The sequence below is a fragment of the Alosa pseudoharengus genome, unplaced genomic scaffold, assembly GCF_046254945.1.
Source record: "Alosa pseudoharengus isolate Yale_2024_CS ecotype anadromous, Long Island Sound unplaced genomic scaffold, YU_APseudo_1.1 YU_APseudo_1.1_scf_5, whole genome shotgun sequence".
In the NCBI taxonomy this organism is placed as follows: Eukaryota; Metazoa; Chordata; class Actinopteri; order Clupeiformes; family Clupeidae; genus Alosa; species Alosa pseudoharengus.
In genome coordinates, this window is record NW_027468837.1 from 6,364,042 (window position 1) to 6,436,130 (window position 72,089).

At 41.7% G+C, this 72,089-nt stretch overlaps 1 protein-coding gene and 2 long non-coding RNA genes across 9 annotated transcripts; 1 reads left to right on the forward strand and 2 right to left on the reverse strand.

Moving 5' to 3' along the window:
- Positions 1 to 32,045: 32,045 nt before the first annotated feature.
- On the forward strand, positions 32,046 to 36,487 carry LOC143104460 (uncharacterized). 5 transcript variants are annotated; one of them, XM_076268538.1, is made up of 9 exons: positions 32,046 to 32,150; positions 32,907 to 33,011; positions 33,117 to 33,183; positions 34,965 to 35,058; positions 35,254 to 35,337; positions 35,452 to 35,541; positions 35,639 to 35,731; positions 35,863 to 35,939; positions 36,060 to 36,487. In XM_076268538.1, exons 2-9 carry the CDS (start codon positions 32,932 to 32,934, stop codon positions 36,192 to 36,194), a joined length of 720 nt encoding a protein of 239 aa, XP_076124653.1. In that variant the 5' UTR covers positions 32,046 to 32,150; positions 32,907 to 32,931; the 3' UTR covers positions 36,195 to 36,487. The 5 variants fall into 5 exon arrangements, with proteins under 5 accessions (XP_076124653.1, XP_076124655.1, XP_076124654.1 ...); XM_076268540.1 differs by having other exon boundaries at positions 36,066 to 36,487; XM_076268539.1 differs by having other exon boundaries at positions 32,046 to 32,145.
- Positions 36,488 to 40,202: 3,715 nt separating this feature from the next.
- LOC143104183 (uncharacterized) lies at positions 40,203 to 41,650 on the reverse strand. The gene is made up of 3 exons (XR_012983019.1): positions 41,573 to 41,650; positions 40,973 to 41,016; positions 40,203 to 40,369 (listed from the first exon to the last, which is right to left on the reverse strand). It is a non-coding gene; the product is annotated as an uncharacterized LOC143104183 (long non-coding RNA).
- On the reverse strand, positions 41,641 to 44,732 carry LOC143104182 (uncharacterized). Of its 3 annotated transcripts, XR_012983017.1 has the most exons (5): positions 44,658 to 44,732; positions 44,070 to 44,284; positions 42,113 to 42,269; positions 41,786 to 41,924; positions 41,641 to 41,665 (listed from the first exon to the last, which is right to left on the reverse strand). It is a non-coding gene; the product is annotated as an uncharacterized LOC143104182 (long non-coding RNA). The 3 variants fall into 3 exon arrangements; XR_012983016.1 differs by having other exon boundaries at positions 44,070 to 44,725; XR_012983018.1 differs by lacking the exons at positions 44,070 to 44,284; positions 44,658 to 44,732 and adding an exon at positions 42,380 to 42,763.
- Between the last annotated feature and the right edge of the window lie 27,357 nt (positions 44,733 to 72,089).

Sequence of the window (72,089 nt, forward strand, 5' to 3'; positions counted from 1 at the left end):
CAGAGATTCCAGACCCCAGTGAAGGAGGCTGGGAATGGAATGACAACCAAAATCTGGGTGCCATATTGGACAGATCTGGAAGATGCCAGAAAGGGATGCTCACTCCTCCTCAACTGTGGCTGTGTGGTTGCCTGTATGGGCAACTGTAAGTGCCACTGAGCTGGACTTTGCTGTACCACATTGTGCAAGTGTGAGGGTGGCTGTAATGATGAAAAGTGAAACCAAAAATCTTTGAATAATACATGATGTTTAAGTATGAATTGTTTTTTTTTGTGTTATTTGACTAAAATGTTAGCCTAACGAGCCAGACCCACATTAAAATGTAGGGTCTGGGCACTCACCGTTCGCAGTGCTCAGTCCGAGGGGCGGGATAATCAGGTTGTCTTTCAAATTCCCTCTGCACGCAATAGGACAGCGTTATGAGTCCCATGCGTTTTCCCACCAGCGGAGCTAGTTGGCTAGTTCAAACTTTTGCCAACTTAAAAAAAGCTTAACTCGTGTCACACTGTTCGCCAACAGCAACATCCATCTTCTTTGTTTTCAAGTAGCAGGGAATTCAAGCCAAACCGTTGCAACTCTGCCATCAATCATTATGTTAAGCCCACCTAACGACTCTATACACGATTTAATTGGCCTGATGGAAGTTTAATTTTTTGAGCTCACAAGCCAACGGAGAGTTGCTAGACTAGCCGCTAGGTTGCGTCTAGATTTTTAGGATACTAAAATTTTATATTGATCCTTAACATGGTGAAAAGCCTAATATAACGTTTCACTGTGGCATAATTCGGAAGTTGTGTTTATTTAAGGCCTCAACAATGGTCCTTTTGGTCACAACATGTGATATTGACCTGTCCAATCAACAAAGAAAAGCATACTGTACCTTGGAGGTAAAAATATGGGTCTAGGGACCTGAGTATTTCAATGTGACTTTTTCAGAGATATTGACAGTTTATGAGCTAAATATGACTATGATACTACATGGAAATTGACTTAAAATAGAAGAACATGTCAAAATTGCATTCCTTGTATCAAACAAAGTAGAGAAAATACATTATACAACAATTTAAGACTAAAGGAAGCTGAGATATAACCTTTTCTCTTTTTGGCGGGGGCCATTTTGGATTGTATGGATAACTGCCACTAGGGGGGCCACCCCAACTTGTATCCATGGATTTTTGAAAACCTTAGGCCTATACCTAACACCCTGCCAAAAATCAAAAACTTATCCAGAAGTGCCAGAAGTTCATGAATTGCATCCTAGCTACTAGGCTATGTAGCTATTTGGCAGACTATCATTGGTTCTATAACCTGTAACCTCTGTATAACTATAAAATGTCTTCTCTCTATATTATTTTTTTGTTCAAATATCACACCTTCTAATTTAAGACAAGTACAATCTACTTTTATTTATTCGCCTTATAGCCCATGAGCTATGGTTGAGGGCATAAGGTCTGTCATCTTGAGACCTCCAAATGTCCCCAAATCTTACACAAAACAACAAAAATCATCTTCCATGCACCATCAATCACTGGTGTTTGCTTCCAGTATCCTTAGCCACAGATTGCTTCCAGTATCCTTAGCCACAGATTGCTTCCAGTATCCTTGGCCACTCTTGAATGAATGCCCCTCCCCCACTGTTTCACTGTGACTTAGCACAGCTCCTACACAGCTTAGCTTAGCTTGTTTGGCTGTGATGGCTCTTGTCAGCAAGCCAAATCAGTACAAAACAGAAAGATTTACAAGCTTTCGCTTGTTGATGTAAGCCTTAATTTGCTTTAGCTGAACTCTGGGATTCCTGCAAGCCTGTTTCCCCCCACCCCCACTCCAAAGTGCAAAGTCTGTCAGCAAACAGAATTCTTTTGCATTAAATGCTGCTATTTTGTGGCATATGGGAGCATTGAGCTGCATGAATGTTTACACGTCAGTGTCTTACCCATGATGTTAAACTAGCAAATTGATTTAGTTATATACAATTAAGCTTAGCCTACCACTTTGCCCATCATTAAAATTAGGGCCCTTTGACTTCCCCCATCTTTATCTAGACATTCGGGCCTCAGATTACCTTCTCGTCCTATATAACATGTGGGAGGATGGGGCAGTTGCATTGGCCGGTTACAGCTACGATCGTTAGTACTGGTCAGGTTTGAGCTTATGTGACCTATTCTTACAACATTAAACATTCATGCAGCCAAAGCAGTTAGCAGCAGTGAAAACATGGCATTCACTGAATGACCACAGGGCAGTGATTGCCAAGATAATACATGACAATTGAAAATTACATTCACAGCACACACCTTTATCCAAAGTCTCTCAGCAATGAAAACATTCACATTTTGATCAGTAGGCCTTAGCAATATGTTAGAATAATCAAACATTTTAACATCTTTATGATTAATAATAATGTGCTGGACACAACACAACAACAATCTAAACTAGACTGGGTGCTGAATCTTTTCAAGAACTCATGTGCAGTTTTGAATTAAAGACAGCAGTCAACAGTTCTTTAAAATATCTTTAATAGCCACACAGATGTTTTGGGCCAGACACCCTTCTTCAGGGATGGTGAATGGTGATTTCCGAATTCGAATACACAATCATCTTTGCGATTCTCCATTCCCATGTTTCCAGTCTGGAGTGCCTTCTGAAACCTATCTGAATGTTGTGCCGTTTGGGAGACTCGGATCTCATCACCCTAATAGTGGGAAAGCCAATCACCTCAATTACTGTTAATAGGCAGGTAATTCAATTGAGCTTCAACCCTCTTGCCAAATGGTTGCCATGATAATAGACAAGTGCTATTTCAAGAAAAAGTCCTTGTATATGGGTCTAGAGGCATTTCTTAGTAAAAGTTGGGAACAGGACTTTTTATCATAATTAACATGTGCTGAGTCCTGTTCCCAAGCAGAATTTTGAGTTTTTGACCATCTAATTAGCATAAACAAAATGGCTGCCAAAATGGCGATTTTGGGCACTTTCTTCGGACGGGCATCATTACACCATGTAAATAAATTAATATTGTTCTCAAAAATCTCCCGTGGGCAATAAATAAAAAGTAAAGGCTATGAAAAATATAAAAATGCAAACAAAAGTATTATTATGCTAATTAACCGTATTATCACCTTATTATACTCTTGCCTATGTTTACGGTCCTCTTTGGCAAAGAGTGTGGCCTGACTTCATTGGTAAACATCTTCTTCGTGGTGGGGAGACACATGTTTGGAGTTTAAAATCATTGGAGTTCCTTTGAACTAATCACGAACAATCGTTAACTAACAAGCTAGCATCATATCCTTGATGGGATGGGAAAGATGGCCAGCAGTCACATGTTTCATTTGATTAGATTATCTTAGATTCAACTTCATTGTCATTGTGCAGAGTACTGAAAATATATAAGTGTATGTGCAGTATGAACAGTATAAATATCAGTAGAATATCGCTATGTTTAAGTGTAATAAAGTGTGTACATTTATAAGTATAAATAGAATACTATGGGTGGGATAGGGGCAAAATGTTCGCCTCCTTGTTGTCCCTGTGAAGGTTGCACCTCAACAGGACAGGCAAGGAGGCACCGGGGGGGGGGGGGGGGGGGGGGGGGGTGAGGGGGGGGTGTGAGGAACCAGTGATGCGTTAAGCAGTTTTCCCCATCCTCTGCCGTGCTTTCCAGTCGGAGGCAGAGCAGTTGCCACCATACTTTGACACAGTTGGTGAGGATGCTCTCAGTGGTGCAGCGGTAGAGGTTTAGAAGTTCACCAGGATATGAGAACAGAGGTTGTGTTCTTTAGTCTCTTCAGGAAGAAGAGATGCTGGTGAGCCTTCTTGATCAAGGTAGAGGTGTTGAGGGTCCAAGAGAGGTCCACAAAGATGTGGACACCCAGAAACATGAACTGGTGACATGCTCCACCTCAGTCCTGTTGATGAGGATGGGGCTTTGTGTGCTAGCTTTTGACTTCCTTAAGTCCACAATGAGGACTTTGGTCCTCTTGGTGTTGAGAGCCAGGTTGTTGTCGTGCTCCGCGATGTTAGGTGCTGGACCTCCTCCCTGCAGGCTGTCTCATTATTGTTGCTGATGAGAGCAATCACCGTAGTGCAAACTTGACAATGGTGTTAGAGCCATGTACAGGTATGCAGTTGTAGGTGAAGAGGGAGTAAAGGAGGGCTCAGCACACGCCGGTGTTCAGGGTGAGGGTTGAGTGGGTGAGGATATCTAATCTAACAGACTGCGGTCTGTTGGTTAGGAAGTCCAGAATCTAGTTTCAGAGGGAGGTATTGATGTCCAGTTCACTGAGTTTGGTGATCAGTTTGGAGGGGATAATGGTGTTGAATGCAGAACTGAAGTCAATGAACAGCATTCTCACATAGGTGTTGCTATTGTCAAGGAGGGACAGGGCAGAGTGAATTGGCGTAAAGATGGCATCCTCTGTGCTCCTGTTCTGGCAAATTCTCTTGAAGCACTCTATACTGCAAACAAAATCTACCTCTGGGTACAAATAAAGTAACTTGAACTTGAACTTGCACTAGTTATAAAGTTATTAATCTAACTATTAATTCACAGGACATTCAATCATTTTACTAACACAAAGGTTATGAAGAAATATGGGTAACACTTTATGGTAAAGGTACATGAATTATCATGAATTCATGCATGAATTAATTCATGATTTATGCATTACTTCCTTTATCCTTTATATCCTATTAATCATCAGAAATTGACATGAATTCATATACTCTCATTCATGATGACCTCACGTATGAACAACACATCAACTAAAACATTAGGTGTGATGGGTATATCATTGTGATTTATGATTTCTTAAGCATGATCATCATGATTACATGAATTGTAGGATAATTGCTCATGCATTCATCTTGTCTGTGGCCCCTCAACTAAAGTAGTGAATAATGACATGTGTTTAGAGAACTCTAAAGTTATGAGAATTTGAGCAGTGATGACCACATTTTTGGCAGAAAAATAAAGGCATGATCATGGTTAATACATCATAATTCATAATGATGTGCCCATCCTACCTAATACTTTAGTAATGTGTTCATGTATCACAAATGACAAACTATGGACTCAGTTAATTCCTGATGATTAATTAGATATTAATGAATAAAGTAATACATAAATCATGAATTACTTCATGTACCCTTACCGTAAAGTGTTACCAAATGGGTAAAGGCCTGTGTAACTTAATCCGAGACTACATACATTACCAACCTAATTCGCTTCAATTATGTAAAATGTAATGTAAATCAGGTTTTATGGCCAAGTATACTTGGGTATACAAGGAATTTGTCTCTGCATGTATCCCATCCGTGAATTAGTGAACACACAGGTCACACATTGAAGCACACATTAACCTGGAGCAGTGAGCTGCCTTGCTACAGTGATGCCCGGGTGCCTTGCTCAAGGGCACTTCAGCTGTGGATGTGGGCATGGGAGACTAGTGCTCAACCTTTCCACCACCTATATATTTCCTACTGGTCGGGGATCGAACTGGCAACCCTTTGGTTTCAAGCCCGAAGACCTAACCAGTAGGCCACAATTTTAAACTTTACATTTCATCTCTACACATCTTTCTTGACCCTCAAAAAACATAAGTCTCATTCGTCAAATACCGTGTGCCTGCTCAGTTATAACATTTTAACAATTACATTTTTCAAAGGTTTTTTCAGGTAATTAACATAGGCATAATACTAGATTTTTTTTCTTTTTTCACAGCCTGTATCCTTGATCTATTGGCCAAGGGAGATTTCTGTGAACAATATGAATTGATTTACATAGTATGACATGACATCCGCCCAATGAAAGTGCCCAAAATCGCCATTTTGGCAACCATTTTGTTTATGCTAATTAGATGGTCATAAACTCAAAATTCAGCTTGGGAACAGGGCTAGTTGGATTCAGCACACCTTAATTATGTTAAAAACTCCTGTTCCCAACTTTTACTAAAAAATGCCTCTAGGAAGCACATATCTCAAAAATATCACCTGTCTATAAGTGAAATTAACTAATGTGGCATTATTGAAGCATTATTGATTAAGACTAGATTTAGATTGTTATTAGTCATCTTAACATGTCCGGCCCATGCATATTTGTAAACAAGCAATAACAAGAATAAAGTTTATATTATCTCATAGTTTACATTAATTTGATATTTTTTTATTCTTCCTTGTCTCCTTTGATTCCCCTGAAATTCTTCTAAGTAATGCAATTGAATTGAATGGGCTTTGTGTCTGTCTAGCTATTCCTGACTCTTAAAGGCCTCTTTCTTGTCTTGCCAATTGAGTCCCGTCACTTTTAGGGCAAGTGTTTGAATTAATTAAAAAATGGGCTGAGCACTAAATGCTATTAGGCAGGTAATGCAATTGGACGTCCCTATTAACAGGTTAACTGTGACATTAGTGAGGCATTACTGAGGCAGATTTAAACAATGGTTCCCAGAGGCGTCGTTAGCCAATTTTGCTTCAGCCCCGAATGTTTTGAGTGTAGGCCCGAATGTATTTTGCAAAGTGGACTGACAAATATGAAACCTTTATGAGCATACACTCTCATAAAGGCAACAAGGACAAGAAGGTGGAGTTATGCTGTTCTCCTCCTCAAGTTCAGGTTGGTTATCAGCTGGCTGCACTCACTAGCCTACAGTTTGGAGCTGGCCATACAGTGCTGGCCTATACTTTACTTTGCCATTGTAGAAAAATCATAACATGAATAATAATAATATCTTAACATGAACCATATGATGCATCTTGCTATTTAAAACACCACTCTGTTAGGTGGCTAGGCTGTATACAGTAGTTCCTTTTTTATTAGCAAACAGAAATGTCAAAATGGCAACAGGTCATTGCATCCTATAATTGTCAAAATATTATTGTCTATATTATTCAATCAATGTGAAGCAAATGGGGCTAGAGTCAGTGGATTAATCTATCAAAAGTGAGCAGCAAGGGCAGGTAAATTGGGAATTATGAGAACCCTTTAGACTCTATGGGCTAAGCCCTGAATGTTTTCAACTATATCGACGCCCCTTGGGTCCTAAATTGAATGAATTTGGATGAATTCTTAAGTCTGGTGTATTGTCAATTCAATGTTATTGTCTCAACTAAGTTGAGGCATATACTGTGTGTTATTTGCCTGGCAAAAGGTGATACCACACGGTATGTCTGTGGATTTGGCTGTTGATAAAATGTGCCTGTTGGTGTGAGTTTGAGAGGTTTGGCAAATCAGACCATTTCCTTGTTAACCTTAGTCATTTGAGCCATTTAGTAATGCTATCCAATTCATGAAACAGCCACCTATAGCCAATCAAGGGATTAGCCCAATCATTGTAATTTCCTAAAAGGCAAAGCAGGACATCATTCGAATAGACTGTCTTTAAGTGTTTCAATTCCACTCAGTTTTACTCAGTTTTGCCCACAAATATACATCATTTGAGAAAATAATTAGTACAATAAGTACACAACTGCAACATTACACTCAGATATCCTGACAAAAGGTAGGAAGCTTTTTCTCAGAATCACTTAGGCAAAGCATATCCAATTACACAATTAGTGTGCGTACACAAGACAGCTGCATTTCAAGCCTTAGCTTTCCTATGTGTGACAAACATGTCAGGTCATAAAAAAACAGAGAGGCCACTGAGCCCTCTTCATGTAAGCACATCTAGGGTCACTGCAGATACGATACGTTTTGATATATTATTTATAAAGCAGATGCATTTATAGATGCAGAAATATAAAGTTAAATGACATAAATGATTGATTGTGTGACAGGAAGAGAAACTTGAAAGTAAATGAATCACCAAAAAAAAGTGAATGACTCATCAAAACACAGCTTTTGTACATCCAATTACACAATTACAGTTTAAGGATACAGGACAATCTCATTTGAGTGCCTGCGTATTTAAGTGTTAGACACATGAAGGTTGTTCTTAGAGTATAGTGGAACCTCGGTTTAAGCCTTTGCATTCCCATATGTGAGAAATACACCAGTTCTTCACAAAACAGTGAGGTCATTTAACCCTCCATAAAGATAAATGAGGGCCAATGCAATCAAGATGCAATCATTTTGATATATCATTCACGAAGCAGGTGTATTTTTTACAAATTGTGATCTAAATGTGAGTCAAATGAAGAAAAAATATTGATTGTGTTACAGGAAACTTGTCAGGTTTGGTTATTCAGTAATGTGTAAGTTAATGAGTCAAGCAAAACACAGCTTTTGTACATACAATTATACAATTACACTGAAAGGATGCAAGACAATCTCATTTGAGTGTCTATGTATTTAGGTGTAAGACACACTTTAGGTGTAAGACACACTGGTGGTTAGGCACATATTTAGCCAACATATGATTTTATTTCGCCATCGAATTTAACATTTTTGCCTTTTGCTTTAATAACCAAATGAGTGTTATTTTGCTGTCCTTCATTCAGGAAGTGAATCAACAAAATCAACAAATTAGTTAGAAGTTGTTGTGTTTTTCAAAACTGCCTTTAAAATAGTTTGCTCAAAATGCAAACAATATCCCAAAGAACTACATTCACTTTAGGGTTGAAAAGTTATTATCAACCCTAAAGTGAATGACACAGAGATCTGGTAAGGTAATTCACTGAAGTAAATGACTTAAGCAAAACACAGCTTTTGTAGCTATACATCCAATTACACAATTACAGTGAAAGGATGCAAGACAATCTCATTTGAGAGCTTGTGTATTTAAGTTTAAGACGCATTGTAGTTATTGTTAGAGTAATGAAACCTATGAAAGCCCTTTCTCTGAAAGTATGGAGCCTGCGTACATTCAGGCCTACATGCTGATTGTTGAAGGATTTACCATTGCAGTATCCATACACTATTAAACTGTATCTAATTGTGATAAAATTGCTTTTGGAACAGAAGAGAGTTTTCTCCACAGGGGTAATCAACTTGTGGTCTGGTATACATTTACACACAGGAGATAAATTCATTTGAATTACAATTAAGTTAAGAAATGATATGCTCTAATTCATCATAACTCTGAGTACAACAGGAAATGTATATTGTTGTCACAGAATATTAATAGTATTCAGATTATTGAGACGTGGTTATTGAGGATGTGGAAAATGAGGATGTGTGTCGGAGTGAAAACGGGGGGGGGGGCAGTAAGGGTTGTGGGAATAGTTGAGGGGTGGATTGGGGAAGAGAGGGAGCTTTTAGTTAACTCATTTTATCTTGTAGACTACTTTTTCAGATTATTTTACATTCGACTGCTGCCATTAGAGCTGCAGCCAGCAGCCCCTATTAAGTTGGGTTCTGCTCAAAGTTTGTTACTGGGAGTTTTTCCTTGCCACTGTTGCCATATGGCGTGCTTGTAGGGGGTTAAGGCTGCCAGTCTTCTGTATATAAATTCATATAATCACAACAAATACCAAGAATATACTAAGGCTAACCGCTTAGAGTCCACATCAACGGGGCCTAAGCTTTTGTTAGCCTAAGCATTTGTTAGCAAAGCCTATATTTTACTGCAACAACTTGCTGCGTTAGCCTCAAAATGTATTATTACAGTGCATGAAAATGCACTGTACTGTTCTTCCTAGGCTTCTTCTTATTACAGTGCATGAAAATGCACTGTACTGTTCTTCCAAGGCTTTTTACAGTGCATAAAAATGCACTGTACTGTTCTTCCAAGTCTTCTTATTCTTACTATTATTACAGTGCATGAAAATGCACTGTACTGTTCTTCCTATAGGTTTCTTATTACAGTGCATGAAAATGCACTGTACTATTCTTCCTAGGCAACTTCTTCTTATTACAGTGCATGAAAATGCACTGTACTGTTCTTCCTAGGCAACTTCTTATTATTATTCCGCTTACCACTTTTTCTATACGCAATTTCTCTTGAACAGTTTAACTTAGAAACTTCATTCAAACTTTGTAACGTAGGTCTTCAAACAGATCGGGTTGCTATGTCTTTTCAACTTTGAAACTTTTATACTTTTTAAACTATTAAAGAAAAACTTTTTAAAAATCCCCATAGACTTAACATTGCCGATTATGACATCATAATACGGCCATTAAGCAATTAGAATCCTATGGCAGGTGTTCAGGCCACCTGCAGCCTCAGGCTTTAAGCATACAATCTGGGTCAATTAAGACTACACATCCTATTCAACTGTTTCCTCTGCCCAAAACTGTTTCAAAATAAAAGTCCTCACTACAATAATCCACTGTTAAACAATGTAACCCATTAATTTACTGAACTTTTTACATTCAATTTTTAAACGGTCTACTTTTAAACTATCATTAAACTATCTATCTATTAAACTAGCTGTCTATCAACAAATTTTAACTTGTCATCAACTATGTCAACACTTGTCATCAACTATGACTCCTACCCACTGTAGCTAGTTAGCATGGTTAGCATAGTTAGCATTGCTAGCATCGTTAAAATTTTTAGCAAAACTGATAAAAATGATTAGCTAGGTTAGCTAAGTCACATGGTTATCATAGTTAGCATGTTAGCATGCTAAGTCAGATTCAAGTCAGATTTATTTTTAAAGCGCATTTAACATGCACATAGTGCAACCCAAAGCACTCCACAAACAAGACACATAACAACAAGACAAAAGATGCCGGATGGAGCGGCGTAGTCGCCAGCGTACCCATGACATCAAGACATGATAAATACATTTAAAAAATAACAAATACAAAAAATGCCGGACGGAGAGGCGTAGTCGTCGTATTGTCAATTCAATGTTATTGTCTCAACTAAGTTGAGGCATATACTGTGTGTTATTTGCCTGGCAAAAGGTGATACCACATGGTATGTCTGTGGATTTGGCTGTTGATAAAATGTGCCTGTTGGTGTGAGTTTGAGAGGTTTGGCAAATCAGACCATTTCCTTGTTAACCTTAGTCATTTGAGCCATTTAGTAACGCTATCCAATTCATGAAACAGCCACCTATAACCAATCAAGGGATTAGCCCAATCATTGTAATTTCCTAAAAGGCAAAGCAGGACATCATTCGAATAGACTGTCTTTAAGTGTTTCAATTCCACTCAGTTTTACTCAGTTTTGCCCACAAATATACATCATTTGAGAAAATAATTAGTACAATAAGTACACAACTGCAACATTACACTCAGATATCCTGACAAAAGGTAGGAAGCTTTTTCTCAGAATCACTTAGGCAAAGCATATCCAATTACACAATTAGTGTGCGTACACAAGACAGCTGCATTTCAAGCCTTAGCTTTCCTATGTGTGACAAACATGTCAGGTCATAAAAAAACAGAGAGGCCACTGAGCCCTCTTCATGTAAGCACATCTAGGGTCACTGCAGATACGATACGTTTTGATATATTATTTATAAAGCAGATGCATTTATAGATGAAAAAAAAATATTGATTGTGTTACAGGAAACTTGTCAGGTTTGGTTATTCAGTAATGTGTAAGTTAATGAGTCAAGCAAAACACAGCTTTTGTACATACAATTATACAATTACACTGAAAGGATGCAAGACAATCTCATTTGAGTGTCTATGTATTTAGGTGTAAGACACACTTTAGGTGTAAGACACACTGGTGGTTAGGCACATATTTAGCCAACATATGATTTTATTTCGCCATCAAATTTAACATTTTTGCCTTTTGCTTTAATAACCAAATGAGTGTTATTTTGCTGTCCTTCATTCAGGAAGTGAATCAACAAAATCAACAAATTAGTTAGAAGTTGTTGTGTTTTTCAAAACTGCCTTTAAAATAGTTTGCTCAAAATGCAAACAATATCCCAAAGAACTACATTTAAACTTTTAAACTATATACATTCACTAGCTGTCTATCAACAACTTTTAACTTGTCATCAACTATGTCAACACTTTTCATCAACTATGACTCCTACCCACTGTAGCTAGTTAGCATGGTTAACAAAGTTATCATTGCTAGCATTGTTAGCATTTTAAGCAAAACTGCTAAAAATGATTAGCTAGGTTAGCTAAGTCACATGGTTAGCATAGTTAGCATGCTAGCATGTTAGCATGCTAGTTAGCATAGTTAGCATAACTGCTAAAAATGATTAGCTAAGTTAGCTAAGTAACATGGTTAGCATAGTTAGCATGCTAACATTGTTAGCATGCTAGTTAGCATAGTTAATATAACTACTAAAAATGATAAGCTTGGTTAGCTAAGTCACATGGTTAACATAGTTAGCATGTTAGCATTGCTAACATATTTAGCATGTTTAGCAAAACTGCTAGAAAATGTTAGTTAAGTTAGCTAAGTAACATGGTTAGCATGTTAGCATTGCTAGCACTACTATAAAACATTAGCTAAGTAGCATGGTTAGCAGAATTAAAAATCTTAGCATAACTGCTAGCAAACATTAGAGCCATTCCAACTTTCAGTTATTGTCAAATATCTACCTATACACAGCCATTAAACTATTTGAATATCAACATTCATTAAACTGCTAGAAAACATTAGCTAAGTAGCATGGTTACAAGTTTAGCATTGCTAGCACTGCTATAAAACATTAGCTAAGTAGCATGGTTAGCATAGTTAAAAATCTTAGAATAACTGCCAGCAAACATTAGAGCCATTTCAACTTTAAGTTATCGTCAAATATCTACCTATACACAGCCATTAAACTATTTGAATATCAACATTCATTCAACTTCCAGTCTGTCAACAACTTTTAAACTATTTACCTTCAACTTTTAAAAGGTCTACTTTTAAACTATCATTAAACTATCTATTAAACTAGCTGTCTATCAACAACTTTTAAACTATCTACTGTCTATCAACAACTTTTAAACTATCTACGTTCAGCTTTTAAACAGTCTATTTTTAAACTATCAACTTTTATTAAGCTATGCAACCACCATGTCTATCCTAGCATCACCGTAGTAACCATCTCTGTATTATCTGTTTTAACTATACATGATATTTTACATCACAACTTTAGCATTTTCATGCACTGGTAATTCCTTGGAATTGCATTTCTAGTTATTATTATTCTTCCCACCAAATTTCTGCGTCTAATTCAGCTTCAACCTTTTAACGTAGAAACTTCGTTCAAACTTTGTAACGTAGGTCTTGAAAAGGAGACTTGAGGAATGTATTTTTCACTTTTGTAAACTTTACTTTTTGAGATATTAATAAAAAACAAGCTTATTTTCCCCCATAGACTTTGTATGGGGACTATGACATCATAATGGCCTAATTAACTTGATTTGCACCTGTATCAACTTCCAGCTGCTCAACTAGGATCGATCCATCAAAGGGCCAGTTAAACTGATTGCACCTGTATCAACTGCTTTCTGCTTAACTAGGCCAACTCTCTGTGTCTCTCCATTCTATAAGGATATAAGGCACATTCCATCCAACTTTCTACCCATTCATCCTCTTCAAACCATTCACTCATCTACCCATTAAACTATCCCATCAACATCCATTAAACAATCTGCCTATCAACATCCATTCAACTTTCTGTCTATCAACATCCATTACACTATCTACATTCAACTTTTAAACTATATACTCTGTCTCAGGCTTTAAGCATACAATCTGGCTCTCTTAAGACTACTATTTCCTCTGCCCACAACTGTTTCAAAATAAATGTCCTCACTACAATAATTCACTATTAAATAATTTAACTATTTAAACTACTCAACTATTTAATTGTTCAGCCATTTCAACTGTCAGTTGTTATCAACTATGACTCCTGCCAACTGTTTCCAAATAAAAGTTTGTTTGGCATTTTATGTTCATATACAGTATGTTTATATTTTCATGCACTGGTAATTTCCTCGAAATTACATTTTCTAGTTATTATTATTATTATTATTATTAATCTATTCAGATAAGAAGGCTTCTTATTTTAGCATTCATAATATTCAGGCAGGTTTTTTTTTCAACTCCCGCTATTTATTATTGAAATAATTTATTCTCTCCCTTGTAAATTTTAGGACATGTTGTAGCCTACTTATGAACTCTCTAGACATGGTATATGTTGCTGACCCTCATTAGGCTACCAAATAAAAATAATTCTAAAGTATTCAGATTCAAACAGTTAAACGTAAAACTGTTAAACTTATGTTGTGGAAATAGTTAAAGTGTCTATAGTTAAAGGATATTCAGTTATTTAACAATTATTCAAATATTTCCATCACTAATAATTATTTGTTTCAAAATGTCATTGCAAATGCTAGTTCTATTGTGAATTTTTATTTGTATGCTCTCAGAGAAAAGGCTTTTGACTTCACTAATCTAACCAGGTCAGCTCTATATTTTATACAGGAAGTGCCCTACAACGAGTTTGACTATTATTTTGAAGTTGACCTGGATAATTGTCACTATACATACTGTAATAAGGACACTGTTGTAGAATTTGCTTCAAAGAATAGCTTTCTTTGAAAAACAAACACATTCCCTTCAAACAGCTGTTGAGCTAAACCTGCATTTCCTTCATATCACAAAATATCGAATTTAACATTTTTGCTCTCATAACCAAATGAGGCCAAGTGTTAATTCACTGTCCTTCATTCAGGAAGTGACCTGTACCATCTGTTGGATTACCTTCCTCTAAAGTAAACACCCTCAAGTAGGATTTCCTTGCAAAAGTAGCTTGTGATCATCCTATTACATTCACAAATAGGCACTGGCAAGCTGTTAAAGCTTATGGAGGTTTTCCCCCGTAATGTGTCAATCCATCCTGATTGGATTCACTATTTGTGCGCAACAAGTAATCCCCATCAGGACGAGGTGTCGTAAGCCCTGTGACTTCACACCTGTAAACCCTCCCTTCTCTATTTGCTCTTTTCCATTGCTTTCAGTTTACTCAGTTTACAACAGTTTACTGTTGAAATGCAGCCCCAGTTCCAATGGACAGACAGGGTTGTTCCATGCATCACAGTCATCTCTGGATGAGATGATATTGTAAAATCAAGAGCATTGGTTTCTTTTACATTACACAATTACTGACATAGACAGGAAACCAAGAATGAGGTCTTAGAAAGCAAAACAGATTAATTGTAAATCACACAAAAAAAAATAAAAAAGAAGGAAGATCTCACAGCTCTAAAGTAAATAAATCAATAATTTCTTGTGACTCATTTGGTCCAGTAGGACCACCAGTACACTTTGAATTCAATTAAAATCAGCTCACAGTAGAGACTAAATAGCCATACATTTAATAAACACAACAGAAAATCTGAAATAAATGAAAACTTGAGAAATGTGAAATACTGGAAGCTAAATGTAAAAAAACAACATTGCAAGCATGACCTCCTCCAATGGCTTTGTTAACATCTTCAGGTAAGAGCGACTGAATCCTTGGCCTTCTCCGGTAACAGGTATCCTGAGATTTGAGGTATCCACATGTTGGGGTGCACCAGTGTGTAGATCGCTGTGCCTCCAACATATAACCTCCGAACACTTCCACTTCCAAGCTCCTCTCCTGTTCTCCTTCATGGGCTTCCATGGACACGATGTTTTGTTCATCTTAAAAGGCTTGGCAAATTGGCTCTTTATTTACCAATTACACCATTTTCCAATTAACTTTATTGACTAAACTCATTTCTGGACTAATCTTGTCAGAAACAGTGGCTGTCCAAAACATATCAAAGGGATTAGGTTAAATCCTTTGTGATGTGTTACAGTACTGTACTTTCTGCACATGGTGCATCTGCACAGATGATGTTTCCTTCAGATTTGTCCATTTAGTTTTTATTATTATTATTATTTAAAAAAAGAACTGGCTTTGAACTACTGTGGAAATCAAACCACAATATCAATGTCAAATTCATATTCTGTCTTCACATGGCACAAATAGGGGTATTTTTAAAGATTGTCTGTGTATTTGCTGTGTAAAGGCTGTTTATTAGACTGAAATGGAGTTTATGTGCACACTGAGGGACACACACACACGTTTTTTCTGTTTTTTAATCAAAGTAGCAATAAAATGTTCTAAAGTCTTCTTTGTGGAGGCAGTACAAGGGCTGACAAATGCAGGACTTTTCTTCATCTCTCTGACGCAGGTAATTAAGAAAGCAGTCATGGGCCAAATACTGCCTTTCCACATCCAATTACTCACTTACAGTTAAAGGATACAAAACAATCCTATTTTACTGTTGTACGACACAGGAAGGGGTAAATTGCTTTCACAGAATTCTATACAGTTCATAGAAGTGTCTCACAACGAATAAAAGGACCCAATAGCGTCTTACAAATGTTTCAGTCTTCACTCTTTAAAAACAACACAGTAGTTTAATAAAAAAGTTATAGTACTTGAAAATGTTTCAAAGTAAGGCTAATTTTAATGGTGGCCAAATTCCTCTGTCAGACGGATATACCAAATAATATTCTCATTGCATGGCAAATACAGTATATGTGCTTTATGTGTGATGCATGAGACTAAGCCCTTGCTGTTGTTTTTGCAAACTACATGTAGCACTATTTCTGTTCAGGGCCTACAACTTTACTTTCCGCTTGTTACCAAGTAAATATATTATCTTGTTTTAAGTTTGTTTAACATAGAGAATACATAGAGAATACTATATTATTGGGAGCGAGACTAGAGATAGCTTAACAATATGCTGGAATAATCACAGCACAGAGGCCCTGTCAAAAATGTCTTTCTCCAATAGTAGAATTTGTATGATAACATACTGTTGAGATCTGATGATTTCTAACCAGATTAAGTATAAGTATATATACTTTTTTGATCCCGTGAGGGAAATTTGGTCTCTGCATTTAACCCAATCGGTGAATTAGTGAAACACAAACAGCACACAGTGTACACACAGTGAGGTGAAGCACACACTAATCCAGGCGCAGTTATTACTGATCATGCCCAAAATGTCTTTGGGACAAATTTAAGGGCACTAATTTGAATGATGGGTAAAGTCTCTAGCATATCCAGCATGTGTCAAATGCATGGACCAAACATTATAATCTAATATGTCTAATGTTTAGAACACCTGGACCAATCATCATTCTCATATGCTCTTAAAATGAATGTGTTGAAAACAACACAACTTGCGTTATTTTTTAACATATATTTGTGTCCAGATACGAACAACACATTTGTTTTAAGAGTGTAGTTGGGCGAAAACGTGTTGCTCGTCATTCAATTAAGGGCTAAAGTCACCATAAAAGTGAAAGGTCATCAGTCAGTCTATGCCAGTGAGATTTACACTGAGTATCTGGAGCGCCTAGTCCCATAAAGGTGTTTGTGTTTAGTAGGAAATGAGATTGCTATAAGAGCTTAGCAGACTTGCGTCAATGTGAAACAAGGACAGGGCAATGTTAAAGACGAAGATGAGGATGAGCAAGTGTGAGCCGTATGCACACTCACATGTCTGCTAATTGGGATTAGACACTAAATGGTGTCTTTAGCTCTGTGGCGGTCAACCATTCAGGAGGTGAGTGTCACAGCATAAACAGGAAGAGGAGCTCAGTCCACTGTGCCAGGTCAGCCAGTACTGGTGCTGCACTGATGTGGTGATAGCGTTTTTTTTGCACCGGAAAAAAAGTGACAAAACCCCCCAGAGATTTCAATTACAGTCATGTACTGTATATCTCTGTCTTATGAGGTTTCAGGAAATATAGACTATTTTGTAAAATATAGAGATGTGGGAGTATAGAAATCAGAATTAATGTTTTATTAATTCTGAGTCATTTGGATTTTGATCACAACTATAGGAATGCAGCATAAGAGTGTGCAATATAAAAAAAATAAAAAGTATTTAGAAATGTATAATCATAAGGGGAAAGCTCTTGATATGAAATACAGTACAGTATTACATTGATGAACGATATGGTGTTGTATAGAATTCATTGTTGCCATGAAATTGTCGATAGAAAGTACTGTAGTTTGCAACATAAACTACATTTTGCAGTTTTCATACTGTAAACCCAAATAGTCATAACTGCTCTGACCTGAATGTGAAAGACTGAAAAATACCATTCCCAATAGCTGCTTATAGGCTATGCACTACACAGTTCTGTGGTTGCGGTTGGTGCAAAACTTTCACAGTGTGACACTGAACAACACTAGATCAGAGTCTATCTCCCTTAGACATTCTCTGACTAGATCATAAAAGACCAGTTAAACATGCTAGCATCCCCCCATGTTTTTAGTGCTGTTGCTGGAGTTTAAAAGGTTTTGCTTGCCTTTTAGTTACTTTGCTAGCTTTAAACTAATATACAGTAAGCACTCGTCTGACTGTAATGCTAGGCTACAATAAAGTATATATGGGCATGTATGTGTGAAGCTGAATGAGCAATGCAAGTTCTTGAGGTAATTGCAGAGTTCATATCATCCACTATGTAAACCAGGTCAGTTTGGATTTACAGTAGGCTATAATGTGTAGCCTAGCCATTCCAAAGACTGCATGTACTTTGGGTGTCTTCTACAGCACACTGTCCGTCCTCATTATGGCTATTGTAAACCATTCCAACAAATGCGTTTAACACCCATTCAATCCTTTTTTTCTCACGTTCACTCAATTACTAGCTTTCCCTTGCAGGCTTTAGCCATGTGACACCGGAATACATCTGTCACCCTAATGAACAGTTGAAAGTACAGTACGGGAGCCAAGCTGACACATAATGTTGAAGATGCAACAGTGAACATTTTACACATTTTAAAGTGTTTTCTCTGGATATAGAACCAGTGTTGCCACAGTTACCTTGAAAAAGTAATCTGATTACTGATTACTCATTTAAAAAGTAACTTAGTTACTTTACTGATTACTTGATTTTAAAAGTAACTAAGTTAGATTACAAGTTACTTTATTAGTTACTTTCAGCAGCTGCCGACAACACCCCCACCGTCTCAACATAAAAATGATAACCGGTTTTGCCAATACTCACTATACTGTAAGTGCATTTTAACAATGTATAGCAGACATCCCAACCTAACCTACTGTACTTAGATACTGAAATGCAGATGTTTGTTCAATAATGTCTAGTCCTACACCAAATAAGGAAGGCCTATTGATAGAAATTGTGATAGTAAAATATGTAGATTTTGGTAGTTTGGCCTTTTCATGTAGCCTTGGCAACTAGCCATCTAGTATAGGCCTGAGTAATATGCAAATGAAATTACACTTGTTAAACTCACCTCAACAAGTCTTTCGCAATCATTTAACCCGCCGTGAGCAATGCTAAAGTCACTGTTACAAACAGTGCAGTGTGCAATACTATCATTATGTTTTACTCTTATGAGACAATTGGGTACACACTTTTGTGTAGTCTGATGTGAAATGGGTCTTAAATGTTCCTTTTTGAGGGGCACTGACTCTGCCATGACGCTCCTGTTCCTAGATACACTAACTGAACTGATTAATTAAGTTCGGGAGAAAAGAGATATAAGCCCACCTACACTGAAAACTGATTGGTTGATTTAGCAAAACAGACCAGGATGCTCTGTCTTGGATGCGCTTGCAGGCACACACGCACCACTCCTCTCTCTCTCCCTCTCCGTTGTGTGCGCGTTAAACTTAGATGCACACGCGAAGTCTATGGCAAGCCAAGAGTGCCAGAATTACGCCTGGTTCTTGAACGTTTTAAGACACAACGGCGTCAATAGCGGCATTTTTACAGTTTATACGCCGCTTTTTGCGGCGCGATTAGAGGTGACGCCGTGAAATGCGCCGTAAAATGCGTGAAATCTCGCCGCTTTTTACGCCGCTCTGAAGCTATTCAAGAGAGGCGTATAATACGCCGTTGTATGCACTCTTTATGCCATCTTTTAAGGCGTATTTGTGTGCACAAAGCAGCGTCAAAGACGGCGTTCAGAAGCTAATCAAGAGTGCCGTATAAAACACCGTTATATGCATTCATTATGCCGTCTTTTACACCGTATTTGTGTGCATATTTCTCATATGATAATTTCTCCCCCCTCGACCAGTGACGGACTGGGATTAAAAAACGGCCCTGGCATTTTCACCAACCAGCGGCCCACACGGGGACGAGCATGCACGCGCATGCATGTGCTCGAAACACACAGATATAACTTCACATGCACGGACATAACACGTTTGTAGCCCCATTGGTGATGAACTCTAACTTTAATATGCATAAAGACTGAACCAAGAACATGGATATATTAATGCACAACTCCAAAAAAAATGAATGCAATATGAAAATGAAAAAAGAATAGCCTAGAATACATGGATTTCTATGTACCGTCACGAAAACATGCGTGCGCAAGAGGCAGAAAGCAGCATAGAACAGTGCTCTCCATGAAAAGAACAAAATAAGTTTTTGTGCTGAAAATTGCACCAATTCGAAATCACGATGGTTAGAGAATGTTCAATATGTTCAATATCTCTAAAGGAATGCATGTCTTCGCCAAAAATGACAAAATACGATGTTAATGCAAATGAACGGCAAACTCTGAAATATAGCCTGAAATGAGATGCTATCATTGAGACAACGGGGGACCAGGGGTATATAAAAAATTATGATTGTAGCTTACAGCAGCCGACTATTTAAGTCAAGTGTATAACGTTGTGGCACCAAGCGTGAGGGTGAGCCTGCTTGCCTGCGTTCGCGCACTGCTGCGGGCCGCCGTTTCAGTGTTATTTTTCCTTTTGTGTGTGCCAGGTTTCCGGGTTGTTTTTGTTAACTACTGTGTACCTTATCTGGCTGTTCGCGGCTAGTTGGGCTTGGTGTGAGCCTGCTGGGTGCGTTCGCGCACTGGCGTGGGCCACCGTTGTTATTTCTGTTTACTGCTCTGGCAACCGGAACCTGTGTGGGCCTGATCAGCGCGTATGTGCTCGGCCGCTTAGGCGCTAATGTTACTGTGTGCTTCTTGTTAGCTTTGTTGTTGTGTGCTAGGCTACTTGCAAAAGGTAAGTTTAGCTGTTTGTGTCTGCTAGGTGCAGTCTTGCACGAGGTGCGGGCTGCTGTGTGTCTTTTTCCCAGTTGTCCACTGGTGTACGTCGGCGCGTGCGTTCGCGCACTGGTGGCCGCCTTCTTTGTGTATCTGTTGTGTACCCCGTCGCTGCTGTCCGCAGCTAGCTGGGCCAGTGTGAGCCTGCTAAGCGTGTCCGCACGCTGCTTCAGGCCACCTGTGTACTGTATTACACCACTGCTGTATCTCTTTACGGGCTGCTGCTTGCAGACCCAGTGCGTTGTACGGCCAAGGTAAGTGCCTTATTGTATTGTATTGTGTTGTATTGCATTGTGTTTTTCTGTGGTAGGCTATGGCGGCACACTACTGCAGAGTCTGTAGGGCCACGATGGCCCCCAATGACGGGCACAGAGAGTGTCCCGCTTGCCTTGGGGTCACCCACCTCCTGGAGAATGTCGACAGCCCCTGCAGCGCAGCCTGTGACCTTCCTAGGGAGGAACGGCTCCGCCGGGCTGACCAGGCATGTGGCCACGTGCGTGGACGGGACAGGCGGCGCTCACCCGACCGACCATCCCACTCTCATAGGCATGGCCGTAAGCATACGCACAAGCGTAAACGGCAACATGAGTCCCCTTCCGGGCATGATCAGGTGGAGGTTCCTGGACCTGCTAAGCGCCCGGCTCAAGCTGCCGTGACCGAGGGTGATGGCACGGAGTCGCTTCAGATCCTCTCAGCTCTCCAGGTTCTGGCTAGGAGGATGGACAGGCTGGAGGGTCTCCAGGGCACGTCATCCTCTTCTCTGCCCCCTGGCCAGGGAGGTCTCTCCCCATCCAGGCCTGAGAGCCATGGTGCGGATGTTGATCTGGGCGATGTGGATGTGCTGTCACTCCATGCCCCTCGTTCTACGATCGAGGACGTAAGCGGGGACGGCCTCCTGGATGAGCTGCATTCAGACATGGTGGAGCCAACCGATGAATCCACGGTGCCAGGGGAGGTCCCTGTCGGCTCCCTGATGTCACGGGTGTTGAGTGCCTCCAAGATCCTGGGTCTTCAGGCCCCTATGCCAGACATGGCTTCCCTTGGGGGCGTCTGGGAAGGCGTCTCGCATATCGGCCCACCACCCTGTGGCAGAGGATTACACGAAGGTGCTGCGGACGGCATGGGGTAAGTCGCTACGAGCCCGGAACTATGAGCCCGGAGGACCATGATGCAAGGGCCCTGGTCGATGCCGCACTGTCAGCCCACTCCCAGCTGACGCGTGATGTGGGGAGTGCTATGGCCTCTGCGGTGCTGTGCCGTAGACAGGTGTGGCTTGCCCAAACCTCTCTCCCTGATGCCATCAGGACAGACCTGTTAGGTCTCCCCGTGGTGCCTGGGCATGTGTTCCATCCAGACTCCCAAGGGGTGCTGGACAGAGTGGAACAGGCTGGCGCTTCTAGAGAAACTGGTCAGCGTGTGTGCCACAGGCGGGTTCCGGTTCCCCACAGGGCAGCATCAGGTAAGTATGGGCGGTGGCAGCCCGCCCGAACACCACAGGTAAGTATCAACTATGCTGCCCCGCGGGACCGGCGCTTTCGTGCACCAGACCAGAGCTCAGCCCCAACTCCCTGGCCCAGAGGACAGCGAAGACCTCGACGGGGCGCAGGCAGAGGTGCAGGCCGCGGTGGCGGTCCTGCCTAGGGATCCGGGGCTGCCCGTCGATTGCCCTTCCCAGCTGTCCAGGACCTCCTGGGAAGGGATTGTGCCAGACTCTTGGGTTGTGGCTACGGTGACTCACGGTTACCGCCTACAGTTTCGACGGCGGCCCCCTACGTTTTCAGGGGTCAAGATGACGTCTGTGAAAGACCCCCTTTTAAATTCCGTGCTTGTCAAGGAGGTCCAGGAGTTGCTTCTGAAAGGGGCCATCTCAGAAGTACCGCCGCACGCACAGCACACTGGGTTTTATTCCAAATATTTTATTGTGCCCAAAAAAGACGGAGGTTACCGGCCGGTCCTCGACCTCAGGCCCTTGAACCAGTACCTCAAAGTGCTGCCATTCAAAATGGTCCACGTTGGAATAGTGATTCGTTCCATCCAGGAAGGGGAGTGGTTTACGTCTCTGGATCTAAAAGACGCGTACTTCCACGTCCCTATCTGCCCAGCACACAGGTCCTTCCTCCGCTTCGACTAATTTGTGCCCCATCTCAGGTGCAGGTGGTGCACGACACCAACACAGTTCTGACCCATATCCAGGCCCTGGGTTTCACGGTCAACTGGAAAAAGAGCAACTTGCAGCCCCGCCAGCAGGCGGACTTCCTTGGTGTCCTCCTCGACTCGGTCAGCATGACGGCGTCTCTCACTCCACGGAGGGCAGACAGCTTGACCGGGGCTCTGACAGGCTTTCGGCTGGGCAGACTGGTCACCGCCCACAAAGTCCAGAGGCTGTTGGGCTTACTGGCCGCGGCAGCTGCGGTACCGCCATTGGGCCTGCTGAAGGCACGCCCCCTGCAGTGTTGGTTCAATGCCTTTCAGCTCCACCCGAAGGACGACAGGCATGTGAAGTTGCGGGTGTCTCCTGCTTGCATCCGAGCCCTGCGTCCTTGGAGGGACAGGAGGTTCTTACTCCAGGGGGTTCCACTGGGGGGCCTTCCTCACAAGAGGCAAGTCGTCTCGACAGACGCTTCTCTGACAGGCTGGGGAGCTGTCTGGGAAGGGCTGTCAGCGAGGGGCGTGTGGCCGCCCTCCTGGACATCAGAGCACATCAACGTCCTCGAGCTGAAGGCCATCCATCTCGCCCTGCAGAGGTTCCTGCCAGGGTTGCGAAGCCAACATGTTCTGGTGAGGTCGGACAGCACCTCGGCGGTGTACCATGTCAATCACCAAGGCGGCACGAGGTCCCGGCGGTGCCTCCAGGTGGCGGAGGAGTTGCTGTCATGGGCATGGCCGCGTCTGGCTTCAGTGAGGGCAGTACACATTCCGAGCGTGGAGAACAGGGCGGCCGACATTCTCTCCAGGACCGGGCCACTCCCGGGGGAATGGAGATTGAACCCAGAGGTGGTCAGCCAGGTCTGGGCTCAGTATGGGACTGCACAGGTGGACCTGTTTGCGTCAGCGGAAACGACTCACTGCCCAGAGTGGTACTCTCTCGTGGGACAGGGAGGCAGTTTGGGCCTGGATGCTCTGTCACAAGACTGGCCGACAGGCTTGTTGTACGCTTTTCCTCCATCCCCTCTTGTACCTCAGGTCCTGCGGAGGATCAGGGAGGGCCGACACACAGTTCTGCTGGTTGCTCCACGGTGGCCGGCGAGGCCTTGGTTCCCCGACCTTCTCCGGCTCCTGCAGGGTCAGCCATGGCAGTTACCCTGCCGGGCGGATCTTCTGTCCCAAGCAGACGGGCAGATCTGGCATCCGAACCCAGGTGCCCTGCACCTGTGGGTTTGGCCCCTGCAGAGTCCGTCATTGAACAGCTAGCTGAGTCTGTGTAGGAGACTCTGAACAACGCAAGGGCTCCTTCTACTAGAGCTTGCTATGCACTCAGGTGGAGGATCTTTTCAGATTGGTGTGCCAGCTTGGGTCTTGAGCCAGCGGTTTGCCCTGTGCCTCAAGTTTTGCGCTTCTTGCAGTCCTATTTGGATCAAGGCAAGGCGGTCAGTACTGTGAAGGTTTATGCCTCGGCCATTTCAGCCTTTCACCAGGGTGCGGATAACAGGCCCTTGGGTAGGCATCCACTGATTGGTCAGTTTTTAAAAGGGGCCCGCCGGTTGCGTCCAGTTCGCACTTTGCGGGCACCAAACTGGGATTTGCCCACTGTTTTAATGTCTCTTACTGAAGGCCCGAATGAGCCCATTTTAGACGCAGATCTGCGATCGTTGTCTCTGAAAACTTGCTTTCTCCTGGCTCTTTGTTCGGCCAGGCGCGTCGGGGAGCTGTGCGCCCTCTCCGTCAGCGAAGACTGCCTGAGGTGGCAGGCAGGGGGCACTGGCGTGTCACTTTGGCCTAATCCAGCCTTCCTGCCTAAGGTTCTAAATCAGCAGTCTATCAACCAGGTTCTGGAGCTGACCCAATTCCAGTCGTCTGCTGCCTCACAGGCAGAGCGCGACAAGTTGCTCACTCTGTGCCCAGTCAGGGCTTTGGGAGCTTATCTGGCCCGTACACAGTCGTTGAGGAGGGAACACTCTCAACTTTTTGTCTGTTATGGAGTGGCGAAGCAGGGGCTACCACTTTCCAAACAGCGGCTGTCACATTGGCTGGTTGAGGTTATTTCCCATGCCTACCGGGCTCTGGGAATGCCAGTCACTTCGGGTACAAGGGCTCACTCCACCAGGAGTATGGCTACGTCTTGGGCTGCCCTTAAGGGGGTACCAGCAAGCGATATCTGTGCAGCGGCTTCATGGGCAACGCCTTGCACTTTTACCAGGTTTTATAGGGTGGACGTCACTCGCCCAGCTCCGGTTGGCAACGCTGCCCTCATGTCCGTGACCGAGCGAGGTTTTAATGGTTAGCTTAGAGCTCCTCGCGACTTTTTTGGTATGTGTCATCCCTTTTTTAGACCGTAGTGACGGTCAGAGTGAGGTCGAAACAGATCGTAAGTTACGCATGTAACTATGGATCTGTGAGACCGAGGGATGACCGTCACTATCCTTGTCGCTCGGACCATCCTGAGGCGCTCAAGGTAGGAGACTGAACCGGGAGCAATCTCCGCTATTTACAAGCTCGAGTCGTTCTGCTTCCGGAGGTCATGGTCATGACTTTGTTGACATATGGTCTCGGTGATCTCAGAACGAAGGTGATCATTCCTTTTTTAGACCGTAGTGACGGTCATCCCTCGGTCTCACAGATCCATAGTTACATGCGTAACTTACGTTTTGTTGATAAACGGGAAACCCATCAGAGCAGCCGCTTCACAAACGTGTCTTAATTAACGTCATGCATTATAGGACCTCTTTCTCTGTCGCCATCAGCATAAAGGCCTCCAAATTATCCTGTGACAATCGTGTCCTTAGGCGATTCTTGATGAATTTAAGAGTGGAAAAACTCTGTTTGCATGCCACTTGAGTGACAGTGTTAGTAGGAATTCATTTGCTAACCATATATAGTTGTAGGCACAGGTAAAGAGGTTTAACTGCTGGAGAAGGAAATAGCAACAGATTGCACAATTCTTGCAGGTAGCACATTTCTTGCTCACCAGGTTTATTTCTGTATCTTCCTATATCTCCGCGGCATCATCAAAGTCCGACGCTTTGACTGTATAGGCCCACTCGTTTAGAGGAGACTTTTTCAGGCTGTCCCAGTGCGTGGCGACATGTGTCAATTCCGACTGTAGATTTTCAACCGTAGCACCTTCACTAAATTTAAGCAGACATTCTCTTATGTTTCGAAGTGTATTTGGAGGCAGTTTATTAGCTTTTATAAGGGGAAAATTCCGAGGATCAAGGCATGCTAGATCAGCAATTCCCCGCGCTGAAGGTAGTAGACGCATTCGGTTTTGAAATTCCCAGAAGTCCTTGCTTCATGTAGCCTAACTTTTGTAAACCAATAATAAAATACAATATACAGGCAGCATATTTATTGTATTCCAATTTCAAACAATGCACTTTTAAATCATTTGATTGAATAAAGTTACAAAAGAATGTAGACTGATGTAAATATTGAAGGTCACCATGACTGTAGTGTAGAGACTCATGTCTGGTATAAATACTGAACAGTTTCCAGTCATGAAGGAGGAAAAGGGAGTTATAGATAAATGGCTGATTAGAAGCCATGTAACACTATTGATGCTTGATAGTGGGCCGAGAGATAAAACCGATAAGACGGAGTAAAACCGTCTTTAAGGGACTGTACGATATTTACCGGGGGGGAGGGCCTAAGAGAATTTTTTAAGCCTTAGGGGAAGGCCCAGGAGAATTGTTTTGGCCTGGGGGGAGGGCCGAGGAAAATTATTTTTTCCTGATCCATGATATTTTTTTCCCCTGATCAATGATCCGTTTTCGATATTTTAAAAGGTTTGTAGGCTAAAACATGATTCACGTCTCTTTGACAGAGTGGGCGAGTCCAAAAAGTTGCAACCCTACCTGAATATCCCACAACTCCCCTCATAAGCTTGCAGGTCACCCGCGGTTATGGGTCATAAACCAAATATTTTAATGATATTCGGGTCATTTGCGGGCGGGTCAGTTAAAATTAATTAAATATATATTTTCTACAAATAGGCCTACTTAAAATATCACGAGAAGGCTAGCATCAATACAGTAAAGCATCAACACAGTAAGTCAACAGTAAAGAAGCTGAAGACGCGAGTTAAAATAATAAAGACACCCCTTCAGGAAAAGCGATATAGGCTATGGGAAATATTGGGAAAAGTTCTTAAAGAAGATGACAGTATTACATTAATACACAGGATTAGATGTTAAAATCCCTTGTGCCAAAATCCAAGGTAAAAACACATTCAGAAGCCCCTGCTCAAGTTTAACTTTAAAAAGCACACTACCCACAAATCCGCCAACAAATGGTCACAAGCACAATGCAAATGGCCTATCCAACAGCAGTAGCCTATATAGTATGCGGCATGTCATTGGGGTTATCAAGTGGGCACCCTCATTCACCGATGTTTCGTTAAGTTAGGCCCACGACACCTCATGAAGGCTTAACAGCGAAACCAGCGTCCTGGAGACACTCCCCTCCATGCTACCACCATATTACCACATTGAAATATCCAATACTCAAAATACTCTTAACCAGCCCAGGCATGGTCTAAGTTGGCTAGGTCGGTCCGTCCCGTTGATGTGGACTGAACCATAAACCATAAAGAACCTTAGCCAAGTACCATCACCCTAGGCACAGCCCATCACAAACACAAAACAAATTAGCCAGTTAGCTTAGCCCATTATCTTAGGCCCCATCCCAAGCACAAAACAAATTAGCCAGCAGTTAGCAGTTAGCTTACGCCCCATGCTGCCCCATATTACCACAACAAGCATCCAAATACCCTTAACCAACCTAGGCATGGTTTAAGTTGGCTAGGTCGGTCCGTCCCGTTGATGTGGACTGAACCATAAACCATAAAGAACCTTAGCCAAGTACCATCAACCTAGGCACAGTCCATCACAAACACAAAACAAATGAACCAGTTAGCTTACCTTAGCTTGCGCCCCAGGAAGGGTAACTTCTCCTTACCCACCACCAAAACAAATGAGCCAGTTAGCTTACCTTAGCTTGCGCCCCAGGAAGGGTAACTTCTCCTTACCCACGACCAAAACAAATGAGCCAGTTAGCTTACCTTAGCTTGCGCCCCAGGAAGGGTAACTTCTCCTTACCCACAACCATTCGCTTGCCCGTTCTGCAATGGTCTATGTAGGCCTACTTCTTGCGAAGCCATTTAAAAGTATGACAGCCGAAACGGGCAGCCTGCAGGAATAAATCTTATGGCACAGACTACACAGCCATATCTACCGGTATGTAGCCTATAGGTTCGCGCATGCATAAAAGTTACCTTAGTTCGTTGTGTTTGTGACTTTAAACAGTGGATGTGCTTTAGTAAAGCTCTGTGCTTCATTCAGCATTTTAAACCAGTTCTTACGCTAACGTTTTGACCAGCATGTATCTCTCTTGCCTAGCCTACCTTGCCTCCCCATTTCTATTTTCGAAAGAAGTATGTCCATGGCCAAATCTTATCCTAGTGTTCTAATCCTTGGTGGTTGCGTGCGTGCTTGCGCTCTTATTCTCATTCTCTCTCCTGCGCAAACATTATGTCCTGCATGCCTGCGTGTAGTTCTACTGCATAAAGTTTCGCAAATAAATTAGTTTGTTTTACAGAAATGGACTACTGCATGCAGGCTATAACCAAAAGCACACATTTTGTAAATAAGTGGCTCGGATCGCGGGTCGGGTATAATTTTGTCCTAATTAATATTCGCGGTCCGAGTTGCGGTCGGGTTGATTAAAATATCGGGCGACCGCGGGCCGCTTGTGACCAAACCTGCGCAACACTGGTTTGTAGCCCCGTGTGTGTGTGCTTATGACATTTGCTGGCCGTTTTAACCTTGTAAACGTCATTTTTCGACCAGTTTTATTTGATTCACGTAGGGGGGAGGGCCTAGGATAAATTTTTTGAGCCGGGGGGAGGCACCTGGAAAAAAAAAAATGACCAGGGGGGAGGGCCAGGCAGAACATTTTTAACCCGATCGTCTGGCGACCGGCCCTCCCCCCCCCGCTAAATATCGTACAGTCCCTAAGATAAATGGGCCGCGCAAACCTGACAAACATGCCACTTCATGATTGGCCGGCCCAAACGGCCCACGAGGGGCCGCGGCCCTTCTGGCATCTGCCCAAATGCCAGACCGTCCAGTCCGTCACTGCCCTCGACCACTCCATGGACAGTAAATCTGAACTGCTTTCGCCAAAACAGACCATACTAATTAAGCACAGATCTTCATGTTGCAAGCCTATTTGTTTAGTGCCATACATTTTGGTTTGAGTAGCCTAAAAGCTATCCCGTGTATGCACTTTGCTTTCATTTTAAATGTGTCTGCCATGCGTCGTTTCGTCTTGCCTATTTATTTTATCGTTCGTTTCACTGAACCACACCTTAGGTGGTTGATTGAATCAATGACTCATAAGACCAAAAAGCACCGGGGATAATGTCAGTGTTTGGTAGTGCTCTATCTGCCACTTGTTGTCTATCTGTGTGTCATGTCTCAAACGTTAAATTCGGGACCAGCCTATCGCTTGTTTCAATTTGGGACCTTGCAGTCGGAATTGTAGTTTGTTTATTCAAAGTCTAGTTTATTGCACATAGGCCTACTTTTTATGTAATTTTGAATAGCCACTATGGGCACTGGCAGCTTCATTCTATTAGCTAATTTTCGATTGGCTTGATTGGCCGGTGCCATCTGTCGGTGCAGCAACAGCTGAACTTCTCAACGCAAGCGGCGGGAGAAACGCGACGCGACGGACCCACAATTCAGTTCGGATGACGTGAGCCCATTTAAAGTGAATGGGATGCGTCTCCAGCAACGCGATGCATGCAGCCAAGTTGCAACCTGGTCTCACAGGAATCCGTGAAATAGCCACGGACGCTTAACTCAAAATCCGTGGTGGGCCCACGGAATCACTGAAATTTCCGTGAAACTCACACGGATTTCGATTCAATGCAAGTTAATGACACTCATATCCCGTGGCTATTTCACGGATCCCCGTTTAAACAACTAGTGCAGATTTCGCTCAACGGACGTTGTTATCTTATTGGGAAACACACTTTTGATACATTCAGTTCGATTTTTATTGCCTTTTTTAGTGTCTGTGTAATGTTAGCCTGTCAGGCGTTGATTCCATCCCTGTTTCAACAACTGAGTGCAGATTTCGCTCAACGGAAGTTACATTTCCGTGAAACACACACGGATTTCGTTCCAATGCAAGTTAATGACAATATATTCCGTGGCTATTTCACGGATCCCCGTTTAACAACTGAGTGCAGATTTCGCTCAACGGATGTTGTTATCTTATTGGGAAACACACTTTTGATATATTCAGTTCGATTTTTATGTAATGTTAGCCTGTCAGGCGTTGCATTCCATCCCTGTTTCAACAACTGAGTGCAGATTTCGCTCAACGGAAGTTGACATTTCCGTGAAACACACACGGATTTCGTTCCAATGCAAGTTAATGACAATATATTCCGTGGCCCCCACACGGATCCCCCGTTTCAACAACTGAGTACAGATTTCGGTCAACTGACTTTTATAACTTTGGGATACATGGATATTGAATAATTACAATCCAATTAAGCCGTTGGCTTAAATTATGCCCTCATTTAAGTGGGATATTTAATAAAAACGTTCTCACTTCTCATTTCAGCGAGGCATAGTAACCGTTGCTAGGTAAACAAAGCCCATGTCAGAAGCGTATCCCCAGAGAATGTCAACTTAAAAAGAATAGCTTACTGATAGCACTAGTTCTTTCGTCTCAATACTGATTATGAAGTTGTTATAAATGTAATACACTACTGCAGAAATGTTTATATTGCTTAAGGTGGAAATAAAGTTCTTTGGCAAAGAGATGCATTCTGGGAAGTGATGTGTTTAAATGTAATGGCTACATATACCCAAGTTTCTTTCATTCGGAGATTTATGCTCATTATTTTACAAATTTGAGCAAGGATATAAAATATTAAGACTGTACTTTTTCATTGCTATTGATATTTTGGCGCAATTTTGTGCATCGCGTCACTGTGTGCGACGATCCCAGGGCGACGCTCGAAAAAGTACTGGGCCCACTTCCCCGAAAGCATCTTAAGCCTAAGAGCGTCGTAAAGTCCCTCTTACGAACGTCTTAAGATTTGCCGACTGTTTCCCGAAACCATCGTAGCTTAAGAGCGTCGTGAAAACACTCGTAGATCTACGAGTGCTCCAGAGTACTCGTTACCGGCTAAGAGCGTCTTAACAGTACTTCTCACTGAGGTCACCAACAGGACATACAGAGGAATTACAACTTAGAATACATAATCCAATTTACGTTCCCATTCTTTATTGTGTTTACCTGTGATGAATCAGATTTTAGCGTGCAAAATAGCCTACATTTAATGGTCATAATAATGTGATGAAAAGCGGACAAAAATGTAATCAAGTTATGAAACGAGACGTTGCCAGAATAGTTTGACCTTATCTTTGCTAAGTGAATATTTTATTAGGCCTATGAGGTAAAAAGCAGAGAAAGCAACATGTGGTTTAGTCTGTAGCCTACTGCATCAAAATCTAAGCCTACACATTTCCTCTCTTTCTTACTCGACTTCTTTCTTATCTTCAAACGTGTTCATAAGTGGCACCGCGAAAAATTATTGCATGGTGCAACAATCTAATCTTAAAATAATTACAATTATTTATGTCTCTGTGTGGTATATAACCTACTTGGGATGCTTACATGCAGATGTCAAAGTGTTTTATTTTCGTATTGATGTGAATTAATGTGTAGATCCGAAGTTTAAATGGTAGGCCTATAGCTGTGACGTGCAGTCACCTGACATCACCGTCAAATCAGAGGATATTTCAGAACTATTAACGTGGACAGCTCCCCTTAAGAGCATCTTAAGAGCAGTGCACGCGCGTTCACGCTACGAGCATGTTCGGGAAACAGTCGGAAAAATCAAACGAACGATCGTAAGATGAATCGTAGAAAACCCTCTTAAGAGCGTGTCTCCGTCGTTATCGGGGAAGTGGGCCCTGGAGAAAAGGAAACAGCCCCAGTGTGATAGGCTGGTTGCTGTCATGTGACACACGCCACCACAAGAAAGCGGAAACGCATCGTAGAGCGAGAGCTGGCTGGCTATGTGGGGTAAGGTAAGTTAAACTACGTTAATTTAGTAAATAATAATAATAATGGTGTTGTTTTTTGTTGTTTCGAACAAAATATAGGTATACTTATCATGACCAAAAACCCTTCATGCTGTAAAACTACCAGAATCACGCGAAATTAGTGCAATTTCTTAGTGAATGTCTTATAATGGTAAAAGACGTGGACAAATGGGTGATAATTAGCCAAATAAATAATTGTTATGGTTATTTGGTTAAATTATCGAAATGAGTGCGATGGTGATTGAGATGGTGTTTGACATTAAATTATAAGCAGGTCAGTTTCACGTAATAAGCTGTTTGTTTCTTTGGGTCTGGGTAATTCATGTGACAAAAAATTCTGTTATGCTACTACGGTTTTTCTGAAAAACAAAGCAACATTTCTATCTCCAAAATAATGCATTTCTGAGTGTACTACGTAGTGCATGCAGCTTTTAATGTCCAAAGTAGCCTATACTGATTTTCCTGCATAAGAACTACAAATACTCCTTCAAAACTACAGTGTTGACACTTGAAGTTGTGGAGTTATATTTTAGTAGCCTATTCTATAATAGAATAAATACCCACATCAGTTTTACCCTTGTCTCACCTGTATACAAGGGTACAAGGTGTATGAATTGCAGTAGTGATCAAATGAAAAAGGAAAGAAAGGTGTCCTGATGTGTTGTTTAGGGATGGTGCTGCAATGTTTTCTCGACATATCTTTATGTCTTTTTTTTCTCCCCTCTACTTATGTTTTCACAGATCCTTGCTCCTGATATCCTGATGTATGGGTTGCATTTCATTAAATTACTCCAACAGAACACTCACAGAAAGGAGAGTGGTGTCAAACTACAAGACAGCCAGTATGTAAGCAAGGCCTTGTTTGTCCTTGTTTGGCTACTCATTTGTCAACTTCCTGAAGAGGCTGAAGCATGCTGGCCTTGACACCTCAGTCCTTGCTTCCATTAACAGCTGTGTTATGGAGTGCATCCTCACATCATGGTCTACTGCAGCGGTGGATACAGAGGACAATTGGCAGGTATTTTACATCACTTTTACATTACTTTTACTGTGATTTTGCTAGATATGGTTGTCGCTGTGCTAAATATAGGCCCATATTGTAGATTTAGATTGTTTCTACAGATTGTAGAAAGTAGATTGAACTGATACATTTAGGCCTACACTGTTAAGGGACAGCTGAATTGACCACCTAAACCATATATTTTCTGAAAGCCTATAGCCTCTAGATGTCAATTAATTAAGACATGTCCTACCTTCCTACTGACTTTGACATATCAAAACTCCACCTCTGAAATGGGAGGGGTCAACTTTTTTTATGTTTTTCCTTCACAGTTTTTTTTGTGGGTGTCTCAGAGATCCCACCTTTGGAACAGTTGTCAGGGGCCTCAAGGCGGTGCCGTGCGTTTTGGTCCCATCCCTCTAGCACCTAGCTTTACCGCGCCAGCAGAGGGAAACCTTGTATGTTTCGAACCGTTTATCTCCTTCCGGGAATAATCCACCGACTCCAAACTGAGCCTGGCTTGTTTGTGATGTCCCGTTGTTCAACATATTCTGATTTCATACTGATCGGATCAACATAAGTGTGCTTTTTGGCTAAAAATTGAAAAATGGCTAAATGTTAAAGCAACACCAAAGAGTTTTTTGTACCTTAAAATAGTGTTTCCAAAATCGTTTCAGTGGTTCATCAACTCGTAACAGGGTGAACGGCACTTTCTGCATCCGCTTCGAGGCCCTCTATCGGCTATAACCGCACTATGTAAGTTTGCCGGATCGGGTAGCGGATATGTAGTTCGATGGAATGAGACATGAGAAACTACAAATTTGACTTGCATCTGATGTCGCAATACATCGTACTTTCATAAAATCATGCAACATATTCTACCTTGTCTGTGGACATTGTTATTTGCAAAGCTGGTGCTGGATAAACAAATAGTGCGTGCGACAGAGGAAAAGTTCTTTGGTGTTGCTTTAAATTGCCAAAAAAGTAGGCACAATGCTTTGCGTTACAGCTAGAGCGATGAAACTTTGCACGCTCTATGTGGGTCATGTGCAGCCTCGTAGCTCCATGCTACCACCCAAAACTCCACCTCTGAAGTGGGAGTGGTCAACTTTTTTTAAGTTTTTCCTTCACTGTTTTTTTTGTGGGTGTCTCAGATATCCCACCTTTGGAACAGTTGTCAGGGGCCTTCCACTGCTTTGTTATTTTGCCACCATATGTACCCTAGCAACACCCAAGCAACCACCTTAATTACCCTAGCAACACCCTAGCAACCATCTTAATTACCCTAGCAACCACTTGTATAATGTCAAGCTAGCAACCACCATAGCAACCAACATGCTTACCCTAACAACCACCATAGCAACCATGTTATTTTGCATAGCAACCACCATATCTACCTTAGCAACACCATAGCAACCATTCAATTTACCCTAGCAACAACCACAATATGACCATAGTAACCACATGACATGTCCTAATGTATGTTAAATCACACCTACAACTGACCAGCTTTCAGAAAATATATGGTTTGCATGGCTGAAACTGCTTTGCCTTTGAGTTGGAGCTCAAAACTTATCATATGTGTACCTCGTTCGCCAATATACAAAATAGTGCCATGTATAGAGTTATGAACACTGATCGTATGATATGCAAAAGTCTGCAGGAAAGTAGGTCAGGCTTTCAGAATACAGTGGGACATGTCTCAATTCATGCTAATATTGGGTGCAGTGAAGAAAGAAAGGGAGGGAGGCTGCTTTTAAAAGAGAGGGAAAGTATAATATTTTTAATATTGTTTTCAGATGAAGAATTGGTGCGGTGGTGAGGCTGGAGCACCCCTGGCTTTTGCCGTATGGGTTGACTTCAGCAGTGAGTCACCCACCGTTAATTTCACAGGTATATGTAATATGTTTTTATTCAACAACATTTCAATGATGAGATCTATCGAAGATGACATTCAATGGAAGAACAATTATTTTAGTATGGTCACAATCTGGCCCTGAGTTTTGATAAAAATGATATTGACATGGCAACACAAACCGAATTGATAATGGATTTTAAGGGTTTTTTTTCCGGTTACGGTTCATTTAGGGCCAAAGTATCTTGAGGCCTTTTGGACCAATGACAGGAAGGCTGAGCTGCTAAACATGTACACTAATAGGGGTGTGTCAAGTGGTATGTATAAATGAAAGTGGTGTTAAGGTTTGTTTCTGTGTCAATCCTTTCTTGAAGTTCAGAAAAGGAACCTTAACATTTGTTTTTAATGACACTGAGCGTACTGTCTTACAGATGCTTTGGGGGGTGAGAGGCCATACGTTGACCCTGATATCAGTGGCACACATTGCCGGATGGCAATTGGCCGTCTGATAAAAGAACATGGTATGACTGGCATTGTATGTTTTCAATTTCCTTATTTAAAGATCAAAATGATGCAGACTACTGAATCTGATTACACTTTAACACCCTTCTATCTCAGCACTGAGTCAGGGTTTGTCTCTGTCTGAATATCTGCCACAACACAGGCCGCCTTGGTGGCCTGAGGAATTGCCCTTTGCCTCAGTCAGTGACGGTATGTTAATATTGACCAACTATTACTGTTTCAACTGCATGCACACAGCTGTTGCAACATGATTTGACTTTTCATAAGAGTATATGATAAAACCAGTAATGATGCATTGTTTGCCATTTTTTATGGAAAAGGTGAAGGGCGTAAAGCTTTCACTGCTGAAAAGCTGAGGCAGGTGGTACGCTCATACAATGCGTATTACAATCTCCAGGTATATATACAAATGCATGAACCTGTCTAAAACCTTTTGCATACCAGTGTTTTTTACAGACTAAAACAGATTTGTACACACATATCTAACAATAATGTGCTTTTCCTTTAATCTGTTGAGCTGCAGCAGTCTGTTGAGGCACCACCATCACCCCCATCACCAGCACCAGCAGCAACACCAACAGCAGCACAAACACCACCAGCACCACAAACACCACCAGCAGCAGCGGCAGATCATAAAGAAGGATCACAATGAATACTACATGTCATTTCCTTTAATGTGTCAACATCTTTTGGAAAAGTAAAGCATCTATCATCATAAAGCAATCTCACTTTTCTTTGTTGATAAGCTACGTGTTTTTCATCGTAATTGATTCAATATCCAAGTGTGACAGTTTTGGTGTACCATGAACAGAACAGGACAATTGGAAACAGTTAGCCACCTATGTTACAGAGTCTAAAAACAAGCAGATTAGCACTAGCAGATTTAGAAATAGCTTCTTTCCCAATGCAATAACAATAAAGGAATTCATTCATTTAGTCATTTCAGTTTGTATTACTACTTTCATTATTATTGTTGTAATCTCACATGTACTATGGCTATCATAATTAAAATTAGATAGATACATAGATAATGTGTCAGTGAAAATACATATATGAGCCAACTGTTCCAGCAAGGAGGAAGATGGGGTATGGATATCGGGCATGCATATCCACTCCTAGGCCTATTCTCCTACACTCCCCCTGTAGTAGCCAGCATTACATTGAAATCTCTCACTTTGGCCTATAGGACACTGACTGGATCTGCTCCTTGTTCAATGATCAAGATGTACTTCCTCAACCGCCCACTGCTGTCTTCTGATTACCATTTGTTCTGTCGACCACTCATGAACGCTAAATTCAAGACTCTTCCTCAGTGGTTCCATGTGGGTGCAATAAGTTGCACAGTGCTCTTTGTTCTTGTGATAGTTTACATTGTTTTAAAAGGGGTCTAAAGGCACATTTGTTCAACATGCACTTAGTCCATTAAACAGTAAGCAACTTGTTATTATATCATTGATTGAATGGGCATTTGTTTATTAGCCTATTGCTTGTCCTTATTACAGTCTGATCAACATCTTAATTTATTCCCTGTTCAATTTAAGTGTTATATCGTTTTATATATTTATATGTTGCTTTGAACAGCAAAGATTAGGATAATGAGCCTCCTTATTCTTCAGCCAAGCAGGTAGGCCTACGGGGCGTTGCCTAGCAACAAGGGTCAGAAGTAGCCTACTGTACACGTTTTTCGATATTTTGTGGAATTATACTTCTTTTCATTGAATGCCAATGAGTCATGTACTAACTTGCTTTAACTATTTCTCTACATATTATACCCAGCAAAAGTCGTCTGTGCCAGTGTTTTGCATCCTAACAATAATTTGTTTATGTTTTAATACAAAGCCGTTTTAATGAACTACAAATTCGGCGCCATTGTTATAAAACAGCGTTGAAATGAACGCTACACGTCATGGGGCATGTAGTCTAATTACAGAAATAGCTATAATTTCAAAATTACAAAAATATTTGTATATATAACATGAGAAACATGCTTGAATTATTAAGATGTATCACCTGCTTGACTATAAAGTCAAAAGCTTGCAACATTTGTAATATTTTTAAATACATGTTATTTTCCCATTTTTGCACATGAGGTAGCCTACATATATCATTGCATATATCAGATAAAAGCACAATATAGATGTTATGAGGTGCTTGGTTTGATCCATGAACTTGTGTGCATCCAAAATCTCTTATTGCAAAATCCTTAGAGAAGCTGATTAAAGCTGAGCTCCTAATCAAGGTGCAACCTCTCGGATCCTTCCCAGTTTGCCTATAGGGCCAAGAGGGGGGTGCAGGATGCTACCATCACTCTACTAAGTCTTCTCTATAAACACCTGGAGGAAAGTGGGAATCATGCAAGGTTGCTCTTTGTAGATTTCTCCTCGGCATTTAACACCATCCAACCCCACCTACTGATTGAGAAACTACTGAACAACTTTAGCCTTGACCCAAGCCTGATTGGTTGGCTACTTGATTTCCTCAGCAGAGTTCAGAGAGTGAGGGTAAATAAAGTGCTGTCCAGTGGCCTAACATCATCCACAGGCTCACCTCAGGGGTGTGTTCTCTGCCCCCTGTTGTACATACTGTACAACAATGACTGCCGCAGCCAGTATGACAACAGGCACATTCTAAAATTTGCAGATGACTCTGTAATTGTCAGTCTCCTGAATTCCCATGAGAATGAGCATGGCCCTGTTATCAATGAATTTGTGTCATGGTGTGAAGATGCTTTTTTGCATCTGAACATCAGTAAAACCAAGGACATGTCCATAGATTTCAGACGCCTTCCCCCTGTTCCAAAGCACAGTGTCATCAACGATCAAGATGTTGAAATTGTATCATCTTACAAGTACCTAGGCACCTTGATTGATGACCGGCTTAAGTTCGACCTGAACACCACCTCGGTGTGCAAGAGAGGGCAACAAAGACTCTCTGCACTTAGGAAACTGGCTAAGTTTCAGGTGGACAAAACATTGATGGCATTGTTTTACAAAGCTTTTATTGAGTCAATCCTCATTCTCCATTATCTGCTGGTATGGAAATGTCACCATCAGAGACAAAAATGCACTTTCCAAGATAGTAAATGTGGCCAGTAAGATAGTGGGAGTGAAGTTTGTTAGTCTCACCGAATATTTTAATAAGCAGGTGTTCAACAAAGCGATACAAATATATCAAGACACAAGCCATCCCCTGTATTCTGAATACGTGCTGCTGCCACCTGGCTTGCGTCTGTTGGCATCCTATTGCTTTTAAACAGAGGTACAAAAATTCCTTCATCCCCTTTTCTATTCAAGTACTGAATGTACACAACAGGAAAAGATAGATTTGTCCATTTAGTGACACCCCCCCCCCCCCCATATTCATTCACTTCCTCCTCTTATATCTAACTTATTTAATTAAGTTTTATCTTGGTTTTACTGACTTTTTAGGCTTTGTCAGACCTATTTATGTCGTGTGGTATGTGATCCTGTCTGCAATCAAATTGCCCATTTGGGACAAAGAAATAAACTGAACTTGGAAACTGTCAAAAAATGCAGCCGAATAGCTGTGTGGATGGTACTTTGCAGGGCTGTCGCGTAGGTCAAAACTGACCAGCAGAACTGACCATGTCATGCAAATTATGTTTATTTCATATCAAAACACTTGCATCAGATAAAAGCACAATATAGATGTTATGAGGTGCTTGGTGTACTCAAGTAAATGTACTCCGTTACTGTCTGGCTCTGACTGCGCTGTAGTAGAATTTGCTATATGCACATGATGGGAATGCTCTGTGTCTCTGCTGTCTTTGAAATGGCAGGTTATCTTTTGTGTGTATTCCTGTTTTGCTTTACTGATGCTAGGGGAAAGTTTGGCTCTCGTTGTTCTCAGATCAGTTTCATCCTTGGCTCTGAAGGCGTTCTCGGCAGCCTATGGACATCTCCTGTCATGTCTTCCAGTTAGCCGGGTCTTTGTGTGTGTCACATCATCGATGCACTTACTGATGTAAGAAGTAACAGGAGCTCCCATGCCACAAGGCACCTGGACCCTCTAGACCACAGTCAAAAACAACAGCAAGTATACTACAATAGCAACAATGACTTAAAACAAATATCAAAAGCAGTAATTACTCTGTGGCACTTTTAAATGTTTAGTGAATGAAAGTTCTTCTGCCAGTTTGTCCTAACAACTGCAATACAAGAAGTAGTGGGAGACAAGCTAACAACACACAACACGGTGATTCTTTGTTGAGAAAACAGGGTGGTAAAACATGTGTGATACTTCCTATTCAATATGGCAACTTTTTGAATGGGAGCAGGAGGTAGTAAGGACCTAGTACTTCAGAGTAATATTGACTTCATAGATCATAACCTGGTACAGTATCCAGTAATAATTTGAATAATGGACAATAGTTGGAAAGGCATGTGCATCATTTACACAATGGTCAAAGCTTTATATGTGTCTGGTGTTGCGGGATAACTAATGTCATCAAGGCAAAATATGGGTTGATTTGTCAATATTTTATTATGTTAACTTTACCAGGTGTGGATCTAGTTTGAGATGCAATAAAGTGTGTTCAAATCTCTTTGTGCCAACACCCCTCCCCTGCAAACAATTCAGCTTTAACAGTATCATGCTATGATAGGTTCAAGGGTGAAGGTTCAACATTTTGATGTTATTTCAGTAGTAGTCTTTATTAACTTATATTATATAAAAAAATACAAAAGAACAACACTCAGCTAAAACATTTGTTGACTGTTGAGTGAGTGAGTGAGTGAGTGAGTGTGTGTGTGTGTGTGTGTAGATCTTTATCTTGCAGGCTCCCAGGTTGGCAGACAGGTTTTCCCGCTGAGAAAAAAGGGGGAAGATGGTTAGTGAAAAAGACCGTAACCTGTATTCCAGTTTGATTAGATATTCTAGTGGAGGGATGTTTAGATTAACCAATGTCATAATAGTGTTACAACTAATAAAATATCTGAATACTCCACAGTATGGAAATAAACTGACATTCTGAATTGACAAAAGTTACATTATCAACATCTCAGGTTAGTACATTTACAAGTTCAGAGTGCAAATGAATAAAAAATAGTTTATAGCTCACACTCACCCCAGACAACACTCTACTACCAATTGCCATAAAACCCTACTGTTCATACTTGAATTTCCCCTTGGGCCTACTGTTCATACTTGAATTTCCCCTTGGGGATCAATAAAGTATCTTTCTATCCATCTAAAACATCAGGTACACAGGAGTGTTACAATATAAACTGATTTACGGTATATATGTTTACATGTAGCCTGCAGTACCGGTATATAACTAAATTATAGCATAGACTATAATAACTAAATCTGGTACATTTACATGTCCTACAGTATATGTATGGCTGCTGGAACAACGTAATTTCCCTTTGTGTAATTGTGAGTATCTGGTGTAAAAGATAACCAACTCACCACATTTTGGAAGACACCCAATCTATTAAGATCTCCATCTTCCCCTGTGGCAGGCAAACAAAGACATAGAAAAATAGTGTCTTGCTTAAAAAGATAACATTGCACTCAACTTAACATTCAAATTTTAACACTTCACATCAGTGACTATCAGCGTTTTGTAGACACGTAACACTTTTTATGATGTTCAGTTAATATCTCCTCATGGTCCACTCACTTTACATTCCCTATACGAGCTGTAAAACATCCTGGTCAATTTACACAGTCCCATAAACTGGAACATAGAGTAACTGCAGACAAACATTCTGGGGTTGGTAGCATCTCTAACAATACTAAAACATGCCGTGAATATTTTTCAGAGAATACTTTATATTATATTTATATATAATATAGGGGTGAGTTATCTCTGGCGTGTCTTGTTCGGGATTTTGAACATAAACACAAAGATGAACAAACGCATTATCTGGTATGATTACTGATACTGACAGTTACTGATCACTGATTTCAATTATTCCGCAGTGCCATTATACATTTTTAAAAGTGATCAAAAAGTACTGTTACATCATCCATTGTTTTATTTGCAATTTTGTGTATGGAAATAACCTTTGTCTTTCTCTTTTTTAGTACTCTTCTGTACTGCTGCTTGTACATAGGGCTGTTGTGGGGGCACTCGTTCTTCAATTCCTTTTCTAGAAACTGTTTGACATAAGCAAATAGTAGTATGTTAATCAAAATGTTAACATACATACAGAACACAAATAACAAGCATATCATATAATTCATCATACAGTGTACAGATTAGGGCCTGTATCTTACATTCTCCGCAACTGACTTTCTTCCCTAACGCAATTACCATTGCTAATCTACACTTGGTGGAAAGCCACATTTTCTGACATGAAGATGGCCTCCTCTCATTGACCCGGCAAATTGTTTGGATCGGTCAGCGCTTTCTTTCCTGAAAGAATACAAGCAACACAAACAATACACAATGTACAATAAGGTCAAATGTGAAATGTAGGAGTGATGTCATGATATTTTTCTGTACATTTTGTTATTTGATGTCATCTAATTTTCAGTGTCCCACATTTTTTCAGAATTGGGGTTGTATAGAGACGTTATAATGTATAGAAAATGTGGAATCACCTTTAACCATTAAGGTGAAAATGTCCTTAATGTTATTGAGGCATTTACTTTCCCCCCCACTTATCCTCAGGCCCTGAGGGAGAAGCATTTGTGGGTTTCTCTTTGGGTATTCAAGAAGGAGGACGGGACTCCAGCCCACAGCATTGAGCTTCTCAATCTGAAAAAAAAAAAAAACCCTGTTACTTTAAAAAAACATTTATAAATTGTGCCAGTGATATATGTTTACGTTTATGTATTTAGCAGACGCTTTTATCCAAAGCAACATACATATAAATTACAACACGCTACGGGCTAGCAGATGCTACGGGAATGCACTAGTTGAGAATGTACTAGTTGAGAATGTACTTGTTGAGAGTGTATGTGGGAAAGGTGTGAAAATATGTGCGTGGGTTTGGTGTGCATGTCTATTTGCATGTGTGCATGATTCATGTATGAACGTGTCACTACAGGAGCATAGTAGAGGTATTACTCATTTTGACACTTCATTCTTAAAGGTTGTATCAGTGATCCTGGCGGATATTGCCTGTGTTTTTGTTATTGTTTATGTTCAAATTTCTTAGCAGACGTTTTTGTCCGATATATAACTCATTTTATATTTTGTCTGAGGACCAAACAAGACACACAAGAGATAACTCAACCTTACCACCAGTATTCATTTTTAAAAAATCCATGCAATGCTTGGTTATTGTTAGTGGTGTACTACCAACCACAATGTTAATGTCCGGTAGACTCCGCGGTTTGTGGTGCATGGGCTGCGTAAAAATACCAGAGTCTTTTTCAGCGCCTAGAATGACAGGAGAGCTAGCCGACCATGAGAAAATATTAGCTGAACATTATAAAAGTGTTTTGTCTTTACAAATCGCTCATCATCACTGATACAACCTTTAACCTAACATTAGTACTATGGTAATGTAACCAGGGCCTGTGCTAGCCATTTGGGTGCCCAAAGCACAAATGCATGGTGCCACTCTGGTGCCCCCACTATTTTGGATACTTTATATTGTTGGTTGGTTTAATAGGCCTACTGTTGGCAATGAAAAGTCGTAAATCTACTAAAAACGTCGCTCTGTCAGTAGCCTGGCTGCCTGCCCCTTCTGAAGGCTAAAGCAGTAGGCTACCTTTAAACATAATTGTTGCTGAGAGGAATCCCAGCCTACGAATTCAATAACAAAATAAATCATGCATAATTAAAAATTACCTTGATTTAGGCTACTTGGGTATGGCATAAGGCTTGGCTACACACAGTAAGGTTAATGTGCAAAAAATGAATGAAGTGGCTATTGGCTCGCAAATAAACAGCGGATGGAAAACCTGACACAGTTTGAACTAAATTTAAACTGAACATTGAAGCATAAAATACCAATCATATTTGATATTGGCGATGAGTTCCAACATTGAGCAATATAATCAAACAATCCAAAAGTTAATTAGGCATAAATCCAAACTAGACCGAGAATCTTCTGCTTTTGATACCATGCCACTCCAAATGTGTCTCACCATAAAACGCAGGAAAAAATACCTTAGGCCTGTTGTCCATGAAGGCATGCCTGGCAAATTGATATTTTATGAAGATGTAACTGGTTGCTTTGCTTTCATTAATGGTTTAGATAGTCAAGTTTGCAAGGAAGAGACATAACGTGTGAACAGGCCACAATATCCAGTAGGGACGCGCTCACACAGATGCGGTAGCGGGCAGGATAACTGTTAGCACAGGCTTTACATAAAATTATTCAACAGAAGCCTTATAAGAAATAAATGCCTGCCTCGAATAAAGGCCTGTGGTTTGCACAACCTAAGTAGCCTAAATAAAAGACCCGCCACAATTTGAGGATTTGCGTCATGATGATTTTCTACGAGCTATATTTTTTTGGTGCCCCCCAGGCACTTGGTGCCCCACGCGCAGTGCATGTTCTGCTTGTGCGGAGCACCGACACTGAATGTAGCACAAATGACTTACCAGAATAATAGCATCATCCATTAGATGGGAGGTCAGTTGACTCTTTTTGGTATTGGCCTCCCAGGTTTCCTTTTTTTCATTGAAGCTTTCTAGTTGTTTTTTTTGCCTCAGCTTCTGTGGCTGTGGTGCCGTGCATACTGGGCATATTTTGCACCCATTAAAAATGGATGCAAGACATGCAGGGCATTTTTTTTTTTTAACCCTCCCATGACAGGCTGCAAAAAATCAACAAGAAAAGCATACCGGTAATTAGAATTGCTATTGTTTAAAAATACAAATTCCTCAGTTGTTTAGAGAGATTGAACCATTAAACAACATGTTCAGTCTTTCAACTCAGTTGTAATAAAGGCAATCCTGTAATAAACAAGATTTCATCTATTTCAAGACTGATATTTGGGACCAACTCAGGGTATCTAGTATAACACTATGCGATTTGCTGTTCCTACATTAAACGTGGATTGATGATTCGGTGTTCCCCCAATGCCAATTGGATATTTAACAGAATCCGATGCTCTTCAGGTTAACAATAATAAAGTAACAATTTAGTGTCTTTCAAATTTGTGAAAATAAAAATCTTGGAATACTTACTATATGAGAATAAAAAAGGTTGAGTGTGTGTGTCTGTGTGTGTGTGTGTGAGAGAGAGAGAGAGAGAGAGACAAGCATGTATCTCGTAAATTATCTGTAACAAAGACAAAAAACATTATTAGAATATTTTATCTCTACATTATTAGCAAAAATGATAGATATGATATGATTACTAGTTACATGTTCTACAAGAATAGAATCTCCTTGACTCTAATCGCCTGACCATCAAATTGCTCAGTAACCATTCATGTTATATTCTACACAAGAATGATTGAAGCACATGCGTACATTGCATACACATAAGATATCATATCCACTTGGCGCCTACTACTACTACTTTTGCATACCCCCCCCCCAAAAAAAAAAAAAACAACCCCTGCTGATCTGCACCATCTATCTATCATAATATATAAAGCAACAATCGTCTGTGTGTCTGTGGCTCGCTGGGTACTTGTATAAACTTAGCCTTGCCAGACTTATAAACGCTTTAACTTCAAGTAGTAGCATGAACTATACAGGATGAAACCATTTGGCTTAGCTAGCTGCTAATGTGGCATCCAAAAGCCCATGTCTGGTTGCCCAGTTGGCAAGTAGCTGCTACTTCAGAAAGTTAATGTTGAGCCCTGAACACAAAATTTTGCTGGCGCAGAAGTTAGGTGGAAGCGTGTTACACATATATGCAAATTGTGCCACATAGCTGGCGATGCCAAAAGTACACGTCCAAATCAATGTAAATAAACCAACAGCAGAGTTCCGAATTAGCTAATCTATCTAGCTAGCAGAGGCTCTGGCTAAGTACGTTGCATTTTATTTTGATGCAACAAAGAATTGTATTATGTCAGTCTCTTTCAAATACAGCTCTTACAGTGGAGTTCGAAATAAACAAATAGGAGGACATAATTGTTTTGGCCAAAACTCAATTTTAGACATGTTAAATGCCTATGCATTTCTCTTGCTTATTAGACCCTTGTACTTACCGCTCGGAATCTCGCCCAGGCAATGGTTTCTGGGATCGTCGCACACAGTGACGCGATGCACAAAATTGCGCCAAAATATCAATAGCAATGAAAAAGTACAGTCTTAATATTTTATATCCTTGCTCAAATTTAATGAGCATAAATCTCCGAATGAAAGAAACTTGGGTATATGTAGCCATTACATTTAAACACATCACTTCCCAGAATGCATCTCTTTGCCAAATAATTTTTTTCCACCTTAAGCAATATAAACATTTCTGCAGTAGTGTATTACATTTATAACAACTTCATAATCAGTATTGAGACGAAAGAACTAGTGCTATCAGTAAGCTATTCTTTTTAAGTTGACATTCTCTGGGGATACGCTTCTGATGGGCTTTGTTTACCTAGCAACGGTTACTATGCCTCGCTGAAATGAGAAGTGAGAACGTTTTTATTAAATATCCCACTTAAATGAGGGCATAATTTAAGCCAACGGCAAATATGCAGTCCTGAAACGATTGTAATTATTCAATATCCATGTATCCCAAAGTTATAAAAGTCAGTTGACCGAAATCTGACTCAGTTGTTGAAACGGGGGATCCGTGTGTGGGCCACGGAATATATTGTCATTAACTTGCATCGGAACGAAATCCGTGTGTGTTTCACGGAAATGTCAACTTCCGTTGAGCGAAATCTGCACTCAGTTGTTGAAACAGGGATGGAATGCAACGCCTGACAGGCTAACATTACATAAAAATCGAACTGAATGTATCAAAAGTGTGTTTCCCAATAAGATAACAACATCCGTTGAGCGAAATCTGCACTCAGTTGTTAAACGGGGATCCGTGAAATAGCCACGGAATATATTGTCATTAACTTGCATTGGAACGAAATCCGTGTGTGTTTCACGGAAATGTAACTTCCGTTGAGCGAAATCTGCACTCAGTTGTTGAAACAGGGATGGAATGCAACGCCTGACAGGCTAACATTACACAGACACTAAAAAAGGCAATACAAATCGAACTGAATGTATCAAAAGTGTGTTTCCCAATAAGATAACAACGTCCGTTGAGCGAAATCTGCACTCAGTTGTTTAAACGGGGATCCGTGAAAGAGCCACGGGATATGAGTGTCATTAACTTGCATTGAATCGAAATCCGTGTGAGTTTCACGGAAATTTCAGTGATTCCGTGGGCCCACCACGGATTTTGAGTTAAGCGTCCGTGGCTATTTCACGGATTCCCGTGAGACCAGGTTGATGCAGCTGTGTGTGGGAGCCGTATCTTGCATGAGTTGGATGGAAAAACGCTATAGACTGTATCAGTAGTTCTATGGTTTGTCACATTGTTCCTCACATTCTAAATGCAGTACCGCTGTATGACCACAGGGGTGTAGTGGTTACCTTCTCATGAGCGCTTGGTAGTGTTTTTATGTGGTAGGCAGAGGCGTATCAAGCTTTTTAAAAGTGTGGGGGTTGTTGGATAGGAAAATGAAACAATCTGGCCAAATTATAAATAACTCCCTACAGGGACGTTGTAAGTATTTTCTAAGAGGGGTGCGGACTATATTGGTGTCCGGGAGTTTCTCCCCCGAAATTTTTTTACAATTCTGATTGCTAAACACACCATTTTAATGCAGTTTGGGAGGAGTTTCTATGCTTTTTTCATTGATAGTTACAGGAAGCCACGTTGTTGTTTAAACTATTGTTGCTTCTAGCCCACGTTATCTCCATTTTTACTTGCACACATTGCACGAGTGCTCATAAGCGTTCTATTTGAGTTCTACATGCTGGAAATCTTTGTTCTCAGATGTTGAACTCAAATGTGTCTTGACGCCGCTGTTTGTAAGATCAAAATAAGATGTTCTAAATGGAACGCGATCATATTTAAGACATTAAGATCTCCAGTAGATGTAGCACTACGACACACATTGACAGTGAAATGCCGCCGACGTTTGTAAGATCAGGTCAAATAAGGTGTTCTAAATGGAACGTTATGTAATTAAGCTGCGATGTAATTAAGCTGTTCAGATCTTTTCCAAGCGCCGTGGACTACTGACTGGGCTATATGTCTATATAGTTGATGACACTAAATTAATAAGTATTTCTGCTTCTAACTATTGCACCTGACTTAGGCTGTTAGTGTGGGTTTGCTTTCTTTATTTTGTTTGTCAGTCACACTAGTTTGCATTAATTATATTCATGGGCAAGGCCAATTGTAATATTTGCTTTGTTCCTCTTTCACAGATTCATATTGCCGAAAGTACCATCAGAGCACCTCTCCCTACCCTGCAGAATAGTGGACAAGGGCCCAAAATATTCACATCCTGACCATGGCCTATTTAAACCACATGAGGTCAAGCAGACATCTCTGTTCCCACGTGACAGAAAGACTGAAGAGACTGTTTCATTAATTTTTCTTCCTATTTTCATGTCATTAACAAAACATTTCCCACCCCCATTGGGCACATAGTCACCATCATCCAAAAGTACCTGTAAATTCCAGTACGGGCCATCTGCTTTCCCCCTGAAATCGCACTGTACTACGCTAGACAGTACTGTGTAGCAACCTCTTGGTGTAGAAGCATAATCTTGGTCTCAAATGAAAGGTAACACTCTGAGGTTTGAATTGTATGTCAGGTGTTCTGATATAGAATGACTACCGAATAAGGAATATGGAATAATTAGACAAAGGTCTCTATTTTTGCATTTACTTTGTTCGTTCAATGGTTGTGTATAAGATAGACTATACATCTGCACAACTAATATTGGATCAAACAACATGAAGATTCCATTTCTCCAGATTCTTGTGAATATTTCAGTACCCAATATGTGGCATCTACTTATTGTGCTGCAGCTACACTGCAGTCAGAGGTCAGGGTAGCACCAAAGGCGGAGGAGGGCATTTTTTGATTAAATTCAATTAAGACCTACTATGATTAATCTGACAATGTAAAGCACTATACAGATTGTACATAAACAAATGGGTCATTTTTGGATTCCCAAGAGTCCAATATTTCAAATGGTGTATAATATTACTATGCTACATAGCAAAATGGTGCATACAATTGATTTAGAAATTTGGGGGAGGGGGCAGGTGTGCCAATGCAGGAACACTGTCTGTTAAAATGTTAAACCTACAACAAAAAAGCCACTTCCTGTTCTAAAATTACATAATCAACTGGTGTCATATTACAATAAACAATTATCTTTGGAAACCTTAGCTTCAGCTAATGTAAAGATATTTAGAAAGAAATGCATTGAGCATAACCCCAGGACATCCTCTCATCTGGATAAATGAAGTGGTGCTGTGAGAATCATTTTATTTCTCCTGTTCTTTTCATCAAACCCCTCCTACTGAGACAGGAGTCCTGGAAAACAGACTCTCTCAGAGACCTCAGTTTCGCAACCTTTTTATTCAGAATAAAAAAAATAGTTTTAGAATGTGTACCTTTTGTATTTTATATCACACAGTAATTCTAGTCTTTCCCTGGTAATAATTCACTTTCTGCAAATTGGTGGCGCCATCTAGAGGCCATGCTAGAGTGAGAGTAAAAGTAATCCAGCGCATCAAATGTCAAATGGCCTGAAAAAAACCCTGTTGCAGCAACTGGTCAAAGGATGTAGTCTATCTATGGATGTACTGTACCCCATCATGTAGTCTTTGTTGTGAGTTTCTAGCAGACATATCTTAAATGTCTAATGAGTTATACTTTTTCCTGGTGACAGAGGGCAGAGTGCATAGGAATTCAAATAAATACAAACCTTAGAAAGTTCACCTAATGAACCACCTGCCCAGCCGGATTATTGAGCATAACAAATATAAAAAGCAATGAAAGATGAAACAATGCCAGAGGGATTTAAAATGACAACGAAGCGCTACAAAATTAAATAATTCAATTCAATAACTTTATTTTTCATTATTGGGACATTCATGTGTGAAAAGCGTCAGTGCATACACATATAAAATATAAAAAAAATCTCAAACAGTCATGAGTCTGATGAATGCAGGCAAAGCTTGACATGGCTCCCTTAGTCCTGAAGGTAAGTGTTCTATGGCCTGAGGAGACAGTAAACACCTATAAAGCTGTCAGTGCTGATTGATGCACCTGGAGTTTGAGCATTTTCCTCACGAAGAAAACGCATTATTGCGTAAATTAATTGTGTGTTTGGTTGGAAGGTGAGTTTGTCAATCATTGACCTGAGGTATCTGTCTCCAACCTCTTTATTGAGATGTTGTAGGCTACCCGAAGGCCTATGACTAATCAATACAGTGCATCCAATAGCGTTCAGGGTTGTCCTAAACAAGCTGCAAGGCCTACCTTAGTTGTTGGCCTCCCCATCCAATGTGCAATGCAAGTCATCAAATTTCTCCATATGTCTGATAGCATGTTGCATAATGTCAGATAGTTTTGCATTTGCCTGAAGTGATAAGTTTTAACCGCTTCGTCCTCAATATTTTCATATGCACACGAACCCTCAATATTTTCAGATACACACGAACCCTCTCTAACTTTTGGGGTTAAGTAGCCTTGGCCTACGAAAAATATCTGACCGGTCGCAAGTTCATCAAGCTCCCGATCTCATTCCACAAGCCTAGAGCGCCCTCTCGCGGTTGTAGGCGGTAATGTTTTATGTAGGTTTCATGTAGATAGATAGATACTTTATTGATCCCCAGGGGAAATTCAAGGAATGTCAATTCATACTAACATTTAAAAACATAAATTAGTCTATATTGTTAAATTCTATATTATATATATTCTATATTCCCTAGCATTTTCTAGCATTACATCAATACAGTGGAGAGTGCATGTTGATTTGGTAATTTGATTGACAACTCTATTCCAGACAGTTTAAGTAGACCTAACTATTTGAGCATGTTGGGATCATAGCATATGATGACCTGTATTACTCTTGTTCATTCATGGCTTCATAAAATATCAACATCCCCTGTAACTTGGATGAGCTAAGGTGGCCCTTTGATTTGGAATGTCTGGTGTCTACCTGTCAGGAATGAAAAGGACCCAGAGGATCAGGTGAATTTCCTTGAATTTCCCCTTGTGGATCAATAAAGTGTCTATCTATCTACCCAGGTGTGGGTTGACATCCATCTGGAGTAGTTTCCAACCCATCAGGTGGGGTCGCACAGTGTAAAAAGCACTTGAGAAGTCCACAAACACCATTTTGACTTGGGTTTCTCTAGGTGGGTATAGGTATAGGGTATAGGTGGGTATAGGATGAAGAAGCTTTTATTTGCCTGCATGGGTCAAGAAATGCATGGCTGAAAAAGAGAGCATTTGAGTATAAGAATCTGGTCCGCCTGCAGTTAAAAGTTGTTAAAGTTTCCCCTTTATCAATACTTATAATACAAAGATTCCAATTGGGAATATTGTGAAATTACTAATCTGTCTGTTAAAAACCTGGTATATTTGTAATCCACATTCTTACATGGTGATTATACAGTGTAATAAAATACATAAAACACTACGATATGAAAACATTAAATTAGAGAGTGAATTATACAAATACAAACACTACTTCACCCAAGCGCTCATAAGAAGGTAACCACCCTTGTGGTCATACCGCGGTACTGCATTTACATGTGAGAAATAATGTGATAAACTACATAACTAGCGTAGCCTTAGTTAGCCTAATCACACTTTTGCGGCAACTGTGCTGGAGGCTATAGGCGAATACACATGAACAAATTAAGCGGGGTGCGAACTGTCCACTCAAAAACCTTTTGGCTCCGTATGATAGCACATTATCCTCGGTGCTTTTTGGTTAGCCTATAGGAGTCATTGATTTAATCAACCACCTATACGGTGTGGTTCAGTGAAACGAACGATAAAATAAATAGGCTAGACGAAACGATGCATGGGAGACACATTTAGAATGACAACAAAGTGCATACACAGGATAATTTTAGGCTACCCAAACAAAATGCATGCCAAACTACACTAATAGGCTTGCAACAGGAAGATCTGTGCTGAATAGAGCATCACAGTCCCGCCCCCCCTCCGAGAGTGCTTAGTTTCCGGAAGTAAATTTCCCATTCATTTCTCCCATTGACGTTTTGGAAAAATCCGTATCTAAAGAGTTTTAGAGCATGTCTTAGGCTAATCAGCTACGGCGTAACTCATAAGCATACAACATATCATTTCGAGTGAAAAAACGAATAGAAAGTCAAAAAAAGGTACAAGACTGTGTACATATTTTCATTTCCGAGCGAAGGAACTACTCATCCCATAAACCACCGGGCCTCACTGAAAAATATATAAGCAGCACGAACCAGCGCGAAATATTCATTTCCAACCGGCGACAGCAGCGAACCATCTCCTCCAAACAATGATTTTTATATAGTTAATAGCAGTTATTTCAGGAGTAATCGTGTAAATAATAGTGTTTTGGTATTGAATGTTATATTTACCATTGTGTATTTTATATCGTGTGTGTGAAAGCGGTTAACGTTAACGTTAACGTTAGCAACATTGTGCAGTGCTTCGTATCTGACTGCCATCCTGATGCATGGACCGGTGCATGGTCTGCTCTTGGACCACCATATTCAGTTTATTAACTTGAATTATTACACAAAATGTTCATTAAATGTACGAAGAAGTATTTCTAGGTTAATGATTGATATAGCTCGTACAGTATGAAGGCTACAGTAGCCTAGCTAATGTTAACTAGCATTACCAACCTCCCTGCAAAACTCACCACACAACTTCGTAGGTTTGATAGGTCTTGTTCCTCATGCTGGCCCATACAAAACCCACAAGCTGACCCTCGACACACAACAGTCAATAATGTGACCCGATTTAAAGTGGTCTTCACCCCTTTGGACACTCTTTTCGTCCTTGAAACTGAAATATTCACGGGCCGGGGGCATGGACGGTTTGCTAACCATTTTACTGCAGTGTCTACCCGGTGGTAGCATCCAGCTTTATCAGCTAGCTAGCTAGTTCAAAGGTTTAAGTTCTTAATGGGGATATACAGGACTTTTTTAAGCCTCGTCTAAGTTGATGTTTCATATAAACAACAAGGTCACTAAAACATAATATATTTCATACCTGTGTTGCAGCATGTAGGCTAATGTTAACAGCATTATAATGACATTCTAATGTCTGAAAGGCTAATGATTAGCTAGCCTATCGGCTACCTGAAAAGTTAAGTGTTCAAACTAGCATTTACAGTGTTCTATTTGATGGTGTATTGGCCCTGGCTAAGTTTGTGTGATATATAAACCACAATCCTTGTTGATACAAGTACCAATGTTCGTCTAGAAAGTTTTTATTCATATTAAGATTTTCGCCATAGGCAGTAAAAGACTCCGCCATCTTGTCAATAATTTTCGCTGACCCTCTGGTAGACCCATAGACAGTAAAAGAAATGGACGAACAGACTCCGTCGTTTTCAATGGGAGGGCACTGAGTCAAATAGAACGATTTTTCAGTTGGTCCCCCCAGTACTGCGCAGACTCACACTTAACTTCGTGACGTTAGCCATCAAACTGAATCTTGTAACTCATATGATAGATACACAGAAATTCTTCTCACACTTCCTTCGCCTTCAAAGTCATCAAAGTTAAACATTTATTTATGTATTATTATTAATATCATCCTCACCAAGTCGTGTTAATGTTGAAGCTACCATACAAGATCATCTTCAAAAACAGTCATGCTAACAAAACAAAAAAGTTAGAGGCTTGAAGCTAATCTTCTTTCCACTTTTCCGACCTACGGTCAATCCATCGAAAACCTCTGAAATGATTAGTGCCGTTTTTAAAAAAAAATAGGTTTACTTTTTTATTATTATTAGGTTGCCTCTGTGTAATGCTTTACCTTAACATACGGTCGTGTATGCTAGGTTTTGCTTATGAGTTACCGTCATAGACAGTAAGGTGGACTGAGCTTCTTATCCAAACAATACGGTTATCTCCCTACGGCACGAAAGAGAGATTACGTCAAAGCTAGCTTCCCTCCAACCGAACAAGCTAACCGTTCTTCTTATGGGTAACCAACGTTACGGACGAGGTAGTGGAGTCCGTTTTGCCTTTGTAGTGTTTATGTGGATTACACAGAAGCTACAATATCGGCACAGGATATATGTTATATGAAGTTATGGTATTTCAAAAAAATCCTACAATGAATGGACTTCTATGGGAGTTAGCAGAGAGGTGGTCCCTCCAGCCTACGTCGATTCTTCTACTTCCGGAAATTCGCCTGCCCCCTTGGGTAGACCTAAGAGCGAGAACAGCCACATTCCACTGCAACTATGCGCAGCACTTGCCACTCCGACTCATCAATAAAAACTGCGCGCGCACACACCAGACCCATAGAAGCGCACTTGACTTTACATCATTATTTCAGTATATTGCTTTTCTGATTGTCAAAACCACACTAGAGATGTTTGGCTTGAAAATATAATTAGGCTGCAATGACCTACAATGGCAAACAATTTCTGAGTAGCCTAACTTCTCACTCCACAGCAAAAGTGTCCTAACCACCAATTACAGCGGTTTCTATCTGAGCGACTCCAATAGTAAAAGTATTTCAGTGTCATATTTCGGTGGCACTAGCTAAGCTGTCGTGGAACTCGACATGACATGTCTACTGATAGGCAACAGGTCTCACCAAATTCGTGGATTTGGGCTAGATCAGCCACATTGCCTGACACTAACAGAAACTGAGCCGTACGTGAGGTCATGGGCTTGCCAAAGACTAATTGCAAAAGATGCATCCTACCTCATCTGTTGTCGTTTGGTATTCGAAATTGGGCTTTTCACAATCCAACGATATATCCAAAGTGCGAACTAGTTGGTGATGGTAAGTGCGGACTAGTTGGTGCTGGCAGTAGGCTATGCATGCTACACAGAGTTCTAACAGGTGCATGGCCTAATAAGCAGGCAAGATATAACCCACGATCGCCATGGTTTCGTTATCAATTCGTGTTTGTGGTAATAATGACAGCAACAATAAAACCATTTTAATCTTCATCATTTTTGACAGATCAGCAGCCTCTGGATGGTCATATGCATAGTTAGCCTACCTTTAGTTTGCATTTACATTTTAAACACTGAATCTACTGTCTTTACTGCCGGGAGAGAAAAAAACCCTGTATTCTTTTCTGTAGCCTAATATTCTTTTCTCGAAGTCAACTAGCCTGCTTGCAACGTCTCGTCAGCGAGTCACGTCACTTTCACTTCTATAGCTAGACTATAACGTTTAATCTTGACTATGGATAGCTTTATTCAAAGCTATCCATAACCGTTTTTGCTATTTGCCTTTTTGACAACAAATATAATGACAAACTGCAAATTTGTAGGCCTATTGACAAAAAGCAAGGGGTGCTGCAGCACCCACCTTCCCGCGCCCTTGAATCAGAGGCATCATTGTGGGATTGTTCAGGATTGTGGGTAATGAAGTACTTATCCAAGACATCGCGAATAAAAGACATTTATCTCAAAACGAGGTTAGTGCCCCGTGAACTTTTGGCGTCTATATGAGCATACACAATCGCTTAGTACAGCCGTAGCTGGTTTTGAGTCTACCATGTGCAGTTAAGTTTTTATGGCTTATACCCGAATTGTCAATGGAGAAATTGCATTGAATTCTTACTTCCGGAAACTCCTGTGGGCGGGACTGTGATGCTCTATTAGTATGGTCTGTTTTGGCGAAAGCAGTTCAGATTTACTGTCCATGGAGTGGTCGAGGGGGGAGAAATTATCATATGAGAAAAACACAGTTTTTGACGGCGCTTTGTGCACACAAATACGGCGTAAAAGACGGCATAATGAATGCATATAACGGTGTAGGCGTGGTTTGGGTAGGACTGTATAGTTTCAATGGTGGGAATGATGTTCGCCACGGTATGTCGGTCAGAGCATATATAACAGGAGTCAGTCTGAGGTTACTTCACTTTACTTTACTTTACTCAGCGATACACAGGGGAGTCAGTTCACTCAAATAGGATTAGTCAAATATGTATTGTGCATACATATGTGTAGGGCGTTGATGTGGATGTATGTGTGTGTGTGTGGTTTCTGTAAAGACATGAGCAGATATGGAAACACAATGAGTAACATTCACTACAATTCCCCAATACAAATAACAAATGCTTGGTGGGATATTGGCAATTGCAAAGCATAAACATACTGTATGCATTCAGCTACATAGCTAACCAGTACACAAATCACATGTAGCCCTTGTGGCTATGAGAGGAATAACACCGTAAGCTAGCTTATTAGCCTCACAGATATGCTGACTCATTTCTCATTAATGCCTAATAGCTCAACATGCTACATAGTTCTTCACATCTTTACTATGAAATATTAACAGTAAACAATTTACTATATGAAACGAATGACATTAGTGTACAGGAATAAACAGTGCTAAGCATGAGCATGGCATGGCATGGCTAGCTTGCTACATTTAAAGTATATTGCATTCGTAGCTTGCTATATTTCGCCTAAATGATCAAATTATCCATCATTAGAATTCGCTAGAAACTAACATTGTTCACATCTTAAATGACTACAGTAACTGGAAATGAAATTGACAACACTCACCCTTATCATTTACGCACACAAGCCACGAACATAAAGAGCTTACTCAGTGGACACGTTGTCCTGTCTGACCTTCAAACTAACGTGACTCTCCTCACTAACTACTGAACTTACTGCACATATACCCCGAAGCTGCAGAGGGCGCTGTTTCTACATAGTCAATGGCCTTTACAACACAGCCGCCCCAAAATATGCCCTGCATATTTGCTCACTGGAAAGGTCCACAGTTCTAGCATGGGTTATCACGCTCCGTCTCTCCTTCTGCGACCTCTGGAAGGACGACTAGCCGGGCTACTGGACGAGTGTAGCTTCTGTCTTGTATCTTGACCTCGGCGGTTCTGATGAGGCCGTCCTTTCCCGCGAAGACTTTGGCCACTCTTCCGATTGGCCAGGCAGCTCTAGGTAGCTGTGGATCCATCACCAAGACAACTTGGCCTTCGGCAAGTTGTGCTGGGGAGTTGTGCCACTTCTGGCGGATTTGCAGGCTGGGCAGGTAATGGCGTATGAATCTGTTCCAAAAGTGGTCAGTGATGATTTGGCTCGGTTTCCACCGGCGTCTGCTCAGGGCCTCCGACTCTGGATGTACTACTTGAGCCCCATGAGAAGCAGATTTGGGGTGACAGGGTCCAGATCTGCCACATTGGACGAAACATACCCCAAGGGTTTGGAGTTGAGGATACATTCGACTTCCACCAACACAGTCCGCAGCACCTCCTCGGTCACTGGCTGAGAGCCAACGGTTGTGTAGAGGGCCGCCTTCACAGATCGGATCTCTCTTTCCCATGCTCCACCAAAGTGGGGCGCAGCTGGTGGATTGAAATGGAAAGAGATCTGGTTCTTTGCCAGTGTCTGTTGCAGATCAGGACTCATGTCAGCAAAGGCGTTTGCAATCTCCTTCTCTCCACCCTTAAAGTTTGTACCCTGATCGGAGTACAACTCTGCAGGTGTTCCACGGCGGGCTATAAATCTTCTCAATGACATGAGGAATCCATCAATGTCTATGCTGACATCGAGATGGACACATCTTGTCGTGAGACATTTGAAGATGATGCCCCACCGCTTCTCATTCCTTCTTCCTACTTTAACCTGGAATGGCCCGAAGCAATCCATTCCTGTCGAGTGGAACGGGGGTTTGTGGAGACGGAGTCTAGCAGGTGGCAGGTCTGCCATCTTCGGGACTGCTGGCTTGGCTTTCCATCTGCGACACTCACTGCAACGGAATTGTTGCCTACGTATTGCTTCTCTTGCTCGCAAAACCCAAACAGTACGGCGCATTTCAGCAAACACCCGTTCTGGTCCAGGGTGGCACAGTCTGCTGTCAAAGTCTTGGATCAACAGCTGAGTTATCGGGTGCTTCGGGTCAAGAACGATGGGATGCATGGTGGAATATTCCAGCCCTTCAGCCCTGCGTAATCGCCCTCCAACTCGGATAAGTTCTGCTGTTGTGTCAAACTCTGGCGCTAAACTAATCAGCCGGCTGTGTGATGGAACAGGTTTCTCAGATTGCAACAGTCTGTAGTCATCTGGGAAACTGTCCATTTGCGCTGCACGGAAAAGGAGCCTTTCAGCATCGCTGTAGCGCTCGGCTGAGGGGTGGCTGTCTGTGCTGGCCGCCCCGTGCAGGGACTGTGCTGTTGCCTCTACAAGCTTCTGCCAACTGCTATACTGACAAGCATTGGGGATATTGGCATTACTGCTCACTGTTGCGACACCACAGAAAGCAGACTTTCTTAGTTCCCCAGTATCTTCATCTGGAACAGCAGGTGGTCTGGTTGGCCACTCATCAGGTGGTTGAAATAGGAACGGGGGTCCTTGGCTCCATCTATTAGGCTTTGCCAACTCAGCCAGTGATTTCCCTCTTGTCAGGTCATCGGCTGGGTTCCGAGCTGAGTCCACGTAGCATCAAGACTGATGGCTGGTAAGTTCCTGAATCTCGGAGATTCGCGTCCCCACGAAGACTTTGAATCGGCACGACTCAGACTGTAGCCAGTTCAACACAGTTGTCGAATCAGACCACAGTGTAGTCTGGTGGATGGGAAACGTGAGTTCATCTTTCAGCAACTGGGCCAACTGGGCCCCAGTGACAGCGGCACACAATTCCAGTCGCGGCATAGAGTGCTGCTTTTTTGGCGCAACCCTGGATCTTGCCATAAGAAAGGAGAGGACTACTCTGCCCTGTTGATCTTCAGACCTCAAGTATGCCACAGAACCATATGCTCGCTCTGAAGCATCACAAAACACGTGGAGGTCCCTTGACACATCTGCATTGTCCATATCTGCTGGCACATAGCACCTCGGCAATGTTATCCGTGAGAGGGATGGGAGCTCGCTTAGCCAACTATTCCATGCTTGGAGCAGCTCATCAGGGAGTAGCGGGTCATCCCACTGACGCTGTTTGTCCCATAATCTCTGGACGAGGACTTTGGCTCTCGTCGTAAATGGCAAGATGTAACCAAGTGGGTCATATTGGCTGACCAGGACCCGATACACTTGGTGCAGAGTTGGGACTTCCTGCTTAACTGGTCGGTGCTTGTAGCCGAGTACGTCTGTGTTGCAATCCCATCGCAAGCCTAGGGTTGACTCATTCACTTCTGTGCGTTCTTTTGCCAGCCAAAGTTCAATGTTGTCTGAGCGAGCCTCTCTAGGTAGGTGTTCTATGGTACTGGATGCATTGCTGGCCCACTGACGTATCTCGAACCCGCCAAGTGCCAGCACAGCTCGCAGTTTGTCAATGAGGTGTTTTGCTTCGCCTTCGGTGGGTGTGCTTTGGAGACAGTTGTCCACGTAAAAACACCTTTCGACAGACATCCTCACATCTTCCTCTGTTTCACCTTGGTTAGCCATGTGCCTCTGTAGTGCAAACGTGGTACAGCAGGGACTGCAGGTAGTTCCAAAAGGCAAGACTTGCCACTCGTAGATGGTAGGTGTGCAGTCAGTCTTCCCTTCTCGCCACACAAAGCGAAGTAGAGGCCTGTCCTCTGGAAGAAGACGCACCTGGTGGAACATACCTTTTATGTCCCCGCTGATAGCGATGGCGTGCTCACGGAAACGTAGTAGCACTCCCAACAATGAGGGGCCCAGCGTCGGTCCAGGAAGCAGCATCTCGTTGAGTGACACACCTTTGTGCTGGAATGAGCAATTGAACACAATTCGATGCTTGCCATTGTGCTCAACCATGTGGTGGGGTATGAACCATGACTCCCTGTCTTGCTCAAGGTCCTCATCATGGAGCTTCACCACATAGCCTGCATCAACCAGCTTCTGGACTTCAGCGTTGTATATTTGAGCCCTCTCAGGAGTCTTAGCCATCCACCTTTCTGTACTTCGGAGCTGAGGCATCACCACATCAACCTTGGCTTGAAGACTAGGCATGTTCTTTCTTCTCAACAGCGGTGTGGCATAGCGGAGAACTCCTGCAATGTCCACCCACACGGTCTTGCTCTCCAGGAGCTTAATTGCATCCTGGTCCTCTCTTGATCGTGTGACCAGCTTGGCATTGCGTGGTGGCAGCACATCTAGCTGCCATAGCTTCTCCACGTTCCTCTGTAATTCAGCTATGAGTGGATCCATTGACATCCACAGGCACTGCTGTGGTTGTAGCCTTTGTTCCAGGACTCTTGCAGGACCTTGCAGTACCCAACCCAGCCTGGTTTTGACAGCTGCTGGCCCTCCTGGAGGTCCAAGCCTCACAGGCTCGATCGGCATGATGAGGTGTGGATGATCTGCACCGATTAGCAGTAGAGGGCTAGCATGGTCAAATGAGGGAATTGGAACATGCTGCAAATGTTTGTATTTCTTCCTCAAAGTCTCTGTTGGGTAAGAGTGTTCTGCCAGTCCAAAGGCCTTGGCTGTGAAGGCTTGCTTTATCCAAAAGCGTCTCTTGGGCCATGCTGCTGACGAAATGGTGAAGGAGACGCACGCTCCATGGATGGTCTGAATATCCTGCCTTATAGTCCTTAAAGACAGATCTTCTGGACTTCCCTGCAGCTGCTGAGAGAAGGATGGTTCGCTCAGAACCATCGTCGAGGACTGCATATGTGTCTACCGTGCGGTCACCATGATGCAGCAGTACCCGGATGACTTTCAGCAGAACTCTTTGGCTGTCTCTGGGTTGATCCAGATACAGTGTCTCAGTTGTGGAGCTGACTTCAGCAACAACTTTCTTTGGTGGCCTTTGGTTCACCTCATGCAATACCTGGAGGTGAATATTCTGACAAATGCCACATGGTTTCTTCAAGGTGCATTGTGCAGCTTGATGGGCCCGCCCGCAACGCCAACATCTTTTCTTCTCTCGGATCCACTGGATTCTCTGTTCAGTGGGCAGACTCTGGAATCTTGAACACTTACTCAGAAAATGCTCATCGCTGTCACAGTAAGGACAGTATGCCTTGAATTTGCCCTTCCTCTTAGGCTCTGCTAGTGACTTGGGGCTTGACTCTGCTGCTGTATCAGTGGAAGATTCCTTCCCACTATGTAGAATGGTAGCTGACTTACTTGATCTGGATTGCTTCCTTCGATCTGTCTTCTGAGATGGTTGCTCCTTTTCACCCTTGCTGCCGAACACCCCCTCTGGGTCCTGACACCAGACTTCGTGCTGAAGCCACTCTGAAAGGTCGGCAAGGGTGTTGATGTTGCCAGGTCTATAGCCGACCTGACGCCTGAAGGTTGCCCTGAGTTCTGCAGGTAGTTTGCTGTGTAGGCGGGACACGTGCGATCCACATTGGAGTTCGGCTTCACCATCGGGACCCAGAGTCTTTAGCATGCCCACCAGCGCACTGATTTGGAGTGCAAACCTTTCAAAGGAGGCAAAATCTCCACGGCGCACATCGGGAGCATCCATGACTGCAGCTATCTTACTTAGGGCAAGCTGATGGGGTTTCCCATACTTCTCATTCAAGGCGGCCATAGTATGGCTGTAGGTAGTGGGTGAGTGGAGATAAGAATCTGCCACTAAGCGGGCTTCTTCAAGCAGCAAGTGATCTACCAAGATCTGGTACTTGAAAAGCTCAGTACTGGAAGCAGGTAGAAGGTTCTCTAGTGCTAGTTTAAGCCGTGCAAATTCACTTGGGTCTTTATGGATGAAATCTGGGATTGTTGGCTTTGGTCCCCTATAGGTACACCTTCATTGCCAAAGTGTGGGGCCTGTTGTAGTCCACTGGGATGTGGAGGATACCAAGGCCACTGTTGGTGAGTATCTGACTTAACACCTACTCCAGATGCATTCCTCATCTGTGTGTGGCTGAGCCCATAGCTTGGCTCTGGGTTCCTATGAGGTGGTGGTAGCAAGGGTGCTACATGCTGAGCTGCCATAGGCTGCGGCACCATGAACTGAGTAGGGTAGGTAGCAGAGAGACCCGTGTGGAAGGGACTGGCACTGGAGGTGGAAACATGTGTGACTGTTGCTGGGGTTGGGGTGCACCCTGCCCAGGTCCAGAAGCTTCTGCTGGTGACAGTGAGTTAATCTTGTCCTTCATCACCTGTAACTCACCCATCACTCTCTCCAAGAAATCCATCATATTGCTAGATGGAGAAGTTGCTTGTGCATCGTGAGGTTCAGGTGAGTGAGGCTGTTGTCCACTTTGAGAGGGATGCTGTGATCTACCAGCCATGTTCCTGGATGTAGACTGAGGCTCAGCTACTGATAATGACCTAACAGCAGGTGGAGGTTGTGGAGAGGCATGTTTTGGCATTTCAGGTTGCATGTAGCTAGGCTGGCTTAGATGAGGGTGAATAGATGGCTGAAGCATGGAGGTTGAACGATCAACAATGACTGTAGGTGATAGCGGTTTGACTGGCAGGGGGGAGTCAGTTCCTAGCAACAAACTGTCCGACTCAACACCAGTGGTGTGATGACGGGGGGAACACATCAGCTGCGATTCAATGGCCCGTCGTTGCGTCACCCTTGCTGGGCTAACCAGTGTTGCTTCTCCCTCCTTGATCACCCGGTCACTTTGTAGTTGGTCGTCATTGGTTCCTTCAGCATACTGTTTCAGGTTTCTTCTGAGCTGACGGACAAGACTAATGTCCGATCCACGCTGCCGTTGCGCCTCCGTTACCTCCTGAAGCAGCAGACTCCACTCATCTTGCAGCATAGGTGCTGTATTGGAGACAGAGGAGTCTGGGTGTGGAGGGGGAACGAAGGCTGTTGACTGGGTGTCAGCATCAAGAGACTGTAGGAGGCACCCTTCATCCTCTTCAACCTGCCCCTGTGTATGCTGTGCTATCCTAATATTACCTGTGTATGCTGTTCTTTGCCGGCTGGCACCGTAATTCACGTCAAAGTCGTCCAGGTATCTGGGCCTGCGTAACTGGCGTGGGGGGTGACTTGGCAGTGACTGATCCACCCCGTTTCCGTGGTAAATACCAACTCCGGCTCGAAGGACCTCAATGTAGGCGTGGTTTGGGTAGGACTGTATAGTTTCAATGGTGGGAATGATGTTCGCCACGGTATGCCGGTCAGAGCATATATAACAGGAGTCAGTCTGAGGTTACTTCACTTTACTTTACTTTACTCAGCGATACACAGGGGAGTCAGTTCACTCAAATAGGATTAGTCAAATATGTATTGTGCATACATATGTGTAGGGCGTTGATGTGGATGTATGTGTGTGTGTGTGGTTTCTGTAAAGACATGAGCAGATATGGAAACACAATGAGTAACATTCACTACAATTCCCCAATACAAATAACAAATGCTTAGTGGGGTATTGGCAATTGCAAAGCATAAACATACTGTATGCATTCAGCTACATAGCTAACCAGTACACAAATCACATGTAGCCCTTGTGGCTATTAGAGGAATAACACCGTAAGCTAGCTTATTAGCCTCACAGATATGCTGACTCATTTCTCATTAATGCCTAATAGCTCAACATGCTACATAGTTCTTCACATCTTTACATGAAGTTATAACACTATGAAATATTAACAGTAAACAATTTACTATATGAAACGAATGACATTAGTGTACAGGAATAAACAGTGCTAAGCATGAGCATGGCATGGCTAGCTTGCTACATTTAAAGTATATTGCATTCGTAGCTTGCTATATTTAGCCTAAATGATCAAATTATCCATCATTAGAATTCGCTAGAAACTAACATTGTTCACATCTTAAATGACTACAGTAACTGGAAATGAAATTGACAACACTCACCCTTATCATCAACATAAAGAGCTTACTCAGTGGACACGTTGTCCTGTCTGACCTTCAAACTAACGTGACTCTTCTCACTAACTACTGAACTTACTGCACATATACCCCGAAGCTGCAGAGGGCGCTGTTTCTACATAGTCAATGGCCTTTACAACAAACAGCGTTTTATACGGCACTCTTGATTAGCTTCTGAACGCCGTCTTTGACGCCGCTTTGTGCACACAAATACGGCGTAAAAGACGGTGTAAAGAGTGCATAGAACGGCGTATTATACGCCGCTCTTGAATAGCTTCAGATTCAACGCATTTTACGGCGCATTTCACGGCGTCACCTCTAATCGCGCCGCAAAAAGCGGCGTAGAAACTGTAAAAACGCCGCTATTGACGCCGTTGTGTCTTAAAACGTGCAAGAACCAGGCGTAATGCTGGCACATTTGGCTTGCCATAGAAGTCCGGTCTGGCTTGTGTGCTCTTGTTCGCTCTAGGTTCCGGGAGATTTTATGTAATTTGCGGGCGTCAGGATATCAATGTGGGAGACTCCCAAAACTTCGGGAGACTTGGGATGTCTAGCTGGACAGCACTTTGTCGCCAGCACAGAATGTACAACGTACCTTAATGTTGTCATGTTTAGCTGACACAAACTCAAAATAATGACTGTATAGATAAAACGTGCATCTTTCTCCTCCCTCCATTGTTGTTTACGTTTGTGTCGCTGCGTGCTTTTACACGTAAGAGTATAGAAGTAACTGAGTTTCAGTAGGCTATAGGGAACACAGAGATTAAAAACCTTAACTAGATCTATTCTGTACACAAATGCATATGCCCTTATCCAATTCCCTCCATCTTTAATATGACTCCATCTTATTATTACCTGCAGACCAAGCTGTGTTGGTGTTCCAGCAGCCTCAGGCCTTCAAGGATGCCCAACCACAGTGGATGGATACAGCTGTGGAGGAACATACCTACTCTAAAAGATCCATCATGTATGTGACATGACCATCACACCTGCCCCTGAGATATCACTAGATTAATCTAATCGTTTTCTCCGGGTTCTGCTCCCACCTACTTGGATGCCTTCATACAGGCATAATGCTATCTCCCGACCGTTGCACTCCTCAAACAAATGACGCTCTGCCACCGGTACGTTCAGGCCAATCCAAACTTTTTTCATCTGTTGTTCCTTGTTGGTGGAATGCACAGTTCCTACTAGAGCAAGGACATCCCTCTCCATCTTCAAAAAACTGCTGAAGACCCAGCTCTTCAGAGAACATCTCCTTTCTTACAGCTAGTTTTGCTGATCCTAACACCTACCACCTGACTAGAACTGACACTTGACTGTTTAAAAACAGCACTCACTGATGCACTTATTAAGTGTGCTTGCAAAGCAGCACACTTATTGTTCTTCTTAAGTTTTATTAAGTGTGCTTGCAAAGCAGCACACTTATTGTTCTTCTGAAGTTTTCTTATTATTCCTGTAAGCCCGATTTTTGGCCAGCTCCTGCTCCTAGACCTTTTGAGATATTGCCACCGGTCCAACTCTGGAACGTCCGGCCGGAACCGGTGTAGTGCGGAGATTGAAAATGATGTCACTGACCCTTGTCATTCTTCCGCCATATTGGATTGAATAGAAAGCGAAACTAAAGTTTCACAGGTCACAAATTTGGTCAGAACAACAAAAAATTGACGTACATGATCCTTGGACCAAGCCTCACAAAAGTTACAGAAAGGATTTTTGATTTTCAGAAGCGTTTGCCCGTCACAGCCAAACGAAATCGGCGGCGAAGCTCCGAAACAGGAAGTCGTCCATATCTCAGGAACACTGTCACATATTGATACCAAATTTTGTATTTGAACTCGGGACTCCAATGTGAGGGTGCATAAGCTAAAAAAAAAGAGAAAACATTCCAAAAGTTTCCATCATTTGGCAAACCACCCACATGTATTCGGTAACTCTCACCATTCACCTTTGCACCATTCACCTTCTATCACAATGCCTTCCAAGTATGCTCAATGTCCCCGGGCAACCTTGCCCAATCATGAAATCCTTGCTCTGCCATGGGATAGTATGGACTTACGAACTGAAACAGCAAGGAGAACAGTAGCTATATATAGCTTACATAATAGAGTTGTTTTCACATTGACGGTATTCAAATTAAAATTTTCCTTATTGTTAAATATCATGATGGGAGAGTATTATTAAAAATTTTACAAGTATGCAAATTCATATGTTTACGGGAAATTAGGTTTTACTGGTGTTTTGTTGTAAAGACATGCAAGGCATTCTGGGCCATGTAATAGACAAACAGTGGTCGGCAGCGTTAACTTGATTTCCATACATATTAATATGAATAGGTGTTTCTGTAAACCTAGGGACAATAAACAGCCATCTCTGTTACAAAGGTAATCGCTCACTGAAGAGGAAACTATGATAAAAACATTGTTTTCCTCAAAGCATGGATTTGACGACAGTACAAACCGGACATGTCACGCTAATGTTAAATACATCCGAACGCTAGGTGGCAACGTTGTACTACATTTCACATACATACGGTGACATCATTAGAATTATGTGAGCTTCACAATTAAGGAAGTTGCAAATATTATGTAATTTATAATGGGAAATTATTGGAAATGTTCTTGTTTATTCTAATTGCAAACCACACACATCCATTCGTAATCACACGTACACATTTAATCAAGGGCGTCAGTTTGTTTTTAATAGTGGTGGGGACAATAACCATAAGCTTGAGTGTGGTTTGAAAAGTGCTTGCTTCACGCACAAATGATAACCTAGGGCAAAGAGAATGGACATCTCAACATAAGGATACATTAGAAGATGATGATTGGTGTAAACTTTGTCACACGACGACGACGTGATAAGCAGTTCTGGCGCATAAAAACGCAACGTTCCATTCAGTCATAAATCATTCAAAAGTAGGCCTAGTGCTCGTCATGAAAAGAAAACAGCAGCTTAATATTTTTCAGGTGTTTAACAGTAGGCCTAGGCGCACTGTATCAGTTATGCCATAGGCAGTGAGATTATTAGGCATTGCATCCTGTCACTCTGTTTGGAACATCGCAGTTCGGGTTGATAAGATTCAGTTAATGCGAGTATAGGTCGTCTCAAAGTTTGGGACAACTTTGGGACAACTAACTACTTGTTAGGTTACCAATAGCTGTCTTTTCTCTAGGACTAGGCATATCGGAAATCGTGACATAAGCTCGTTGGTTTCTTTTTTCTTTTCTTTCTTGTTCGCGTGTTGGGTAGTAAAGCGATAATGCATTTAAATCAATGTACATCAGAGCCGATATGGCCAGCCCTGATCTGCTGCTCTGTAAAGGTATTTCTGTCCCACCCAATTTTGCTGAACAACTTGCGAAATAGCCTATTCATCACAGACATCACATGTATCACACGAAAGAGCTTTTTCTCAGCTTTTAAACGATGTTGGTGGTTAGTTGTTGTGGTAAACGGTTCGCGAGAAAAGTAGCTTTAATTTAATCATATTTTCTGCGCCCGTCTCCCTACCCATTCATCTTGGCTTCGCGAACTTTCCCTCAACACATGACAAACCATATATCAGAATAAACAGCAGACCTTACCGAACACAAAGGTGTAATTAAAGTTTAAAGTTTTAATTAAAGTTTAAAGCACTCCCCTGTACAGTTAGCCATTCCAGAGTAGGCTAATCCGGTTTTACATTTGCAGCAATGTCTATGCATGTCTCCAACTTTGGGGTTCACAATGTGTTTAAATTGTTCAATAGGCCTACATGATTTTATAACAGGCCAAATACAAAATAAATGTTACAAATATCGCCTAGATAGCCTATCTGTAATATACATATATAGGCCAGACCGACCCTCGAGTTCATGCTTTGTTTTATCGCTGGATTTTAGGATAGCCTATGGCAACCGATTGCATTCCGAGCTACAGTCAACTCTAGCAGGCATTATGACTGGAGGGTCGGGTGGGTGCGGATGTTAAAAAACCTTAACCACAACACTCGATCCACACATATCCAGGCAGGTGTGCATGCTGTGAGGATGTCATTGTGCGCGCCTATCGCATGGTTTAGACTCGATGATTTCATATGTGGGGATTTTTTCGGTCGCAATTGGTTTGCACTTTTTTAGAAGTGGTGGGGACAAAATTCAAATTATAAATAGTGGTGGGGACATATCCCACCCGTCCCCACCGTAATCTACGCGTATGCATTTAATACATCAAGACCTACTCGTTCTAAACCTCGCCATCCATGGCTGACGAACAGTATAGTCTCAGTACGAAAGGAACTTAGAGCTGCTGAGAGGAAATGGCGTAAATCCAAAGATGGAAATGATCTTAGTAACTACCAGTCTTTGCTGTCATCCTTTTCATCCACTGTTACACTTGCAAAAAAGGCATTCTATCAAAGCAAGATTGAGAGCGCCACTGACAGTAGACAACTTTTTTCTACTTTCAAATCTCTCCTCAATCCTCCACCACCACCATCAACTACTTCACTGTCAGCAAATGACTTTGCAACATTTTTCACTGAAAAAGTTGCTAAAATAAGTGCTCAGTTTGATGCTCCTATAAGGAGGGCTTTGCCTTGTGTTAGTACGACCCCATCATTTGACTCTTTCTCTCCTCTTGATGAGGAAGCAGTCTCTCAATTGCTTCAGCGATGTCGTCCAACAACATGCCCATTAGATCCTGTCCCGTCCACTCTTCTACAGTCTATCTCACCCGCTGTTCTACCAGCAGTCACACATGTATTTAATGCTTCTCTCAGTTCTGGAATAGTTCCTTATTCTTTTAAACAGGCTAGGGTTACACCTCTGCTAAAGAAAAGTACACTTAATCCAACTGAGGTGAAGAACTACAGACCTGTCTCCCTTCTTCCTTTCTTGTCAAAGGTTTTGGAGAAAGTGGTCTTCAAGCAAGTTTGTGACTTTCTTCATCAGAATAATCTACTAGACCCTATGCAGTCTGGTTTCAAGAGTGGTCATTCTACTGAAACTGCTCTTCTGTCTGTGACTGAAGCATTGAGAGTAGCTAAGTCCTCTGCTCAGTCATCAGTATTAATTCTACTAGATTTATCTGCAGCCTTTGATACTGTTAACCATGACATTCTCCTATCTATACTATCTGAACTGGGAATTTCTGGAAAAGCTCTTGACTGGTTTGAATCTTACCTTAAAGCGCGTTCTTTCAACGTGTCTTGGCAGGGACAGGTATCTAAGTCTCATGCCCTCACCACAGGTGTGCCTCAGGGATCAGTATTAGGACCCTTGCTTTTCTCTATTTACACCACTTCCTTAGGTGATACCATTCGCTCCCATGGATTTGACTATCACTGTTATGCAGACGACACTCAACTTTACCTGTCTTTCCCACCTGATGACTCTAGTGTTTCCCACCGGATTTCTGCATGCCTTAAGGATATTTCAGCCTGGATGAAAGATCGGCACCTTCAGCTTAATCTCTCAAAAACAGAGTTTTTGGTGTTTCCAGCTAAAACAGCTATTCCCCAACAGATTAACATCCAGCTTGACTCAACTTCACTGACCCCAACTAGATCGGCACGAAACTTGGGCGTTGTAATTGATGACCGACTTAACTTCTCTGAGCATATAGCTTCTATTGCAAAATCATGCCGGTTTATGCTTTACAACATTAGGAAGATCAGACCTTATCTGACACAAGATTCCACACAACTTCTTGTTCAGACCATGGTCATCTCTAAGCTGGACTATTGTAATTCACTATTAGCTGGCTTACCCGCTTGTGTAACAAGATCATTACAGCTGATTCAAAATGCTGGAGCACGCCTGGTCTTCAATCAGCCAAAGAGGACACATGTAACTCCTCTCCTAGTTACTCTCCATTGGCTCCCTATAGTAGCCAGAATTAAATTTAAATCTCTCACTTTGGCCTATAGGACACTAACTAGATCTGCTCCTAGTTATTTTAATTCAATAATCAAGCCTTACATGCCCAACCGCCCACTGCGGTCTTCTGGTGAGCGTATGTTGTGTCGACCAGTCATAAAAACTGGGTCTAATTCCAGACTCTTTTCTTCAGTGGTTCCATGTTGGTGGAATGAACTGCCCAGTGCTCTCCGTTCCTGTGGTAGTTTTGGGTCGTTTAAGAGGGGTCTAAAGACATTCCTATTCAACATATACTTAGTTGTTTAAGCGCTTATGTGTTATGGTTTATATAATGTTGTTTTTATTTTAATTGGGCTGTTAATTAATTTGACATTATTGTTTATTATTGATATTCTCCTTAATGTAGTCTTAGCATGTTATTGTTTTTATATTATTGATTGAATTGACATTATTGTTTTATTATTGCCTTTCCCCTTTTTTACATTGCTTTTTTTATTAGGCTATTGATTGAATTGATATTATTGTGTACTACAACTATTCTCCTTACTATATTTGACCTAGATTTTAATCTGTTCCCTGTTCATTTTTAAATATTATTATGTTGTTTTGTATTTATATGTCGCTTTGGACAAAGGCGTCTGCTAAATCCATAACCATAACCATAACCATAATACTGAAAGACCCTAATTTCGTTTATTTGATGTTGCCCTAGCAACCCTGGGTGCAGCCTACAGTAGTCCAGTTTCAGAGTGATGAGTTCGTGGCCAAACAAGTGCCCAAAATATCGGTTTCCATGTGTAGAACTGTGCTGGATGGTGTGTGTCCTTTATGAAAGTAAGTGTTTTATAGAGTTACAGACATGAGTAATGTTGTAGTGGTCAACATAAATGTGCCCCTTCTGTTATTAGAATGCTAAGCGGAGAAGCATGCTAAGCAGAGATTAACTATCATTAATTTCTTGTGTGGCTAGATAGGGAGGAGATGTATGTTGCTAATTGGGATTTATGTTGCTTAGCGTAATGCCATGATCATTTGATGTGAGATGCTTGTACTCGTAACTTCGTCACTCGTAACTTTAGGACTCCTATTTTTTGTTACTAAGAGTAATTCAGGAAGCATTTTAGCCCTAAAAGTAGCGCCTGAGTCTGTGACAGCTTAAGCGAGGACTCCTAATAAGACCGATTCACAAACAATATTTTGTGGTGGCATTTCACGTCGCGATGTTTTGAAAGGCGTCTAACAATCACGAGGGAACAATTTTGCATTGTATGTATAACTAAGGGATGCAGTAACACCGCCAACAACAACCAAAACTAGCCTACTCATTGTTTACATGTACATTAAATGTAACGTTTCATTGTGAATCAAATTAAAAGATTCTCCTCTTTGCAAACGTTGGCATAGGCATATGGTGACAGATTCATTTAATAATGTTGGTAGACTTCCAAGGGCCCTGACATTTAAAACGAGACATTGAGAACTTTGAAAAAGCACTGGTAGTTTACTTACAAGACGATTGATACAGACAGTATCTTCTCGAAGTTTAGCGTTTGCAGCCATCTTGAATTTAGTCACGATAAGTTGAGCTACGAGTAAGAATGAACAGGTATGATAAGGCAGGGGTGTCAAACTCATTTTGGTCCAGGGGCCACATACAGCCCATCTGATCTCAAGTGGGCCGGACCAATGAAATAATTGCAAAACATCCTTTGACAACTCCAAATCTCCAGCTTAGTTTTTTTCAGTAGGCTATGCTTTACCCTTCAGCCTACATTTGTAGCCTACATAATCTCAAGGGATATATTAGATTATTACACATTTATTCAGAGAGGCCAATGAAATTGAAATAAAATGCATTTCACTCTCATAAACAACTGGTTTATTTTTATAGTTGAGTGGATAGGCCTACATTTTTACATCTGACCACCTGAACCAACTCACCACACTAAACTCAAGTGGGAGCTATGAAGAAAGTTAACATTCTGCCTTAAAAATGTAAATGTGCAAATGTATGAAAAATAAAATGAATTTAACAAACATAAGTTAGCAGTGCATGAGCAATACGATCAACTGATACGATTAGGTTACATCAGATCAAATAATTTTGTAGGCTAGGTGGCGGTGCTGTGTAATAGGCTATCCACCATAAAGGCCAGATCCTGCACCCATTCCGGGCATTTAAATTGCTACTGGTCTGCCTTTTTTCTCCAAGAACTGTCCAATTTCCTCTCGTAGTTCAAAGAAACGCTTGAGTACGGCACCTCGGCTTAACCACCGTACTACAGCGTGGTATGGTAAGCCAGACAGAATGCCATTATCACTAAGAAAACGGTCAAACTGACGGTGAGTCAGACCTCGCCACCTGATTAAATTTACAGTTTGCACAACCACACTTTAACATGATCCAAGTTTAGTGTTTTACAACACAACACTTCCTGGTGCAAAATACAATAAAATGCCCAAACATCTTGTCCTCCGTTTGCAGGCTGCACTTTGTCTCTGAATTTTGTCGCAACGCCTGCTTTTCTCCCGACAATGTAGCCAAACTGACAGCACAGGACCAGTCAACTCCAAACTTTTTTTTTGTTTTTTGGCTGCGCCTAGCGGCTGAATTGAGCATTTCGGTTATTTCTTTGAAAATTCATAACTCCTCACAGGAATGGGCTAGAGATTTTTTTTGTTGACATCGTCAGAAATGTATTCTCTACAAGTCTGGGCCGGATTAAACCATCTAGCGGGCCGCATCCGGCCCGCGGGCCGTATGTTTGACACCCCTGTTATAGACGGTGGAGACATGCTAATCAACATGCCATGTTCAATTCAATTACTGTAAACATAGCATTTTTTTTTTATGTTGCACAACATAGACTTGGTTGTTT

What these genes read in the sequence shown, in the direction of transcription:
- LOC143104460 (XM_076268538.1), top strand. Translation starts at nt 32,932, where the DNA reads ATGGGTTGCATTTCATTAAATTACTCCAACAGAACACTCACAGAAAGG. An exon ending in CTTTGCCTCAGTCAGTGACG is followed by an intron (nt 35,732 to 35,862) that starts GTATGTTAATAT and finishes TTTATGGAAAAG; the next exon opens with GTGAAGGGCGTAAAGCTTTC. An exon ending in ATGCGTATTACAATCTCCAG is followed by an intron (nt 35,940 to 36,059) that starts GTATATATACAA and finishes TAATCTGTTGAG; the next exon opens with CTGCAGCAGTCTGTTGAGGC.